At 38.8% G+C, this 72089-nt stretch overlaps 3 protein-coding genes across 5 annotated transcripts; 1 reads left to right on the forward strand and 2 right to left on the reverse strand.

Moving 5' to 3' along the window:
- Nucleotides 1–996: 996 nt before the first annotated feature.
- On the reverse strand, nt 997–32746 carry ODAPH (odontogenesis associated phosphoprotein). Of its 2 annotated transcripts, none has more exons than XM_060148017.1 (5): nt 32611–32746; nt 9652–9788; nt 9235–9541; nt 7653–7790; nt 997–1666 (listed from the first exon to the last, which is right to left on the reverse strand). In XM_060148017.1, exons 4-5 carry the CDS (start codon nt 7717–7719, stop codon nt 1302–1304), a joined length of 432 nt encoding a protein of 143 aa, XP_060004000.1. In that variant the 5' UTR covers nt 7720–7790; nt 9235–9541; nt 9652–9788; nt 32611–32746; the 3' UTR covers nt 997–1301. The 2 variants fall into 2 exon arrangements, with proteins under 2 accessions (XP_060004000.1, XP_060003999.1); XM_060148016.1 differs by having other exon boundaries at nt 7653–8282.
- On the reverse strand, nt 17135–35138 carry THAP6 (THAP domain containing 6). 2 transcript variants are annotated; one of them, XM_060148015.1, is made up of 5 exons: nt 35057–35138; nt 34046–34148; nt 32611–32818; nt 28908–29033; nt 17135–17474 (listed from the first exon to the last, which is right to left on the reverse strand). In XM_060148015.1, the coding sequence occupies exons 2-5, from the start codon at nt 34123–34125 to the stop codon at nt 17220–17222; spliced, it is 669 nt and encodes a 222-aa protein (XP_060003998.1). In that variant the 5' UTR covers nt 34126–34148; nt 35057–35138; the 3' UTR covers nt 17135–17219. The 2 variants fall into 2 exon arrangements, with proteins under 2 accessions (XP_060003998.1, XP_060003997.1); XM_060148014.1 differs by lacking the exon at nt 35057–35138 and adding an exon at nt 34824–34967.
- On the forward strand, nt 34936–51435 carry RCHY1 (ring finger and CHY zinc finger domain containing 1). Its single transcript, XM_060148013.1, is given in 10 exon segments — nt 34936–35381; nt 40108–40227; nt 40481–40596; nt 45354–45432; nt 47305–47349; nt 47461–47519; nt 47608–47634; nt 48610–48730; nt 50772–50858; nt 50860–51435. Coding segments are annotated over 10 exon segments (789 nt in total). The 5' UTR covers nt 34936–35291; the 3' UTR covers nt 50905–51435.
- Nucleotides 51436–72089: the final 20654 nt, after the last annotated feature.

Here is a 72089-nt window from a genome sequence, read left to right on the forward strand (position 1 = left end):
GTATTATTAGCTATAATCACCACACTGTACATTAGATCCCTAGGACTTGTTAATCGTAGAAGTGGAAGTTTGTGCCTTTTGACCAATATCTCCCCATTTCTCCACCTCTCCCAGTCACTCTACTCTCTGTGAATTTGGCTTTTTTAGATTCCACATATAAGTGATATTATACAGTATTTGTCTTTCTATGTCTGACTTATCAGTGAAATATTACTTAATATAACCTTGCCAACTACCAGTCAGTGAAATATTTGAAAGCTTATTTAACAAATTAAACCTACAGTTATAATTAGCATACCTTTACTGATTTCCTCTGCACTGCAGCATTTAAAACATTTTCAATTGAAAGATAATTTACATATTGTAAAATACATAAATCTTAAACATACAGCTTGGTGAATTTTTAGAAATGTGTACACCCTGTGTAACCATCACCCAGATTAAGAAATGGAATATTTTCAGGTCCCAGCAGGCTCCCTCTTGCCCTTACTCAGCCAATATCCCCTCAAAAGTCATCACTATTCTGACCTCTATCACATCACCATGGGTTGGTTTTGCTTGTTCCTGAATTTCATATAAATGGAATCTTACTGTATGTATTCTTTTGTGTTTGGCTTCTTTCACTCAACACGAAATTGTGAGATTCATTTATGTTGTTGTGTGAAGCAGCGATCTGCTGTTTTTCATGGCTGTGTTGTATTCTAGGATATGAGATGATCATTATTTACCCTTTCTACTGTTGGTGGACATTCATGCCGTTTCCAGTTTAGAGCTGTTTCATGATGACTCAGTGCTTTTACCTGGTGATAACTCTAGGAGTTGCTCAGGTATACAGAATTTATTGCCCCAAATACACTGCTTCAGTTGTGTCTGCTCGTTTGTACCTCCCACTCCTCAATGCTTTGGTCCTTCTGCTGTTTAGAACAAGGAAGTTCCTACTGGAACCTGATATTTACTTACACTTTATTATAAAAATTAGTCAAATATGCTCTGTGCTTGAAAAAGGAAAGAAGTGGTTTTCTTTATTTTTTTCTTACGTATAAAAGTACCTGAGCATTCATACGATTCAACATCAAAAAAACAAACAACTTGATTAAAAAATGGGCAGAACTGAATAGACAGTTTTCCAAAGAAGACATGCAGATGGCCAACAGGCACATGAAAAGGCTCAACATCACTAATCATCAGGGAAATGCAGATCAAAACCACAATGAGATATCACCAATGCTTAATTTTCCAGTCCAATAGTTTTAGTTTAGTCACTGAAAACAGAAATCTTTTTCCTGAGGCCTTGGCTTCTTTTACTTCAGCACGTTTGGCGCTTCTCTCTTTTCTCTGCTTTCCTCAGAGGAGCTTCCTCTCCAGAGTCTTCTTCTGGGGAAATAATAATAAGGAGGAAGGCGACTGTGCGGCCGAAAAAATGGATGGAACTGAAAATGGTGGTAGCACATCGGAGGGAGGAAAGGTCTGTATGGGAACCTAATGTGGACTCTGGGCCTTTGTGGTGGGAAAAAATGGAAGGGACACCTGGGTGTCCTGGTGATGGGCTGGATCCTCGTCACTGGGTTCCTTGTGGTGGGAGGAGGGGTAAGTGTAAAGATCTGGCAGTCTGTAGGCTCTGCATTATTTTGTGAGTCTCCAGGAGGGGTGAATACCTCTTCCTGTCCTGTGGGGAGAAAAGCGCAAGTCAGGAAACAGGCCTGATGACACGAGCAGAGGGGAGAGTCTTCAGGTGGAGGCAGGGGAGAAAGAGGGGAAGAGAGAATTCTAGAGTCTCAAAGCATGTATGAGAGAAATGCCCAGCCCAGTAAAATGAGACACGGACACTCCTTATGACCCAGAAATTCCACTCGGAATTTACCCAAGAGAAATGAGTGCTTATATCTACAAAAGACTAGTTCAAGAACGTTCACAACAGTCTTATTAACATTAACCCAAACCTGCTAACAATGCCAGTGTCCATCAATAGGAGAATGGATAAACAAACTGTGTATTCATACAATGAAAGAATACTCAGCAATGAAAAGGAAGAATTACTAATACAACAACATGGATGTATCCTGTGATGTTGTGTTGAGCAAAGAAGTTAGACACAAAAGAATATATACTGTAAGATTCCATTTTTATGAAGTTCAAGAACAAGCAAAACTAATCTATGGTAAAAAAAAAAGTCAAAAATAGTTAGCTTAGGGTTAGCGTAGGTGTTATTTAGTGGAAAAACTAAGCAGTGAATTGTTTAGATCTCGATCTGGGTGGTTGTTACATGAATATGGAGATAGATATACACACACACACATTTATATTTACACATACATACCTATATACACAAAAATACGAATGTACACACATATGTATACACACACATATCTAAAATGTGATCAATATATACCCTTAAGATTTGTGCATTTTATTGTGCATAAATTATACATAAAGAAAGAAAATTTGATGGAAAAAAAGTAATGTAAAGAAAAGGCCTGCTTCACTTCCCCAGCAGTGAGATCATTCCCTGAAGAGGAAGGGAGGGAACATCTACTTGCTCCAGGGGAATGAGCACTGAGGACCAGGATAACATTAATTTCTGAGAAGAAATTTGGATCAACCTCCAGTGTCAAGGTCTTCCCTCTAACTGTATCATACAATCAAACTGGCTGCGAAAAAGCAAGCTTTCCTTTAGGAAATTATTTCTTCACTCCCTTAGAGACTTACCAAAACAGGCCTGGAAAGGGTTGCTGAGTGTGAATGATGGAAAAATGAATTCCTCACAGTAAGTTGAGAGCTAGATTCCCCTCACCTTTAAAACAGCTGAATTCAGGTTTCTTGGTTATACTGGGTCTGCTTATTCAAAGCCCCTTCTAGAGATTCTGTTTCACCCATAATATCTGGAAAGGTCAGTACTACACTCCTTTGGCTATGGCTGATTGGACTGTTGTTAGACACTCAACTCATTCATTGGCTGGCCAGTGACCAATCAGATTCTCACTCAAGAATTTCAACAGAGACACAGCTAGTGGAAGATGTTACTGGAAGTGGTAGGGCGGGGGCTGGAGTGTCAGGTATTGGCCAGTTGAATGTTTAATAAACAGAGAAACCAATATTTCCATAGCTGTAAAATGGGGAAAGTCTCTCAAAGAGAAAAAGAGACAAGTGCCTCTGTGGTAACAGAGTGATGATGAGAGTAACCTTGACTCTTGACTTTCTCAGGGCTGGTCTTTTTGAGGGCTGGCTGTACTTAAGTTCCTTGGAAATATCTTTATAATAATCACCCCACCTCCAGCTCTATTCATTTTCTTTTAAGCCAGCTTGAATGGGTGTCTGTTTCTTGAATTAAATACTGACCCTTTCTCCCATACCCACCCAGGCTACTGAGTATTAAAATCTTATGGCTGAAACTAGATTAAGACATTTCTAACTACAGAAGATGATTAAATCCCATATTACTCATTCTTTCCTCTACACAATCAGATCAATTCTGAACCTTTGTAACATGAAAACTTTCTGCTGAGAATCCAGTCACTAGGGGAGAAGCTAGCCTTATTCTTAAATTAAAAAAAAAATTTATATATTATTAGCTGCGTTGGGTCTTCGTTGCTATGCACGGGCTTTCTCTAGTTGCGGCGAGCAGGGGCTACTCATCGTTGTGGTGCGCGGGATTCTCATCGTGGTGGCTTCTTTTGTTGCAGAGCATGGGCTCTAGGCATGCGGGCTTCAGTAGTTGTGGCTCGCGGGCTCTAGAGCGCAGGCTCAGTAGTTGTGGCGCACGGGCTTAGTTGCTCCGCAGAATGTGGGATCTTCCCGGGCCAGGGCTCGAATCCGTGTCCCATACATTGGCAGGAGGATTCTTAACCACTGTGCCACCAGGGGAGTCTGAAGCTAGCCTTATTCTTAAGCTCCATCTTGACATTTTGCTATCAGATCAGGCTTAGCTAGGTCTTGGGCTCTGCCACTCAGTAAGCTGGACTCCAGTTTTTAAAAACACCCACCCCTTGTGCTTTTTCTACTTCTTAAAACTGAGGCTATTCTCCAAATCCTCCTGACAACGGTGCTCTAGGCATCTGGAACCAGAATTTTAAAAGCCCAGAGCCATGGATGATTTTTTTGAAGTAGTTTTTGTGGAATGGAGGAAACCGAGTCAGATTCCAGTGGCTTAAATAGGTGGGAAAAAATAGACTCAGAAGTGTGTAGAGTTCTCTTAGAAGTGAGAGAAGTAGAACCAAAGAAGTTTATGGTAGATCATGTCTCATTTCCTCAGGGAGGCCTTCCCTCCCTTGAGGCTGGCTTAAGGCCCCTGGCAATATGCTTCCCTAGCACCCTGTGAGTCCACTTTCATCATATTCATCAGTCATGTGATTACCATTCAGCGGTTGTATTCCTCCTGCACTGAAGTATCTGTCTGATCATTCTGTACACCTGGTCTCATCGCTAGCCCAGTGCCTACAGTGGACTTGAACAGACTGAGAGAAATCTCAGTTTCCATAATTTCAAAAGTTACCACATTCCTACCTCTCAGGGATAATGTGATCATTAATAAGCAAATATTTCTCATTATGTAACATACTGACATGACACCAAAGATACTGAATATCAAACACAAAGAGCTCTTTTGCAACCATAATTAGACCAAAGTAGGTCAAATATTTAAGTGCAGATTGGAAACATTTTGAGAGGCAGAACGGCATAGGATCCCTGAGCTCTGCCGTTTAATAATTGTGTGACCATCGACAGCTTCCTTAACTTCTCCCAGTCTTCTTTTCCTTATTTGTAAAATGGAGAAAATAATACTATCTATCTCACTGGCTTGTAAAGTGCTGAGAACATGCCTGACACATGCATTTGGTAGGTCTTAGCTGTTGTTATTGGGCCTCCATCAACACAAGGCCTGTTGACTCTGTTGGTCATTGCTATGTCCCTAGTACCCAGAACAGTTCCTGGCTTGGCCTCATGCCCAGTACACAGCTGATTAATTGAATGAGGCAGATGTTGAGTGTAGATGCTGAGTTCCTCTCTGTAGATTTTTGTGAAGCTCAGTATTTCATTCCAGTCCCAGAAAAAAATTTAAAAAAAAATTTTTTTGGCCTCGCTGCCCGGCATGCAGGATCTTAGTTCCCCCACCAGGGGTTGAACCTGTGCCCCCTGACGTGGGAGTGCAGAGTCTTACCCACTGGACCGCCAGGGAAGTCCCTCCAGTCCCAAGAAAATTGCAATAATAACTTACATTCAAAATTAGAGGATAGGGCTTCCCGGGTGGCGCAGTGGTTAAGAATCCACCTGCCAATGCAGGGGACACGGGTTCCAGCCCTGGTCTGGGAAGATCCCACGTGCCGTGGAGTAACTAAGCCCGTGCGCCAGAACTCCTGAGCCTGTGCTCTAGAGCCCACAAGCCACAACTACTGAAGCCCGTGTGCCTAGAACCTGTGCTCCATAAGAGAAGCCACTGCAAAGAGAAGCCTGCGCACCGCAACAAAGAGTAGCCCCCGCTTGCTGCAACTAGAGAAAGCCCTCACTCAGCAACGAAGACCCAATGCAGCCAAAAATAAAATAAAATAAATTTTAAAAATTAAAGGCTAATAAAATAATCAAGACCCAAAATATTGCTTGGAGTTTGGACATCAATTTTAAGTGGGTTTACTATAGTCTAGACATGAAATTCATCGTATGCTAACAACTAGTACTTTAAAAAAAAAAAAGTAAGGGTGAGATGACCTTTTTAAAAAATATATAATTATCTGTACTCTGTGGTTATTTGGGCAGACAATAGCTGGTTTGTAGTGAACTACCCTGATTTCTAAGAGAAGTAAGTTTTATACTTGATGTATAAGCATGCAGTTCTTCTTTTACACTTGGAGTATCACAAAAATTCTCAGGTGCCTTTAGAGTCGAACCAAAAAGAAATATAAGTCCTGTGATTCATTTGCTCACAGTAACTGCAACCTAATTCATTTTGTAGACTCACAGAATAACTGGCTATTTTAGCCAAATCTCTAATTTTACAGGTAAAGACATAGGAGCCCAGTTCATACCAGTTCACACAGGCCTCTTTCAATCCTATGCTATAAGTCTAGTAGTTTCAACAGTGCTGTGACAAATGCAGAGATGATAAAGACATGGGGCCTGCCCTCGAGAGGTGGGGAGGCGTTACAAGTACATGGATCTATAATGCAGAGCAGAATGCAGTATGGACCATGGGTGATATACAAATTGCTCTAAGAATTCAAAGATGTCAGAGAGAGGGAGATTGCAATTTTAAAGCTATGTGTCTTAAGAAAGCCTTATGTGAAGGTAATACTATAGTGACATTAAACATCACCATGTGAAGCAGAATTGCAATAAACAGAGGTGAAATCAGGAGCGGGGGCAACCATAGCTGCTGCTGTGGAGGAGAGAGAGAACAGGGTGGGTTTGGAGACCCACACATGACCCCGTCTGGCAGAGCCAGGGCATGTGTAAGTGGGTGATGGCCTGGAGCCAGGGCTGCCTGGAGAGAGTGAAGCTGCATTTGAAGGTCTTTGAGGCTAGTCTGAGGGATAGTGGGGAAGAGTGAGCCTAAATCAGAAAACACATTTTAATGGTGTTTTAAAAAAAAAAGTGAATAAACCTCTAATCTCATTATAACTTATTTAGCTACGTATTTACAAGGTTTCCTGAAGAGTGGTTGACTTTCTGGAAAGGTGCCCGGTGTCAGGTTTTGTGTTATGGTGCCACTTTCAGATGTCACTTTTAGCGGGTGATGTTTGCAGGTCTTGTCTTGGGAATCGGGCAGGTGTTCTTTGTAATCTGTCTCCTTGCCCTCTGATCGCCTGAGTTCATGCAGAGATTGGACAAGGTGATCTCTGGTGGCCTCACCACCACCTCTGATGTCCCTGCCCCTTTCTGTTCTGTTGTGAGCTTTGGTGGATGGGTGCAGGGAACTTGCTAGGGGATGACTAGGGTCTGACTGAGCTCCTGCAAAGCCCCAGGCCACGTGAAAGTGGTGGAGGACTCAGTTTGACTCCTGGGGCTCTCCCCCTTTTCTTTCCTGTCCCCAGCGTTTGTAAACCAATGCTCTGGCTCAGGCCATCTGGAAATTTTGTAGTGGGGGAAAAGGAAAGAGAAAGGAGTAGGGGAGAAATTGAATCTAATAGAACCTTAAAGAAAGAAGTCTAGGCTAACCTCCGCAGCACCAAGACACAACTGACTAGATGTGATTAATTAAAGCAGTTAATAAACAGAGACTGAACACCCACCATGGGCAAAATACCATGCTGTTGGGCATATAAAGAGGTGGACATTGCTGTAATTCAGGGTGGAAATTGTTAGCTCTATAACAATAATAACTAGTGTTCATATAGTGCTTGAAGGATGAAGAGCTCTTCTTGCATGATAGCTCATTTGGTCCTCATGACCCCCATAATAATGGACATCATTAATGCTGTAACTTCACACTTGAGGAAATGGATATCAGAACAGTTAAGTGTGTCTAAAGTCACATAGCTAGGGCTGAGACTAGGACCTTCCGATGATAAAATTCAGCCTCTTTCTCTTTAACCACACAGGCTGATGAAAGCTGACGTAAATAGTTCCAGTTCACGATATTCATAATCATGGAGCCAAATTTTGTCTTTTCACACAACTTATTAATTACTGGACCCACAGTAGAATAAAAAAAAAACCCTTACCTTCTGCCACAGTTACCACCAACCAGCAGACCAGTAGCCAGTAGGAGAAGCAGAGTCTGTGAGCCATGGCTTCTACCCCAAGCAGTCACTGCCTTGAACCCAACGTGGCTTAAAAGGGGTTGGTGAGTCACCTGCAGACTGATTCAGGGAGTTTTCATTTGCATAGTGGACCACAGGGATTAGGGCCTGTGGTGTGAGGGTAAGAAATCAGCAAGGAAATACCAGACAGTATTTGTCAACCAGAGCTTCTTGTAATGACAGCCAAACGTCATTCATCTGTCCTTGGTTGGAGTTGGATTGTGGACAACCACGCCCTCACTATCCTTTTAATTCCTTCAAACTTCCCCTCTTAGTGCCTTCTCATTACTTGTGTATATAGGTCTCCCTCAGCAAGAGAAAGAATCTGTCCAGGAAATGTACAGCACCGCTTCCTTCTGTGTAGCTTACTTACTTAACAAAACCAAACAGGACAGGGAGGACGTTATCTAAAGGCTTTGTGACCCCGGCAGTTTGAAGAGGCTGTTCACAGACCTTGGATCAGGGATTACGACTTCTTCTCTGCTTTTGTCAAGGAGCCAAGAGCAGCAGAGTCAGAAAACTATCTTCTCTAGTAGCCATCATGGTCACTGTCTAAACAAACATGAAAATTTTGGGAGATTAACTTAGTGATTTGTCCTTCCAAGGCCCCCTCTGATTCATCAAACTGCCCGTAAGATGCCTGGTTTGTTTCCTGTCAGCTGCTGGAGGAATGGGAGTGGGCGGTCACAAGTGCTTAAAAGCACGGACGTTGGAGTTAGAGATGATCATACTAAGTGAAGTAGGTCAGAAAGAGAAAGACACGGGCTTCCCTGGTGGCGCAGTGGTTGAGAGTCTGCCTGCCGATGCAGGGGACACGGGTTCGTGCCCCGGTCCGGGAAGATCCCACATGCCGCGGAGCGGCTGGGCCTGTGAGCCATGGCTGCTGAGCCTGCGGGTCCAGAGCCTGTGCTCTGCAACGGGAGAGGCCACAGCAGTGAGAGGCCCGTGTACCACAAAAAAAAAAAAAAAAAAAAAGGAAAGAAAGAAAGAAAGAAAAAAAAAACCTAGTCCTGGGTCTTTTGTATAAGTGATTGGAAAAAAGGCACACATTTTGCCTTTGGACTTGAAGTTGGGAAGAGACATGAAGAGAGAGTCTGCTCAATAAAGCAAGAGTGGAGAGATATCAGATTCTGACAACAACATTTGAACCTCTGAATCCAGCTATACCTGAAGCCATACACAGTGCACGGCATGTGGTATGCTAAAATGGGTTTTAAAGTATTCCCAACATAGACTTATAGAAACAAATCACATAGAGAATAAAGATTCTAAGTCTAGTGCTGCTTGCTAAATGGAAAGAGCAGCTATTAACTTTTATATTCTTGTATTTGATTACAAACTATAGAAGTAGACAGGGAGTAGAAAATTACGTCAGTTCCAGTGGCTGGGTAAGGCATTTGCAGAGATTAAGACCGATCTTTTTCTCATTCCATGCATTCTTCCTGAGAGCTGAGAGAAACCCGGTGACTAGACAGACACCCGAGCAGGTGGAAGCTGTGGATACCTGAATGTCTTGGCTATATATGCGGTGAGGTGACTTCACCCTGCGTGCTCAGCCGCCCTGTTTATGCTTGGCAGTAGCATCAGACAGATCCAGATTGTGGCGATGAGTCACTATGGGCTTTCCCCAGCCTCAGACATAGGGTGAGTTCACATTTTATCCTTCAGCCTCTAACTGCCCCAGTAGGAGCTCCTGAATGGAATGATTGAAGTCTGGCCTTCAGGTGATTTGAATATTCAATAGTAATTCAGCATTCAGTGAATCGAAATCTCTGGGTCTGGCGTTGTAGATCAGAGTCGACAACGTGTCTCTGTATAATAGCGAGAAAATGTGTCATTATACCAGCTGTGAGACCATGAGCAAGTTACCTGACTTGTCTAATTTCCTCATCTATAAAATGAGAATAATAAGAGTACCTACCTCATAGGTTAAATGAGTTAATACCATTTAAGCACTTTCAGTGGAGATTGGTGCCATGTAAATGTTAGCTATCATTACTACTGAAAAATAATATAACTTTCTGTCTTGGACAAACATCTCCTCTAGAACCTGGATATCTGAAACAAAACAAAGAAAAGGCAGAATGTGAGGATTTATGAAGATTGTGAAAAGTTCTATGAGAGTGTGCAATACTTCTCAGGTAGCAGTACTTTGAAGTCCTGTTTTTCAGTTTTTTGAGGTATTGAGTCAGTTGGAAAGCTGAATGGGAAATTTCTCAACAGGAAATGAAGGGGGTTTTCTTTGGGGTTCTGCTAGGTGATCAGTCACAGGCAAGCTAACTAAAATCTTGTCATCATACCTTCCCAGACAGTGGTTTCTGTAACTTGCAATAGTAAAGCTGGCGGGGGTTGAGAGAGCTCTTGGAAATACCCAGGAGTAACAGGAAATGGTAGTAATTTAAGACTTGGATTCAACTTTAGCCAATGTCTCCAGGAGATGATGAGGGTAATGGTAACAAGCAACTACTAGTTTTTCAGAAATGGCATAGTTTTGATTTAAATTTGTAGAATGCTGTTAACATTTTATTTTCTCTCCCGCCCTCCCTGCCTGCCTTTTTCCTTCCTCTCCTTTCTCTCTCTCTCTCTCACACCGCCCCCTGCCCCACCGCCGGAAGTATATGCTCCCTTCTCTAGAACTAGGCACTTTTAACAGTTTGCCATATATCCTTCCATACCTTTTCCTATATATTTACATACATGCACACTCAGAAACTGTTCTGTAGGTGGCTTTAAAAAAATTTATATAAATGGGATATTTTGTTGCCTTCTAAATTATTTCTTTTTCACTTAAAATATGTCTTTTCTTTCCATGCCAATCCATATAGATTGATCTCTTTCTTTTGAATTGTTGCTTGTTATTGCCTTTACGGGTGCACCATAGTTTTATTTATTGATTCACCACTTGGTGGAATTTGGGTTGCTTTCCATTTTCTGCTCTTACAAACAATCCTCCCATAGCCCTCTCTGGGCACATGCAGAGTGCCTTTGCTATAAGGTACATTTAAAAATAACTTGCTGAAACTGTTTTTAGATTTAAATTATAGAATACGTTTTCATTTCACTCTAAAATTTTCCAGTCCCTCTGGGCCTTGGTGAGTTTGATCCTTTGGATAGCCACATTTCATTGCTGGCTAAAACCATTTCCTATCTTTTCAACAAAATATGTCCAGATAATGGTGACAGCCACAGAAAGGTGAAATGTACATCTCAATAAGGCATTCCCTACTTTTAAGACCCACCCACAACTCACAGTCACTCATAGAGTGGCAGCCAAAACAGTTTTTTAAATCCTCAGGATTTCAGAGGTCATTCCCTTCAGCTGTAAAGCCTGGCAGCACGTTGTACCATTATAAAGTCTACCTCTTTTATAAGCACCAGTACCCTTCATTTCTAATTAAAGTCTATGTTGAGTACACTTTGCTGGCAAGTCTGCAACTGACGCCCATCTCCACAAGGTGCTCACCTCTAGTATTTGTGGTTAGCATTCTGCACAGCCTGTATGCTTCATTATCTTTGTTTGATAAAACACTTGTCTCTTGAAAAGCATGAGGCCAGATTTGCTGAGTCCTATGTGATGTTATTTTTTAACTGCACAAGCTCTACCACAAGGATTTGGGAAATTTATTATCTGACACAAATCTGTCCGGGACTCCTCAGCTAAGGTTAGTTCAAAGACTGTCTATTTAGTAAGTGACTGGGTACTCTGAGACAGTGCTACTCAAAGTAGCTAGTCCAGAATGAGATAAGGTGCTCCTCGTTCCACAATGTAAATCAACACATTGTTTCATTCAGGGAGAAAATCTTGCTGTGAAAAAATGTTGACTAAATAGTGGGCTTGGTGATGTAGTTGATTTACTTTCTGGTGCCAGCTCCTTCACTTGGACACGGGTTTCTGAACCACATGATGAGTAGCACTGTTTAAAGTGACATCGAATGAATAAATGAATGAATGAGACATATCTAAGATAAATGACTTTTCAGGGTTGACGTGGGAGGATATGATTAAATAAAAATTTCCCTTTCAGTGGGACAATGTTCCTTGCCTGCTTTTGAGCTGCCACAGAGAGGGAAAGTTTATTTAAGGCACAAATAGCTCAACCGGCCACTGTTGCCCGTACTACTATTATTCCCTATCTCCCTATCAAGTTCATTTTCCCCTTCTTGTGTTTTGCCCTTCTTCCTGTTCTTATCTCCTTTTCCCATGCTCCTGCCATGGCATTTAAAGAGAGAAAAATAATGTATGGAGAGCTCATTGTATGGTCTATGTTTTACAACCAGTTAAATATAATTCTCACTACAACAGGGTGAGGAAGGTATTACTGTCCACTGTGTAAATAGAGAAGCTCAGTAACTTGGCCCAGGTCCCATATGTAATAAACTGACAGGCTTGAGAATTGAACCCAGGTTTGTTTGGTTCTCCCCAGGTGGTTGGGTCTCCTACTCTCACATCTAAGGAGGGTGCTAACAGAATCCAGGCCCTGGGACAGAACCGTTTAAGGTGCCCACACTGACACACTTAAGTTCCATTTTGGAACTTGGAGGCTCCATTAATTTCATAGTCACCTACTTTAATTGCCATGGTCCTGCCATGTGGCCCACTTCTCTGTGTTTGTGTTACATACATGTGCGTCCCTGTAGGCTGTGAATTCCTTCATCTAATCATCTTTGTATCCCTCGCAACAGTGTATGGGGCTTTGAAAGCGGCACACTCGATGGGGTTATGATGTTAAATACGCTAGTCTATAAACTTCTTTATGCGCCTAAGATAAAGATTAAATGAATGAGACTGAGACTGAAGCCCTTATACTTTAAGATGTTGCAGCATGAATTCTATTGCACATGTGTGTCTACTAATAAAGCAGGGCACAGTGAGGAGAAAGGCATCAGGCAGCCCATCCTCCTGAAATGCACTCCTTGGTGTCCCTGGATTATGACTTTTGGAACGTCTTACTAGTCTCTAACTTCCTTGAGGGTAGGAACTGGTCTTTTCTTTATCGGTTCTCTAGTGCCTACATTTTCTGGCATACAGTTCCTGAAACTTGAAAAATACTTGTGAAATGGTTGAATGTGCTAAGTTCTCAGCATTTCCTCTTAAACTGCTGTTACTGGTGCTTACTATGGACCCCCATGCGGTTCTTAAATGACAGATTGTATCTGGCTTCTGCTTCTGAGGTTTCCTTGTACTGGTCCGACATTTTCTTCTCCCAACTTCATCTCTTCCAGCTCCTGCTTTGCATCAGGCATAATTCTATGAGCAGAAGTACAGCTGGGAGGAAGGTGAGGGATGTGGGAGCATGGGCACCACGGTTTCTCCTGAGCAAATCTCCAAAAGGGAGATGTGACAGTTCTTAGAAGTATGGTGAAATGCAGTTTGAGGAATCCAAGTCTATCAGGTGTAAGCTTCCAGGAGTCCTCTCTTAGTGCAGTACTTAATGCCTGTAGCATGGAATTGTGACAACACGTAGGAAATGCTGCCTACCAGGGAAGCTCATGAAAGATTCAGTGTCCAAGTTTTCCTGGGGGCTGCTCATGTAGGTACTCTTTGCCTAAGATATTCCCCAATATCAGCACATTATCAAATGTGCTCGGCACAAACCACATAGTTTCTACAAACTGTTGAGGCACAGAGAGCCCCTCTTATCAGTTAGGGGATGGTGGAAACCCTTCTGAAATCCAAATGCCCAGATGCCAGCCAACCTTGCAATCAGGTCTTTCTACGGACAGCAGTCTCAGGCCTGCTATGCTAATTCCTTTTTTTCAGACCCCTCAGCTTCAGGTTTGTGTGTGGGGTGTGCCACCTTTACAGATCTTACAGGATGTAGGAGCAGTGGCCCCCATCATATCTCCATTTAATTCACCACTCTGGCTCCTGCAGATTTAGGTAGATGCTGCAGGATGACAGCAGACTAAAGCAAATTCAGCCAAGTAGTAGCCCTGACTACAGCTGTGCGCCAGATGTGACATCTTGCTAGAGCCAATTAACATGGCTCTGGGTACATGGTATGCAATCAGTGATCGGTTGGGTGCATGCTTTCCCATCCCTATTAAAAACACAAGATCAGAAACAGTTCACATTCACATGGAATTAATAAAAAGCAATGTTAACAGCCTACGTTATAACTCTTCTGCTTCTGTTATAATTGAAAGAGACCCAATCCAGGTAGATAGTCTACAGAAAATCACTTAGTTCACTACACTGATGGATTATGTTAATCAAATGGGATGAGCAAGATGTGACTAGTAAATTTGACGCCTTGATAAAGTACATATGCTCTAGAGGGTGAGATAAAACTCATGAAATTCAGGGGCCTACCACATGAGTAAAATTTCGGGGGAGGAGTGTCCAGTGACCAGGGGCACGCTAGGACATGCCCTCTGAAGTAAAAGACAAAGTACAACTTGCATCTCCCACTATGAATAAGGAAGCACAATGCCTAATAAGCCTCTCTGGGTTCTGACGGCAGTGTATTACAAATCTGAGAATACCGCTCTCAGTTATATACTGGTGACATGAGGCTGCCAGTTTCGAGCGAGGCTGAAAGGAAAGAGGTCTATGGCAGATTCATATTGTGGTGGAAGCAGGCCTGCTACTTGGGTCACCTAACCTAGCAGACCCTAAGATATTACAGTTATTGGTGGAGGAAAAAATGTAGCAGAAGTTAAAGCAAAACCACTGTATACATACTCTTGATTTTTCTCTGCTCATTTTATTGAATAACTGAATGTATAAAAATCACATAGAGAACATTACTGGAAAAAAATTTTTTATTCTTCAAATATATAGTGGATTCTTCACCACTCAAATTATTTCTATAATAATTTTATCTTTTTATTAAAACTATATATATATATATTTTTTTGCAGTACGCGGGCCTCTCACTGTTGTGGCCTCTCCCGCTGCGGAGCACAGGCTCCGGACGCGCAGGCTCAGCGGCCATGGCTCACGGGCCCAGCCGCTCCGCGGCATGTGGGATCCTCCCGGACCGGGGCACGAACCCGTGTCCTCTGCATCGGCAGGCGGACTCTCAACCACTGCGCCATCAGGGAAGCCCCGTAAATATATATTTTTAATACATTTCATCTTTTCTCAAATGAATGACTATGGTATAATTGTGATTATCTTTAGCAACCAAAATCTATTTCCAGAAATTTAAACGATATGGAGAAAAATGCCATATCAAGTCCTTTGTACCTGATTTGGTGCTGAGGTTGAACTGGTGTATTGGTTTGTTCCAGGATCCAGAGGCTATTCCAAGCTTGAAAGCAAAGTGATATTCTTAGGTTGGCCTTGGCTGCTTAAGGAACCTCTGGATGCGGGATGACTGGCTCTGCTCTGCACAGGACAGTTCCTTCTCAGGCTAGGCTGGAATCTCTGGGAACAGTGGACTGAGGTATGCACCATGTTCAGGCATTTGTTCGGGTGGCAGGTGGAGAGGACCCTATCTCTTATGTCAGATTTCTATCTATTGGTAATCATTTGTCCATAAAAATAAATGGCAAGTGGAAAGCTCTGGGTTCTTGATGATACCAATACTTTGCCCACAGTTCTCTCTCTCGTGATGATACTAAGACCAACGAAAAAGAAGACAAAAGCTGAGTTCACTGTGAACACTAGTAGCAGAAGTGACTGCGGCAACTGTGACGATAGTGGCAGAAACTGGGGACTGATTTTTGGATCGGTCTTCTGGGCTTGATTTATTCTAAGCAGCCAGCAGAGATCTGGAATTTGGACATACTGTGCTTGGATCTGTCCTCTTAGTTTTCTCCACTGTCCACTGACTTTAATTTTTTTTTTTGCTCAAAAACAGGTTTTTTTTTGCTCAAAAACAGAGTCTCCACCTCTATCACAGAATCTCCATAAAACTTAAGATCATACCCAAACTTCCCATTAGAGTGTCTACTATGAATTCAAAATTAAATAACTCAAATAAATAATGGGTAGGTAATGAGGTTTTTTTTAAGGTAGTAAAACGATAGGACCTCCATGATTTCTTCTTAGCATAATGCTAATCTTTCAAATGTGGGTAAAATCCCATTTAGAGGGAAGGTTTGGAATCCTACATAAAAATGTAACGTGCGTTAAAACAGAAAATTCTTAAATATAAAAAAATTCAAGTGACCATATCCTTACTGATATTAATGTAACACAAATAAAATTACAATGAACATTAGCAAAAAATGCAGCTCATTTTTAGTTAACACATTGAAATAACTGATATTCAAACTGTAACTATTATAGCATGGACGTGTGAATGAAGTTCATGAATGTACACATGCTTCAAAGTAGAATTTGGCTTTGGGCTAGTAATTTTATTCTGATCCACAGTGTTTATGACTCTTCATTTCAGTTGTTTTTACTAACAAATTAGGAGATAAACCTAAATTTCTGACCCTTGGATTAATTAGAAAATAACTAAGAGTTATTCTTTTGTAAATTCAGTAAGAAGCTATTGTAAAATTGCTGTTTACTTATCCAATTCTCTAAATAAAAGCTCTTGGATAGTAATCTACTCTCCTAATTAAAGGAAAATATTATAACTCTCTCTCCAATTCCTATTTTAACTAGAAGAGCCACATCATTATTTTTAATGGTTTCTTCTGCATTTCGTATTTTAAAAAACGTTAGTAACACTACTTTCTGTAAAATACAAAACAGCATTGAAAGTATCCAGTTACTACTGGCATTCAGATTTTGAAGATACACCTTTATGATGAAATAACAGTCATGAAACAAACTGTTCAGAACCGTCAGAGTAACCATTTGAAAATCAGATTTATGACCCTCTTTAAAAATTTGTTAAAGCTATGCTGGTTTACATCAAAGTACTCCTAGTGAGGAGAAATGATGTACTGTACCGAAAAAACAAGACCTCATCAGGGGTCTTCTTAACTTGGCTCTGAACAACTTTAAAAGCCAAAAGATCTGCACCATATGTTGTTCTCAAGGTCAGTACCATGGGATGCCCTGTAAAAAGATCTTTTGGTATTACTGATAACAAAAGAACCTTGGATTGGATCCAAGATGGACATGTGTTATAAATGAATTCTGCTTTGTGGTAAAATACAGTTAAAGTACAATTCAACGTACTTACCATAAAGCCTACATAAGCAAAGGTACTCCTTTGAAGCCAAAAATCTGATGCTGCTAAAGTGTCCAGTTTCTACTATTACAGCTTAATGTGGCTGATTTGAAATCATTTCCTTAGTCCTACAGAATCTTCTTGATTTTTAACATCTTACAATAGTGACCTGGCACTAGTTTAGGTCTATAAAAACATAATTGTCACAAGTCACCCAATAACATGACAACCAGCACAAATTTCTGCACATCTTAAAAAAAAAAAAGGCTTTGGATAATAACACTAATGCGTAATGCTGCGGAGGATCCAAAGAAGCACTCTAAATGACAGATATTATTTAATGATGGTAATCATTTTCTGAAAAGCTGTACCAATAACAATTTTAGGTAGAACATAACATGAAATTATTTCATGAAATATAGTCTTGTTCTATGCTCTCCTGACACCACTCCCAAGAGAAAGCTTCCAGTCTATTTGCTGTTTCTTTGCTGATGAGACATTCATCCTTTAATTCCCTGATTGTCTTCCTCAATGATTTTTGTAAACGTCTTTCTCGGCCTAAAACATTCCGCAGACTTTTCTTGGTATCCTCTAGCTCGCTGATCACTTGATCTAATTTATGCTTAAGTTTCTTTGGACTGTCCATCACACTGTAGCTATGTTCCTAAAAACATAAACACCAAGTTATTAAACCAGACAGACAAGCAGTGAGATAAAAAATTATAACTAGGCCTCAGCTATTTCTCCACTTACTATACTTAGAGAAGATCTTTAAGTTGGTGATACTAAGAGGTTTAAAGAACACAGGAAGAGGATGGGGGTAGAACAGTATTTTTGGCGCCTAGGGCTTCCCTCTTTGTCTAAGGCCAGGCATACACGAGGAGTACAGAATCCTGTGGATGGGAAGTACTTCTCACCTGGAGGTAGGTATCTGCTTATGAACAGCGAGACATTCACAATGACTATACAGCTTTTGGTCCCTAAGTGTGGAGCTGCTAAGTTTAAGTTTTACCTACCACAAAACTTAAATTTTTAAACTTTTAACTGAATTGCTTTATTTTGATGAATATTTCACTTTATAAGGTATGAAAGGAAAGGAGCACTGAAGCAGGTCCTCAGGCTGGTTGTTATGGATTTAGAGATGACTCTGGTCTTGGGGTTTTAAAGAGATAATTTAAGTTCTCAGTATTTACTGTGGTTATGTTTATGTCTGCTGGGTAGACTTTTCTTCATCCAAAAACAACACTGACATATCTTATAAATGTAACATAAAATAATTTTGAAAAGCTGTTACTTAAAATTAGTGAAGAGGACTTTGCTTTCAGCCAAGATGCAATAACATAGACTGGACTGACTCCTATCTAAAAAAACCCCAACACATGGCCAAAAGATGTAAAAATGTTTGAAGATAAACAGACATCAGGCAACGAAGGCAGATACTGCAGAGAGATGGGAAACAAAGAGGTGAGTCCTAAGATTGCCCAGCTTACTGCCTTGAGAGAGTTCTAGGCCTCAGTGCAAGGGGAGGAAACCCAGGTAGAGCTTGGTAGATAGAGTTGAGGAGATAGTGCAAAGTATCCAGGGAGACCAAGGTGGCTACAGTTCATAGGGCAAAGTATTAGAGAGGAAAGAGCTACACAGAGAGAGAACCCTGGAGATCTTCAGAGGCTCCCCCTCAAGTATTTCCTTGTAGGAAACTGCTCCAGGTTGAGGAAAGAGTGACCAGAACAGGTCAGGAGTGCCCTGAGCTCACAGGGCATAGACACTACTCCCATCAGGCAGACCAGATTCATGGGGCACTGAGCGGAGTATACAAAAGTCTTGCCTCAGTGATGGAGAAAAAATAGCCTGAGACTGAGCACTGCTCTAGTCCTACCTAACAAAGCAAAACCTGAAAGGATCAAATTGTTTCCAAATAACGAAACTCCGTAACCAAGCTCAAGAAAACAGGACAAAAAACTATCCAACATCCAGCAAGGTAAAATCCGGCACTCAAAATTTACCAGGCACACAAAGCAGCAGGAAAATACGAGCCATAATAAGAGATAAACCAATCAATAGAAACCAACCCAGAACTCACAAATGTTAGAATTAGCAGACAAGGGAATTAACAAAGTTAGTAAAACTGTATTATATATGTTTAAAAGTTAAGCAGAGACATGAAAGATATTAAAAGAGAATCAAATAGGATACCTGTACATAAAACTTACAATTTAAATGTATTTATAATAAATTTAATAGATTTGTTATCATAATAAATAATATATAACAGATTTACTATTATTTAAATCTCTTTAAAAGATAATTTATTGTTTAAACAAAAATAATAAAATGTAGTGTGGGGTTCATAGCATATGTAAAGTGAAATGTATGATAGCAGTAGCAAAAAAGGTTGGAGAGGAGAAATAAAGTATATTATGATAAGATTCATATACTATATGCTAAGTGGAATAATATCACTTATCATGTAGCCTGTGGTAAATTAAAGATGGATGCTATAAACCCAAAAGCAACTATCAAAGAGTTATGGCTGATGAGTGAAAAAAAGGAGACAAAATGGAATTGTAAAAAAAATTCAGTTAATCTAAAAGAAGGCAAAAAAAGAAGAAAATGAGAACAAAGAACAAATGGAACAGGAAATAAGTAAGATGACAGATTTAAACCAAACCATATCACGTTAAGTAATGTGACATAAAAAAATTTAAAGTAATGTAATAATAATCACATTAAGTGTAGAGTTTAAATAATCCAATTAAAAGGCACAAATTATCAGGTTATATTAAAAAAATCAAGACCCAAGAGTACATGCTGCCCAGAAAAAAAGCACTTTAAAGATAAAAAGACACAAACAGGTTGAAAGTAAAGGAGTTGAAAAAGATACACTACAATAACACTAATAAACAGAGAACTAGAGTGGATATGTTACTATCAGACAAAGTAGACTTCACAGCAATGAATACTACCAGGGATAAAGAAGGCCACTTCTTAAAAATAAAGGGGTTAATTTATCAAGACATAAGAATACTAAATATTTAGTACCTAATAACAGCTGCAAAATGTAACAAGCAAAAACTGACAATTTAAGGAGAATTAGACAAATCCACAGGTATACTAGAAGATTAACAGCTCTCTCTCAATAAAAGATAGAACAAGTAGACAGAAATTAATTAAGAATGCAGATTTGAACATTATCAATTTGACCTAATTGACATTTATAGAACATTCTGGCTAACATCAGCAAACTATACATTCTTTGCAAATGCATGCAGAATGTTTACCAAGACAGACCATATTGTAGGCTATAAGTCTCAAAAAAATTAAAAGCATTCAAGTCACACAAGGTATATTCTCTGACCACAACAGAATTAAGTTAGAAATTAATAATAGAAAGATATTGGGGAAATTCCCCAATATTTGCAAACTATATAGCACACTTCCAAACAACCCATGGATCAAAGAACAAATCAAAATGGAATTTGGAAGTATTTTGAACTAAATGAAAATGAAAACACATTTAATTTGTGGAATGCTGCTAAAGCAATACTTAAGGAGAAATTAATATCACTAAATGCTAACGTTAGAAAGGAAGAAGCCTCAAATCTATGACCTCAGCTTCCATCTTAAGAAACTAGAAAGATGAGGGCTTCCCTGGTAGCGCAGTGGTTGAGAGTCTGCCTGCCGATACAGCGGACACGGGTTTATGCTCCAGTCTGGGAAGATCCCACATGCCGCGGAGCGGCTGGGCCTGTGAGCCATGGCTGCTGAGTCTGCGCGTCCGGAGCCTGTGCTCTGCAATGGGAGAGGCCACGGCAGTGAGAGGCCCGCGTACTGCCAAAAAAAAAAAAAAAAAAGAAAGAAACTAGAAAGATGAGCACATTTTACTGAAATAAGTAAAAGGAAATAATAAAGATGAGTGGAAATCAGTGAAGTAGAAAATAAAAACAAAAAATAAATGAGAAAAATCAGTGAAAGCTAGTTCTTGACAAGATCAATAAAACTGATAAATCTCTAGGCAGACTAATCAGCAATAAAAGAGAACAGAAACAAATCACTGACATCAGAAATGAGACAGATGGTATCACTACAGATTCTATAGATATTGAAAAGATAATAAGGAAATGTTTTGAATAATTTTAAGCTAATAAACTTAACTGAAATAAAATGGACAAATCCCTTGGAAGGTAACTAGCTCCTTAAAACACTTTCCCACAAAGAAAATTACAGTCCCAGATTGTTTTACTGGGGAATTCTACCAAATATTTATAGAAGAAATAACCGCAAATCTATACAAACTTTTCTAGAAAATTGAAAAATAAGGCAACATTTTCTAACTTTTTCTTTGAGGTTAGCATTATTCTGATACTGAAACCAGACAAAGACATTCAAAGGAAAGAAAACTATAGGCCAATATTCTTTGTGAACATACAAGGAAAGATTCTAAACTAAATTTTAAATCTAATCCAACAATATATAAAAGGAATAACATCATGAAGAAGTAGGGCTTATTCCAGAATGCAAGGCTGGTTTAACATTAAGAAATTAACTGGGGAATTCCCTGGTGGTCCAATGGTTAGGACTCTGCTTTTACTGCTGAGGGCCCGGGTTCAAATCCCTGGTGGGGTAACTAAGATCCCACAAGCCATGTGGTGTGGCCAAAAATAAAAATAAAAACAAATCAATCAGTGTAACTAATCATACTAACAAACTAAAAAATAAAACCCAAATGATCTCTCAGCAGACACAGAAAAAGCATTTGACAAAACATTCCTTTCTGATAAAAATTCTCAGCAAAGTAGGAGTAGAAAGGCACTTCCTATGTAACAGTATGGATGGACCTAGAGGGTACTATGCTAAGTGAATTTAAGTCAGACAGAGAAGGACAAATACTGTATGATTTCACTTATACGTGGAATCTAAAAAACAAAACAAATGAACAAACATGAAGCAGAAACAAAGTTGTAGATACAGAGAATAAACAGGTGATTGCTAGAGGGGGTGGGGAGGAAAGAAACAGGTGAGGAAGTAGGAGGAACAAACTTCCAGTTACAAAGTAAATGAGTCAAAGGTATGAAAGGTACAAGTGTTGGGAATACAGTCAATAACTATGTAATATCTTTATATGGTGACATATTGTAACTATACTTATTGTGATCAGTTTGAAATGTATAGAAATATGGAATCACTATGTTGTATAACAGGAAATAACATAATGTTGTAGGTCAATTATACTTCAAAAACAGACAAACAAACTCAGAAAAAGAGTTCATATTTGTGGTTATCAGAGGCAGGGGATAGGAGGAGGGAGAATTGGATGAAGGCAGTCAAAAGGTAAGAACTTCCAGTTATAAGAGAAATAAGTACTAGGGATATAATGCACAACATGACAAATATAATTAACACTGCTGTGTTATATATGAAAGTTGTTAAGAGAGTATATCCTAAGACTTCTCACCACAGGAAAAAATTTTTTTTCTATATCTTTAACTTTGTTTATATGAGATAATGGATGTTCACTAAACTCACTGTGATAATCACTTCCTGATATATGTAAATCAAACCATTACTGTACACTCTAAATTTATACAGGGCTATATGTCAATTATATCTCAGTAAAACTGAAAGAAAAAAATTGAAAGGTACTTCCTCAATCTGATAAAGGGCAGTTATGAAATAACATATTTAATATCATATGAATATCTTTAATAGTGAAAGACTGAACAACTTCCTCCTAAAATCAGGAGCAAAGCATAAAGATCATTTCTCAGTACTTCTCTTCAGCATAACCTTGGAGGTTCAAGGTAGTGCAATAAAGCAAGAAAAAGAAATGAAAGGCACTCATATTGGAAAGGAAGAATTAACACTGTTTTTTTTTTTTTTTTTTTTTGGCCACGCTACGTGGCTTGTGGGATCTCAGTTCCCCAAGCAGGAACTGAACCTGGGCCCTCAGCAGTGCAAGCATGGAGTCCTAACCACTGGACCGCCAGGGATACCATAAAACTGTTTTTAATGACAGACACCATGATTGTCTATGTAGAAAACTGGATAACCTCTAAAAAAAAAGCTTTGATAATTAATATGTGAGTTTAGCAAGTTCGACAGATACAAGATTGATATACAAAAGTCAATTTATTTAATAGAGAGGGGACAGGAGAAGCAAAGAAGAACTACAATCCTGCAGCCCGTGGAACAAAAACCACATTCACAGAAAGACAGACAAGATGAAAAGGCAGAGGGATACATACCAGATGAAGGAACAAGATAAAACCCCAGAGAAACAACTAAATGAAGTGAAGATAGGCAACCTTCCAGAAAAAGAATTCAGAATAATGAAAGTGAAGATGATCCAGGACTGTGGAAAAAGAATGGAGGCAAAGATCAAGAAGATGCAAGAAATGTTTAACAAAGACCTAGAAGAATTAAATGACAAACACCTAGAAGAATTAAAAAACAAACAAACAGAGATGGACAATACAAAAACTGAAATAAAAAATACACCAGAAGGAATCAATAGCAGAATAACTGAGGCTGAAGAACAGATAAGTGACTTGGAAAACAAAATGATGGAATTCACTGCCACGGAACAGAATAAAGAGAAAAGAATGAAAAGAAATGAAGACAGCCTAAGAGACCTGTGGGACATTAAATGCAACAACATTCGCATTATAGGGGTCCCAGAAGGCGAAGAGACAGAGAAAGGACCCGAGAAAATATTTGAATAGATTATAGTAGAAAACTTCCCTAACATGGGAAAGGAAATAGCCACCCAAGTCCAGGAAGCACAGAGAGTCACATACAGGATAAACCCAAGGAGAAACACGCTGAGACACATAGTAATAAATTGGCAAAAATTAAAGACAAAGAAAAATCATTGAAAGCAGCAAGGGAAAAAGGACAAATAATGTACAAAGGAACTCCCATAAGGTTAACAGCTGATTTCTCAGCAGAAACTCTACAAGCCAGAAGGGAGTGGCATGATATACTTAAAGTGATGAAAGGGAAGAACCTACAGCCAAGATTACTCTACCAGGCAAGGATCTAATTCAGATTCAATGGAGAAATCAAAAGCTTTACAGACAAGCAAAAGCTAAGAGAATTCAGCACCACCAAACCAGCTCTACAACAAATGCTAAAGGAACTTCTCTAAGTGGGAAACACAAGAGAAGAAAAGGACCTACAAAAACAAACACAAAACAATTCAGAAAATGGTCATAGGAACATACCTATAGGTAATTACCTTAAACGTGAATGGATTAAGTGCCCACACCAAAAGACACAGGCTTGCTGAATGGATACAGAAACAAAACCCATTTATATGCTGTCTAAAAGAGACCCACTTCAGACCTAGGGACACATACAGACTGAAAGTGAGGGGATGGAAAAAGATATTCCATGCAAATGGAAATCAAAAGAAACCTGGCATAGCAATACTCATATCAGATAAAATATACTCTAAAATAAAGAATGTTACAAGAGACAAGGAAGGACACTACATAATGATCAAGGGATCAATCCAAGAAGAAGATATAACAATTATAAATATATATGCACACAACATAGGAGCACCTCAATACATAAGGCAACTGCTAACAGCTCTAAAAGAGGAAATCGACAGTAACACAGTAATAGTGGGGGACGTTAACACCTCACTTACACCAATGGACAGATCATCCAAAATGAAAATAAATAAGGAAACAGAAGCTTTGAATGACACAATAGACCAGATAGATTTAATTGATATTTATAGGACATTCCATCAAAAACAGCAGATTACACTTTCTTCTCAAGTGTGCATGGAACATTCTCCAGGATAGATCACATCTTGGGTCACAAATCAAGCCTCAGTAAATTTAAGAAAACTGAAATCATATCAAGCATCTTTTCCAACCACAACGCTATGAGATTAGAATGAATTACACAGGAAAAAACATAAAAAACACAAACACATGGAGGCTAAACGATACGTTACTAAATAACCAAGAGATCATTGAAGAAATCAAAGAGGAAATCAAAAAATACCTAGAGACAAATGACAATGCAAACAGGACGATCCAAAACCTATGGGATGCAGCAAAAGCAGTTCTAAGAGGGAAGTTTATAGCTATACAAGCCTACCTCAAGAAACACGAAAAATATCAAATAAACAATCTAACCTTACACCTAAAGGAACTAGAGAAAGAAGAACAAACAAAACCCAAAGTTAGCAGAAGGAAAGAAATCATCAAGATAGAGCAGAAGAAAATGAAATAGAAACAAAGAAAACAATAGCAAAGATCAATAACACTAAAAGCTGGTTCTTTGAGAAGATAAACAAAATTGATAAACCCTTAGCCAGACTCCTCAAGAAAAAGAGGGAGAGGACTCAAATCAATAAAATTAGAAATGAAAAAGGAGAAGTTACGACACTGCAGAAATACAAAGCATCCAAAGAGATTACCACAGGCAACTCTATGCCAATAAAATGGACAACCTGGAAGAAATGGACAAATTCTTAGAAAGGTATAACCATCCAAGACAGAACCAGGAGGAAATAGAAAATACGAACAGATCACTCACAAGTAATGAAATTGAAACTGTGATAAAAAATCTTCCAACAAACGAAAGTCCAGGACCAGATGGCTTCAGAGGTGAATTCTATCAAACATTTAGAGAAGAGCTAACACCCATCCTCTCTCAAACTCTTCCAAAAAATTGCTGAGGAAGGAACACTGCCAAACTCATTCTATGAGGCCACCATCACCCTGATACCAAATCCAGACAAAGATACTACAAAAAAAGAAAATTACAGACCAATATCACTGATGAATATAAATGCAAAAATTCTCAACAAAATACTAGCAATCAGAATCCAACAGCACATTAAAAGGCTCATACACCATGATCAAGTGGAATTTATTCCAGGAATGCAAGGATTCTTTAATATACGCAAATCAATTAACGTGATACACCATATTAACAAATTGAAGAATAAAAACCATATGATCATCTCAATAGATGCAGAAAAAGCTTTTGACAAAATTCAAAACCCATTTATGATAAAAACTCTCCAGAAGGTGGGCACAGAGGGAACCTACCTCAACATAATAAAGGCCATATACGACAAACCCACAGCAAACATCCTTCTCAATGGTGAAAAAGTGAAGCATTTCCTCTAAGATCAGGAACAAGACAAGGATGTCCACTCTCACCACTATTATTCAACACAGTTTTGGAAGTCCTAGCCATGGCAATCAGAGAGGAAATAGAAATAAAAGGAATACAAATCAGAAAAGAAGAAGTAAAGCTGTCACTGTTTGCAGATGAAATGATACTATACATAGAGAATCCTAAAGATGCCACCAGAAAACTACTAGAGCTAATCAATGAATTTGGTAAAGTTGCAGGATACAAAATTAACGCACAGAAATCTCTTGCATTCCTATACACTAATGATGAAAAATCTGAAAGAGAAATTAAGGAAACACTCCCATTTACCACTGCACGAAAAAGAATAAAATACCTAGTAGTAAACCTACCTAAGGAGACAAAAGACCTGTATGCAGAAAACTATAAGACACTGATGAAAGAAATTAAAGATGATACCAACAGATGGAGAGATATAACATGTCCTTGGATTGCAAGAATCAATATGGTGAAAATGACTATACTACCAAAAGCCATGTACAGATTCAATGCAATCCCTATCAAACTACCAATGGCATTTTTCCAGAACTAGAACAAAAAATCTTAAAATTTGTATGGAGACACAAAAGACCCCAAATAGCCAAAGCAGTCTTGAGGGAAAAAAACGGAGCTGGAGGAATCAGACTCCCTGACTTCAGACTATACTACAAAGCTACAGTAATCAAGACAATATGGTACTGGCACAAAAACAGAAACATAGATCAATGGAACAATATAGAAAGCCCAGAGATAAACCCATGCACCTAGGGTCAACTAATCTATGACAAAGGAGGCAAGGATATACAATGGAGAAAAGACAGTCTCTTCAATAAGTGGTTCTGGGAAAACTGGACAGCTACATGTAAAAGAATGAAATTAGAACACTCCTTAACACCATACACAAAAATAAACTCAAAACGGTTTCGAGACCGAAATGTAAGACTGGACACTATAAAACTCTTAGAGGAAAACATAGGAAGAACACTCTTTGACATAAATCACAGCAAGATCTTTTTTGATCCACCTCCTAGTGTAGTGGAAATAAAAGCAAAAATAAACAAATGGGACGTAATGAAACTTCAAAGCTTTTGCACAGCTAAGGAAACCATAAACAAGGTGAAAAGACAACCTTCAGAATGGGAGAAAATATTTGCTAACGAATCAACGGACAAAGGATTAATCTCCAAAATATATAAACAGCTCATGCAGCTCAATATTAAAAGAACAAACAACCCTATCCAAAAATGGGCAGAAGACCTAAATAGACATTTCTCCAAAGAAGACATACAGATGGCCAAGAAGCACATGAAAAGTTGCTCAACATCACTAATTATTAGAGAAATGCAAATCAAAACTACAATGAGGTATCACCTCACACCAGTTAGAATGGGCTTCATCAGAAAATCTACAAACAACAAATGCTGGAGAGGGTGTGGAGAAAAGGGAACCCTCTTGCACTGTTGCTGGGAATGTAGATACAGCCACTATGGAGAACAGTATGGGGGTCCTTAAAAAACTAAAAATAGAATTACTGTATGATCCAGCAATCCCACTACTGGACATATACCCAGAAAAAACCATAATTCAAGAAGACACATGCACCCCAATGTTCATTGCAACACTATTTACAATGGCCAGGTCATGGAAGCAACCTAAATGCCCATCGACAGATGAATGGATAAAGAAGATGTGGAACATATATACAATGGAATATTACTCAGCCATAAAAAGGAATGGAATTTGGTCATTTGTTGAGATGTGGATGGTTCTAGAGACTGTCATACAGAGTGAAGGAAGTCAGAAAGAGAAAAACAAATATCCTATATTAACGCAAATATGTGGAACCTAGAAAAATGGTACAGATGAACCGGTTTGCAGGGCAGAAATTGAGACACAGATGTAGAGAACAAACGTATGGACACCAGGCAGGGAAAGTGTAGGGGTGGTGGTGGTGTGATGAATTGGGAGATTGGGATTCACATGCATACACTGATGTGTATAAAATTGATGACTATTAAGAACCTGCTGTATAAAAAAATAAAATAAAAAAGTAAAAAAAAAATTTATTTCCCCACTTCAACAGTAAATAAAACAACACTGTCTATAACAGCATCCAAATATATAAAATATTTAGGGATAAATCTGATAAAAGGAGTGAAAGACCTGTATACTGAAAACTACAAAACACTGCTGAGAGAATTTAAAGGTCTAAATAAATTATGTGATACAATGAATTCATGGGCTGGAAGACATAAAATAGTCTTATTAAGATGTCAGTTCTTCCCAAGTAGATCTGTAGGTTCAACATAATCCCAGTCAAATCTGTAGGTTCAACATAATCCCAGTCAAAACTCCAGCAGGATTTTTGTAGAAATTTATAAAGTAATTCTAAAATTCATATGAACATGCAAAGAATATCCAAAACAACTTTGAAAAAGAACAAAGTTGGAAGATTAACACTGTCTTATTTCAAGAATTATTATAAAGCTATAGTAATCAAGACAGTAAAACAGATCTGGATTCCAGGCCTGATTCTAACATCAACAGGCAATGAGATGAATAAAGCTTCAATAATGTGTGTGTACGACTGTCCTTTAAGAAAACTAAAGACATAACTATTTTTTAAATTAGATATTTCCATATAGAAACTATAGTACCTATAGGGAGGAATTAATTATTGTATTTTATTGGTTGAAATATCCTTGTGAAAGCACTCTTTGAACTATGTAACAAAAGATTAACTACCTGTGGATCGTTATTGCAAATATATAAATTATAATGCCCCTGGGAAGCAATATTTCTGGATATTACATATTAAAAAAAAAATCTCAAACACCTAAACTCCTAGTTTTTCAATAAGATTTTGAAAACTTAATCCTGAGAGAGAGGACATGGTCATCTTAATATTAACATTAGCCCAGTAAGTAATTTTACTTACAAAAATGAACTGGGACTGGAATTCTTCGATACACGAGGAAGCACCAACAAGCTGGTGATTGTGGTTTGTGACTGGAAGGGCTTTGAGGGTGAAGTTTTTCCTACAATGAAGATTTTCTCTTTTCCCCTGTTAAGAATAGTTAATAACAATCATTGTAGATTTTCTATCCTTTTGAAAAATTTTAACCTTCTTAACTGTATGTAGTAAAATTAATATATTTCTTTTTCTGGAAATTGCTATTAAAAGTCAGTAAAAGTTAGGGGCTTCCCTGGTGGCGCAGTGGTTGGGAGTCCACCTGTCGATGCAGGGGACACGGGTTTGTGCCCCGGTCCAGGAGGATCCCACATGCTGCGGAACGGCTGGGCCCGTGAGCCATGGCCGCTGAGCCTGCGCGTTCGGAGCCTGTGCTCCGCAACGGGAGAGCCCACAACAGTGAGAGGCCTGTGTACTGCAAAAAAAAAAAAAAAAAGAAAAGTCAGTACAATTTAAATTTACTGACAGTACTTTAAAGGAACTTCCCCAAAGTAACTCTAAAGTTGATCTGGAAACATGAATTTTTCTGGAAAAAAAAAGGAAAAAGAGTGACAATGAGGGAAGATACACCCTACAAAGTATTAAAAATACCCTACTCAGTAACAATAGTTTAAAAAGTGTACTACTCTCTTAGAAAAATCTGAATAGATCATGTAGATAAAAGCCTTTAGGATAAAAAGTGTCATTCTAAATAAGTGGAGAAAGGCTATAAATCATGAAAAAATGAACTAATTATGAAAAACAGTTATATCCTTTATGTATAATAAGTCAAAATGAAATTCTATATACTGAAAATTTATGTAAGAATGAAAACAATGAGGAAGTAGAAAAATACATGGGCAATATTTACATAATCTTAAAGGCTAAAGTCAGATAGCACAAGAGAAAATATAGGACTACTCAAAAAAAGTCTGAATTTCAAACAAAACAAAACAAAACAAACCAACCCCATGATGTGAGCTAAAGACAAATAACAAAAAGTAACTGCAACATAGATGGCAGTTAAATGATTCATAGCCTCAATATCTAGTGTTGTTCCAAAACAGCTTAGAAAAAGATGAAAATAGAAGAGGACCTGAATAAGTGATTCACATAAGAAACAAAAACATCTAATAAACATATGAAAAAATGCAGAAATACATTTTCTAATATTCATATTAGAAATAATCATTTTCTAATATTCAGAGATAAATTAAAACAATAAGATGGCATTTTTGCCTATCAATTTTACCTAAGATTAAAATCACAACTTACATTGAGGATTAGGGGGAACAGAAACTTTTATGCATAACTAGTAGGTAAGCAGATTGCTATAAGCTTTATGGTGGGCCTTTATATATGTTGACTTCACTATGAAGTTTAGTTAAAAAATTGATGTTCCATATAGGTTCATCTTAAAAACGTGATCCCTTGAGCTGCAACACAATCATGCAGGGTGCTTGTTAAAAAGTGCAGATTCCTAGACTCCAAACCAAACTTGCTGAATCAAATTCTTTGGGAGAGGGGCACAGGATTCTGCATTTTAAGCAAGCTCCCTGGATAATACTTATGTAGACTAAAGTATGAAAGCCATCTTTGTGGAAAAAATATATATTTTTAAGAGGACATTTGTCACACTGTCCTTGTGTCTTTTTTTTTTTTTTCTTTTGGCCATGCCACATGGCTTGCGGGATCTGATCATGGATCGAACCCGTGCCCCTGCAGTGGAAGCATGGAGTCTTAACCAGTGGACCACCAGGGAAGTCTCCTTGTGGAAAAATGTTTAACATCATGGAAAACAGTAGTTAAGAGTGAACTTTGGAGCCAAAAATTTGGGTTCAAATCCAGCCTCTACCATTTAACAGCAGTGCAACTTGGGGAATGTATTCCAGCTTTCTGAGCCTAAGTTTTCTCAAGTGGTTAAATGCGAATAATAATAGTATTTAACTCTTATGGTTGTTTTGAGGACTAAAAGAGTTTATATGTAAAGTGCTTAGACTAGTGCCTGGCACACAGCCAGCACTATATGAATGTTGAAAGAACGAAAGAGTGAAGCAAAAAATAAAAAGGAGGGCTTCCCTGGTGGCGCAGTGGTTGAGAGTCCGCCTGCGGATGCAGGGGACATGGGTTCGAGCCCCGGTCCGGGGAGATCCCACATGCCGTGGAGCGGCTGGGCCCGTGAGCCATGGCCGCTGAGCCTGCACGTCCGGAGCCTGTGCTCCGCAATGGGAGAGGCCACAACAGTGAGAGGCCCGCGTTCCGCAAAAAAAATAAATAAATAAATAAATAAATAAATAAATAAAAAGGATATACAGTATAATTCTATTTTGTAAGAATATATATAGATGAATTTATATACAAACATACACATACAAATGACTGGAAAAATACACATCAGAATGTTAACAGTATTATTTCTGGATTACGTGATTATTGTTAATTTTAATTTTCTTTTTGATTGTATCATCTAATTTCCTATAATAAAAAATTTACTTGTTATTAGGAAATAGTTTTTCAAAGTTAGTAATTTATGGTTTATTTGATTTAGTATGTCCATATTTCTTAAGGTCCTCCTAACATTACAGATGACTCCCTGCTATAGGAAACAAACCCTTGAGAGCAAATTGCACAAGATACTGTACACTTATTAATATGGAAGAAAGTGAGGCAGTCTCCACCGGATAGCTCAGGTACTGCAATATGAACACCCGCAAACGTGACCCAGACCACCTGGGAGCAGGCACTCTTCTAGACTACTTTCCTTGTTTCCAGCTGTCAGGATGGAGACACCTTTCAATGGAGGTTCACGACTATTGTTGTGGGAACCCACAGGCTCTCCACATTGGAATCAGTCAGTCTCTATAGTTTCTGGACACGAATACACTTTCAGGTATATGAAGTCAAGTGAGGTAGTGAGGGTGAAGCAGCCCACCCACGGCACTAACATCATTGAGGAAAAAACACAGAATTCAACCAGAGTTTACTTCAACAATTGTTTGTCTTTTTCTGACCTCTCTTCTTTCCTTCTCCTGTTTTGGTTTTCTACCTTCTAGTCCTACCTAGGCTTTAAGCTTGAATGTGTGTGTGTGGCTCTAAAACTATACCTTGGGGCTGTCAGAGGCTCTGCTCTTGACTTCTGCTGCAGTGTGAGGAGCACTGCCACCTTGGAACTACAGTTCAACCCTCTCATGTTCCTCCAGTTTTCAGACACGAATCTTGAGCTATACCAACTCCTAAGGTAGCCTGCTTCACCAAACCTTAATAATATACAGATATTTCTGAGTGGATTCTGGTAAAATTCTCCTACTACTCATTACAAAAGCTTAAGCAGCAGTTTACAAACCTAAAAACTTAAAGAATGGGCTTCAAATTAATAAGCAAACAATAAAAATGGTAGCAAGTGTGGTGAAGTTTCTTAAATAGTACCATAAAGTGGGTAATGGGGCTTCCCTGGTGGCGCAGTGGTTGAGTGTCCACCTGCCGATGCAGGGAACACGGGTTCCTGCCCCGGTCCGGGAGGATCCCACACGCCGCGGAGCGGCTGGGCCCGTGAGCCGTGGCTGCTGGGCCTGCGTGTCTGGAGCCTGCGCTCTGCAAAGGGAGAGGCCGCAACAGTGAGAGGCCCGCGTACCACCAAAAAAAAAAAAAAAAAAAGTGGGTAATGATGGTAAGCAGTATGTCATAAACAAACCTGTGAGTGAGATGGGGAATCAAAGATAGAGGGTATGACTCCAGGTTTCAGTTTAATATTTGGAGTACTTCTGTCAAAGTCTGTCTTCTTAAAGTGCCTTGAACACAACACATCTCCTTTTTTAGGCTCCCAAATGTCTACAGCATTCACATCAAGTCTTTTCATTGCTAATACCCATTTTCTTTTGACGTTTTCATCTGTGGGGAATCTAGAAAAACATACAAGAAGTATTTTAAAATTAAACACTATAGATATATACTTGAATTAAGGCTGTGCCTAAATTTATTCTTGGTATTACTCTTGGGAACTGGAATATTGAGGAAACCATCATGACTCATGCTTTCTTAACTTTCAGTTTTCATAGTCAGATTTTTCTACCAAACATGCTGCAGGCATATGGCCCTCATTTACATCTTTCTCACATTATAAAGAAGAAAAGTTTCAAAAGACATTTAACACCTTTTAGTAAGATCCACACCTGAAGGTTTTTCTTCATCTGTAGATGATAAAGAATATCACTTGGGCCTTTTCCTATCTGAGGAATTTATCCCAGATGAACAGAGACACTTGTACTTTCATTCTTCTGTCAGCATCAAAAAAATTGCTTAGTACAGCATTTAATACAAAACGGGTATAAATGCTTAGTGAATGAATGCAGAGAACACCTGCAGAGTTTGGAATTCTGGAGATCAGAATTATTTTGAGATCTGGAGGTCAATAACTACATCTTTTCCAATTTTTCCAGCTGGTTCAAATCCTTTTTGGAATATGGTAGGGTACACACACTCATTTTTGATTTCCTTATACCTAGCAAAGTAGTTAGCAGGTCTTTCTCTGGCACACAGCACAGTGTCTGGCCCAAAAGCAGCAAAATAAACCTTTAGCAAATGCATAATTATTAAATCTTATTGCTCCTTCTTTCCTATTCTGTCAGAAGAACGACTAAAATTTTAAATTAGGACGATCTTGGTTGTAATTTGGTTCAGGACCATCCTGAACTTGTAATTTATATTTTTTCTCTACAACATAGGCTTGATCTATTTCTAAAGGACAGAATATATTTAGGCAAAGATCCTTCGGATTGTAAACTATACGTAAACAACACTGAACTTCTTAGGAGGTATGTTAAAATACAAAGTAATAATATTAGCAAAAATGAGGTTGATGATAGTTTTGGTAATCAGCCTGTGATACCTTTGCAGGTATCTTAAGCTTCTAAACGAAATGATATATGCGTAAAAGTATCACTGTCATTTCAGATTCAACTCAAAAGGCTATTTAAAAAGAACCTGAGAACTAAAGTTCAAAATTGCACGTCTAGGGCGTATAGCTCTGGGGTACAGCATTTGGCTGCAAAACTGATGATTTAAGTAGAACTATCTTTTGCTTTTTCTAACAGTCAGAAGTACTTGGCTTAACTACAGCAGAATCTTACACGTGAAATGTCAGTCCTTTTAGCTTGGAATTTGGTAAACAGCGAGAAGCACATCCAACGGCCGAGCAACATTTCACCATGGTTTTAGCAACTCATACCAGAACTGAAAGAAAATTAAAAGGGTTAGTTAACTCCAAAGCTAAGAGTAACACAGTTACCGTTCCCGGTACCTTCCAGTATGTTCTAGGTAACATGAAATCATGCTAGAAAGCCAAAGGGAAATATTTTCTTGCAAAACCTGCAGCTCTGCTCATACAATTTTCTAGGGGTTTGGCTTCTTTAATAAGGCAAGTCATATTTAGCGATGCACAGAGGCGCCCGATTTCCATTTAGGAGGCCGGTACATGTCCCTCCCACCGCTTCGTACAGGCACCATGTTCCCTCGCCACCACGCCTTGGCACACTGACTCCTCCTGGCACCCTAACCTAGGCTGAGCTCCCAGCCCAAGCGTTGCTTCCCCAGGGAAACCTTCCCTGACAGCCAGATTAAGTCAGATCCTCTCTAGGATTAGCTCTCGGGGAACACACACGTCTCCTTCCTAGCACTTCTCAAAGCTGTAATCCTCCATTTATTTCAGAGTCCCCGATGAACGTCTTTCTCGGCACCAGTCTGTGAGCTCCCTGAGGGCACGGTGGGGCGTGCGTTTTTTCTCACTTTTGTCCCCACGGCGTGGCTGCTGACTGGCACAAAGGAAATGTTAGGATATATACTGAAGGAATGAAGAGGAAGTAAAGGAGAAGAGGAGCTCTGGGTGCTGAGAAGCGCCTGGGCGCCTACCTGCCGGCGGAGCACGCGCCGGACCCGCTCAGAGCCAGGAGGGCGGGCCGAGCTCGGCCCCTTTCTCGAGGGTTCGGCCGCCGCCGGGAGAGGGAGGGGCCGCCCTGTCACAAGTGCGGATGCGGCCGGAGAGCGGCCCTTCCTCAGGGGCTTTCCTCCTCGCCCCGAACCACGTCCAGGGTGTGGGCGGGTAGCGAAAGGGGGAAAAGGGGAGGCAACCTAAGAGCCATTACCATTTGCGGCGAAGGCAGCGACTAACGCAGACTACATAGATTGCGCTTCCCCTCGCTTCCGTCCCGTCAGCTCGGGAACCGGAAATCCGGCTGCCCCGGGTCACGTGCCCAGCCGCCATCTTGGTTCCGGCGGGAGCTGTACCCGGAAGGGGGTAGGGTAGAGCTGCGATGCTTCTCAGGACGTAGCTTTCGTCCTGGGGGAAGGGTCTGTGGAATTTGAGGGGAGGTGGAGGAGATGGCGGCCTTGGCGCGGGAAGACGGCGCCCGCGGGCAAGTGCAAGGGCGGCGGGGCTGCGAGCACTATGACAGAGGATGTCTCCTGAAGGTGAGGACTTCTGTGGGCTCTTCCCCTACGAGCTTCCGCCGGGCTGGGCTGGGGGCGGGGTGGGCAGGCAGGGCGGTTTTAGGCTTTTGGGCTGAAGTTTGAGGTTAAGCTGTTGTCAGGATACCTTCCCCTCTCACTGGGTTCCTGCTGTAGAGAACGTTTATGGCAAGGCGACCACAGGCCCCACTTATTCTCTTGTGTTGTGCTTTGCGAGCAAAGCTCGTCTTGCTTGGGAAGAACCTGGCCTTGCACATTGGTTAGTTTATCGGTGGGTTCATTTATTTAGTCTTTCGCTGCTGGAAGTAGACTGAGGCAGCCTCAGGCCTGTGCCGGCTTTTCTCCAGGATCACTTTCAGGTGTGTGATGAAATAAGAGAAGAGGGGTAAGCAGGTTTAGAATCAGAATACGATTTCATCTCCTGTCGTAAGTAAGTTTTACAGCTTGCCAGTTTCGTTTTAGAGTCAGTGATTATGCCTAAGCCTGCCAAGGAGGAAACGTATGTGTGTAATAGGAAGACAGTTATGTAATTGCCACAAAATAGGGAATTATGTGTAGGAGAGTGTCTAGTATGCATATACTGTTACTTTAGCTGTTTGGGAAAAATTCCTAGTCAATCTAGAATTTTAAAAATTCGCATCCGTCCAATTAAAGTTCATTAATTTTTCTTGCAAGAAGCGGTTTAAAGATTTTGCTTAGAAAGCTTGAGCTTTGGAGTCCCACAGCCCTACCCCCCAAATTTTAGCTCTGCTCTTTGATAACTCAGTACTTTTTTTTTTTTTTTTTTTTTGCGGAACGCGGGCCTCTCACTGCTGTGGCCTCTCCCGTTGCGGAGCACAGGCTCCGGACGCGCAGGCTCAGCGGCCATGGCTCACGGGCCCAGCCGCTCCACGGCATGTGGGATCTTCCTGGATCGGGGCACGAACCCGTGTCGCCTGCATTGGCAGGCGGACTCTCAACCACTGCGCCACCAGGGAAGCCCGATAACTCAGTACTTTTGAGAAAACTACTGGTTAATGCCCCACATATAAAATATGGGTGATAGAAGTTCCTGTTTCATAAAAAAGCATGAGGCCTGTAAGGATAACCTGAAGCGTTTTTTGTAGGCGGTGGTTTGGTGACCATTCCTCCACTGCACTGGATAAAGCTCTTTCAAAGGTGGTCATTCACCAGGTGTTGTTTAAGGAGAGTGAGTGCTATCCGTATGATTCCGTTTCCATTGAGATGTGTTAGAGTTTCAAACTTCAGGTCTAAAACTGAATTCAACATCCTCATCCTCCTCTCCCCCCAAGAAGTCACACAAATACCTCCGTGTTTCATAGCACTCAGGTAGTTGACCCTGAGTATCAAATGCTTTTTTGCCCCCCACCCCTTCCCTTAAATACCAGAGACCAAGTGAAGAGCTTTAAGGAGGAAGTAATCAACTAAATTAAAAGCTGCTGTTTGCCTTTAAATTTGGCAAGGAGACTTCGGTCACTGGTGATCTTGAGGAGAAAAGTTTCTGTGGAGAGGTTGGGACAGAGTGTGATTGGAGTGGATTCAAGAGAGAATGGGATTAGTGGAAATGGATATAGCCTTTATAGACAATTGTTGGAGTTTTGCTGTAAAAGAGAGCAAAAAAAAAAAAATTGAGGCTGTGGTTGTTGGGAGATGTGGGATCATGGGATTTTTTTTCCCCCCATGGGAGGGAAAGATGGGAGGTGTTGCAGCATGTATGTATATTCTTAGAGGTGATCCCCCCAAAATGAGAACATTTATCATGCAGGAGGAGGAGGGAAAACTGTAGGAGACCTGTCTTTGAGTAGCCAAACTGAAGAGGGGATCCAGCATACAAAGAGAGGAGTTGGCCTTAGATAAAAACGTGGACTGTAGACTGTAACAGAAGGACAGACGGTGTGAGGTACATTTGCAAGTAGGTTGACAAAGTTTGTGGAAGAATGTTCTCTCTTGATTATTTCTGTTTTCATAGTGAAATAAGCAAGAGTGTAGCAGGAAGAAGACGTTTTTGAGGTTTGAAGAGAGAGGAGAAGATATGAAATAATCAGCTAGGTGTTCGGTCCTAGACGGTGGAAGAATGAAGGAATTGACTAGGGAAACATGGTAGTAAGACCCCACTTTTTATTAGGGGTTATGACTTAAACGTGAGAACAGCCAGTGTGGTGGTACTTTTGCTTTAGTCATATTTAGGTGTTCCTATGCAGGTTGAGTAGGAGAGAATTGGATTTAACCAGAGTTGGGGTTCTGGGTAGGTGAGTATGTAAATAGAGAAGGAAGGAACTAGGGTGTATGCAAGGGAAGAAGTGGAATTAGTTGGAAAAGGAGGAGGTAGTGGTTAGAGAATTTAATGCTTGAAATTAAGATACAAACAGGATTCAGTTCTTGTTCTAAGCAATGGTTCTTAAAGTGTGGGTGATTGGACCCCTGGGAATTCCTGAGGCCCATTAGAAGACTACTTTATACTGCTAAGACATTATTCTTTTTTAGCATGTGTGAAACTAATGACTAAAACTGCTAGCACCTTAACGTGAATCAAGGCAGTGGCACCGAACTGTACTAAACCTATAGTTTAAAAAAAAAAATCCAGTTTCACTTAAGAATGTCATTGATAGAATTAAAGCAGTAAAATTATTAATTGTATAAAATACCAACCATTGAATACATGTCTTTTTGTATGTTTGAAATGGGATGTTTTCATCAGGCACTTTTGCAGACTTACATTAGGTGCTTGTTATGAGGAAAAGCTCTGTGCAATTGGATTATGAACTGAACGAGTTTCTTTTTTAATGGGACATTTTTTTACTTGAACTATGATTATTCAGACTTGAGTATTTGCTGGACATTTTCTCCACTAGGAGGGAAGTGAGACTGTCATTGCAAGGAAAACAATCAGCAGTGATAAAATTCAAGCTTTCATGTAAAAATTAGAGTTTTGGAAAACCTGTGTTAGCCTCTGTGAGCTTGAAAGCTTCACAATACTTAGTGATGTTAACAAATGTGATTTTTTGATATTGCATGTGAAATGTGGGAACATTGGGAAGAGCTACATAATTCAGTGAACTGATATTTTCCAAATGACCAGTGGGTGGATAAAAGGACCATTCACAATGCAAGATAGATCAATGGAAGGGAGAAAAGTTAACTGATTAGTTTCAGATTTCATGTTGCAACTACCTGTTCTTAAGATTTGTTGAGTTTTGGTGTCGTATCAGAAGAATATCCATAATTTTCTAAGAAGGTTATTAAAATACCTCTCCCTTTTCCAACTACATATTTGTGTGAGCCCAAAATTTCTTCATATACTTCAGCCAAAACTGTGTGAATGCAGAAGCACATATGAGAAGCTACCTATTTTGGGGGGAAATATAGCTGTTTTTCATTAAAATGTGTTATTTATGTTAACATGTAATTGGTTTGTTGCTATCATTTTAAAAATAAGTAATATTTTTAAAACCTGTAAGTTTTAATTTATAATATGGTAGGTGTCAATAGATATAATTTCACAGAAACAAAAGCTCTTTGGGATCCAACATAATTTTTAAGACTATAGGTAAAGGGGTTGAGACCACAATGTTTGAGAACCACTGTTTTGTGGCATGACTGAGAATATGTGGCTGAGGAGGGTTGGAGGACAAGGCCATTGGAAGTGAGAAAGGGAACTGAGAGTTCAGGGTATTGGAGGGATTATTACTGTTGGATGTGCAGGTAACTAAGATTTAGGACAAGAGTAATACTGGAAAGAAAAGGAGCCAGTTGAGTGTTAAAATAAGAAAAGAATGAGCTATGTTATGGGAAGTCATGGCATAGGAAGTCTTCAGAAATGAGAGGATCTGAAAGGTCACGGTGTACTGGAAAGTATCAGGTTAGCTTACTGGCCTGCAGACTTCTCCATGTACTAGTTAGGGTAAGGTCTACAAAAAGACCCAGTAGTGATGTGAGTTAAAGAATAAAGAGTCTATTTCTTCTCACCTAACAATTCAAGGTGAATGATCCAGTTTGGTAGTGAGGCTCTGTTTCACATGATTATCCTAGGGACAAGTTTTTTCCATTGTATTATTTTGCCATGGAGGAGGAGGCATGCCCAGTTTCTTAATATGCAGGCCCAGGAGTGGCACTGATTTCTTCCGTGTGTGTTCTGTTTGTAAGAACTTAGTCATTTGGTCACAGGTAACAGCAAGGAAACTGTAGTATAGCTGGGCAGTCATGTGCCCGGGAAGAAGGAGACAGTAGATTTTGTTGGACAACTGGCAGTCTTTGCTGCTCTTGAAAACAAGGACTGTCTTTTATGTTTATTGCATCTTCTAAAGTATCAGATACATAGCTGTTGGTTAGTAAACTTAAGAGGACTAAAATATAATCTTTATAGTATTTAATGCTTCGGGTTTGAAGTTGGTAAATGAATTTATCTGGAATGTCTAAGTAGAAATTGCCTGCGTGCCATTTAGGCTGAGAATGAGTTTAGGGTATTGTGGGATTAGTTTTGCAATTTAGGGACTTCCATCCTTCACAGTTCTTCTGTCTTTAACTACAAGGTTGTGTTCAGCTTGACACAGAAATGTAGATGTTGAAGGAAAAACAGTGAAATGTCATGTTTAGTGTCAGTTTACCAAATGATCTATTGGTTGTAATCTTTTGACCTTGTTCCGAGGAGGAGGAGGAAGGAAATTTCTTTTTGCATTGCAAACTTGTCTTTTCTTGCTTCTTATAACTGTTTTTCTCCCTTGGGGATTAGGCACCATGCTGTGACAAGCTTTATTCTTGCCGGTTGTGTCATGATAAGAATGAAGATCATCTGCTAGATCGCTTTAAAGTAAAGGAAGTGCAGTGCATAAACTGTGAAAAAATCCAACGTGTAAGATTTTATCACAAATTTCTATTTTCTTTCTTTAAAAAAAAATTATCCTAAGGTGGTTTTAAAAATTTAATCAAGAGTATTGCCAGTATGACTTCTTTAGCTCTTAAAGTAAGCCTTATCTTGGATTTCAGTGTATAAAAACTTGTAAAGATAAAACTGCGTGTACATTAATAAAAATTCTGGATATTTAAATAGTAATTCAAAATGTTTTGGTAAACTCTAATTTTTTAGTTACATGTGTTTTTTTTAGGCACAACAGACTTGTGAAGAATGTAGCACATTGTTTGGAGAATATTATTGCAGTGTGTGCCATCTGTTTGACAAAGACAAGAAACAGTATCATTGTGAAGACTGCGGAATTTGTAGGTACTGTATGTAAAGTATTCTTTTCTAATTGCTTCTGATATATCTGAGGAATAGTAGTTTTTAAAATCAACTTAGTTGGAATATAATTATTGATACATCTTATAAAATGCATTCATTTTAAGTGTCTAGTTCAGTAACTTTTGACAAATATATATACTGTGTTACTACCAACACAAATCAAGATAAAAAATATTTCCATTATTCTAAAAAGTTTCTTCATGCCTTCATCATTTAACTAGGCCATCAACAATTGTGTGCCTATTTAAATTTTAACTTTGGGGTAGAAAATATGCTTTTATATGAAGTGTTTTGTAGGCAACGAAGGTAAAAAATGAGGGTAGATTTTTTTCCTTTTTGAAGATTAGTTTAAAAAAATTGTCAAAAGTTTTGATAAAATCACTACAGACTTAAAAATTGGAAAATACAGAAAAGTAGAAAGAATGAAAGTATTGATAAAACAGCCTGAAGTCCAATCACCCACTGACAAGGTACTATTGACATGTTGGTATATAGGAATTTTTTTCTTTCTAAAAATCCTGAAGTGTTAGATGTATACATAAGCATATATGTAACATGTGTTTGTTTTAAAGTATACTAATACAGCAAGCCACTCATTTTAAGAAATAGAATGTTACCAGTACTGCTGGAGCTCTTAAGTATTCTATGTTAATCCTTTCTCCTTGATCCCACTGGAGAATTTTAAATCGCTTTCTTTTCTTTTATGTAGTTGTTTTTAAGGAAGGATAACAAACATATCAAAAGATGTACCAATCATAAGCAAACAACCTTTTCTAGTTTTTAACTCTAGAAGTTTGATTCGGGTCTTTTTTATAGCTTTCATGTCTATACTCTTTGAACGTGTGGAATATAGAAATAATAATTGGTTTCATGTTCTCTGCTAATTCTAACATCTTTGTCAGTTCTGGATTGATTCTGATTGATGGATTATTATTTTTTGGTTGGGTTTTCCTGCTGCTTTGTGTCACTGGTCATTGTTGGATACCAGACATTGTGATTTTTTACCTTGTTGGGATATTTTCATATTCCTACAAATCTTCGTGAGCTTTATTTTGAGATGCAGTTAAGTTACTTGGAAACAGTTTGGTACTTCTGGGACTTGCTTTTTTAATTTGTTAGATGGATCTGGAGGTGTGCTTATTCTAGGAATAATTATTCCTCACTACTGAGGTATTACTCAGTACCTTCCTGAGTACTCTACCCAGTATCCCATGAGTTCTAAGGTTTTCCAGTCTGGCTGATGGGAGTAAGCACTGATCCTGGCCATGTCTGAGTGCTGAGCACTGTTCCTTCTAGTTCTCTTGGATGGTTCTCTCTCTGGCCTTGGGTAGTTTCCTCACATGGATGCACTGATGTGTATCCTGCTGAATACCTGAGGGGGCTCCCCTGTGCAGCTCTGTCCTCTCTGGTACTCTGTCCTGTGAACTCCAGCCATCTTCTCAGTCAGGAAGTCTTTTTGACTCTGCCTTACTTCCTTCAACTTGTTTGGCCTGGAAGTGCTCTAAGCAGTAAACTGGGGCAATTGTAGGGCTCACTTAATTTGCTTCCCGTATCTCACAGATCACTGTCCTTCATTGCCTGATGTTCAGTGAAACTTGTTTCATATATTTTGTTTGGGTTTTGTGGTGGTGGTTTTAGGCAGGAGGGTAGATCCAGTCTCTCTTATTCTGTCTCGGAATTTGACAGGCTGATTCTAAATTTCACCTGGAAGAGAAAATTCACATAGCTAAGCAGATTTTGAAAAGGAAGAATAACGAGGGGGTTGCCTTTCTACATAATCAAAACATGATAAGTTAGAGTAATTCAAATGGTGTGTTCTTTGTACAGGAATAGACAAATAGATAAAGGGAAGAACAGTGTGTTTGTGAGTGTGTGTGTGTGTGTGTGTGTGTGTACATTCACATATTTATACATATGAATTTATAACAGAAGTGGCATTTCAGATCAGGGGAAAGGGAATTAGGAAAATAGTTTATCCATTTGCGAACAAAAAATTGATTACTACTAAAACTGTGCATTCATTAGAATATGGTTTTAGCATGTTGCGACAGAAACTCTAAATAACAAGTGCTTCAAAAAAGGTAGACGTTTATGTTTCTTATGGAAAAGTCTGAACCATGTAGTTAATTAAACAGAAGTCCAGGTTCCTCTTATTTTTTTGCCATCCATAAGCTATTTTCTTGCCTACATAGTTTAGAAGAGTCCATATTCTGATATATCAGTGGAAAGGGGGAAATAGGTGAATGGAAGGTATACCCTTTTCTCCTAAGGGCATGAGACAGAATTTTCATTTGTCTTTTCTGTTCATACCTTCAGAGAAGTTAGAAAATAGTTTTTATTCTGGCAGCCCTGTGCCTAGCTAAATGTTCTGTTGTTGTGCAAGAAGAGGTATAAGAGAAATTTGGGGACAGCTAGCAATCTCACCTTTACCATACCTAATACATTTCAAATGGATGAAAGAAAAATATAAAAATTACAAGCCATAGTATTAGAAGTATATAGAGGAATATGTTCATGACCTTTGGGTTTCAAAAGTCTTTTCAAGACCAGAGGCAGAAGCATAAGGCATAAAGGAAAATACGTCTTTTTATTACATAAGAATTAAAATGACTGTATAACAAAAGATGTAAAAAAAAGGTGACATACCAGAAAAATAATTGTAACATATGCAAGTGAAAAAGATTAATACCCAAGGTATGTGAAGAGCTCCTTTAAATAAGGTTCCTCAAAAAAAGTAAAAGTAGAACTACCATATGATACTATATGCAATTCCACTCTTGGGTACATATTTGAAAAAAATGAAAACACTAATTTAAAAAGGTACATGCACCCCAAGTGGTACTGTTCATAACAGTATCTCACACACACACACACACACACACACACACATACACACACACACACACACAGAGGAATATTACTCAGCCACAGAAAAAGAATGAAATTCTGCCATTTGCAATGCCATGGGTGGACCTAAAGAGTATTATGCTTAGTGAAAAGCCAGACAAAGACAAATGCTGTATGTTATCACTTATATGTAGAATCTAAAAAATAAAACAATGAATGTATATAACAAAACAAAAACAGACTGACAGATATAGAAAACAAACTAGTGGATACCAGTGGGAAGAGAGAAGGGGGGAGGGGCAAGATACAGGGGTAAGGGATTAAGAGATGCAAACTACTATGTATAAAATAGATAAGGAACAAGGATATATTGTATAGCACAGGGAAATAATAGCCATTATTTTGTAATAACTTTAAATAGAGTATAATCTATGAAAAATTTTTTTAAATTTTTATTTATTTTTGGCTGCTTTGGGTCTTCGTTGCTGTACACGGGCTTTCTCTAGTTGTGGTGAGCGGGGGCTACTCTTCCCTGCGGTGCGTGGGCTTCTCATTGCGGTGGCTTCTCTTGTTGCGGAGCATGGGCTCTAGGTGTGCAGGCTTCAGTACTTGCAGCATGCGAGCTCATTAGTTGTGGCTCGCAAGCTCTAGAGCTCAGGCTCAGTAGTTGTGGCGCACAGGCTTAGTTGCTCCACGGTATGTGGGGTCTTCCCGGACCAGGGATCGAACCCGTGTCCCCTGCGTTGGCCGGCAGATCCTCAACCACTGTGCCACCAGGGAAGTCTTCTATGAAAATATTGAATCACTATGCTGTATATTTGAAACTAATATAATATTGTAAATCAAGTGTATACTTCAGTTAAAAAAAAGAACTTTTTAAAAAATATTTATGTATTTGCCGTGCTGGGCCCTAGTTGCGGCACACAGGATCTTTGTTGCCGCGTGTGGGGTCTTTGTTGTGGCATGTGGGATCTAGTTCCCTGACCAGGGATCGAATCTGGGCCCCCTGCACTGGGAGCATGGAGCCTTAACCACTGGACCACCATGGGTGTCCCAAAAAGACCTCTTTAAAATTGATGAAAGACAAATACCCTAGTAGAAAAATGAACCAAAGACATGAACAGGCAATCCACGGGAGAAATCCAAATGGTTCATAAACATTAAAATATGCTCCCTGTCTCATCATTTGAGAAATGCAAATTAAAAAGACTCTTCAAATTTGTCTGTCATATAGGTAACCAGTGTTGGCTAGGGTGTGGGGAACATGGGTGCTGTCACACATTGTTGGTGGGAGTGTAAACTGTGCTGTCTTTGGAGGTCAGTTTGGCAGCATCAGACTGATGATGCAATGCCCTCTGACCCCATAGTTTCACTTTTAGGAATCTTATAAAAAGTCATCAACATGTAGGTTGAGTGATGTCTGTATACAGATATTTATTATATCATTGTATTAACTAAAGATAGTAAATTATATCAATAAAAGAATATTAAAAAAATTATGATATATCCATACCATGTAATATTATGAAACTGTAGAGAGGAATAAAGTGGTTATATGTATTCATACGTAGAATACTCTTCAGGAAATAATTTTCTTCAGAAAGTTGCAGAACAGGATATATAGAAAGAATCCATCTATGTAAAAAACAAAACCCAAAGTGTGTGTGTCTGTATATATATATGGGCAATTTTATAGGAGAAAAAGACATGGAAGGGTAGGTACCATTCTGCTTATAGTGCTTTTACATTTGGGGAATGCTGTTGGGGAGGTAGGGGTTTACCTCATTTCTTCAGTGTGGTTTGAACTTTCTTTACAGTGAAACTAAACTTATATATGATGAACAGATTATCACTGTAGTAAAAGATGTGTTTGTTTTTCATGCTGTTTTTAGGATTGGTCCAAAGGAAGATTTTTTCCACTGTCTGAAATGTAACTTATGCCTCACAGTAAATCTCCAAGGAAAGCACAAGGTATATAATTCAGTTTGCATGATTTAAAAAGTATTACAGTATTTTTGAAAACAGCTCAAATCCTAATTTGTTTAAAAGCATGCTCATTTTCAGATATTACCGAGTACAATCATGTCGCTTTTTATTTTTCAGCAGTATTAAGTAGATATTCTAAAGTATACACCTTAGAATATCTGATCTACAATTCCGTTTCTTCTCTATGGTGTGTAAGAATACTTCCATCAGTTATTAGTGAAATGTAGACAACTTCTAAATTGACTTATGGATTCTTATCATTGATACTGGTATTAAGAATAGCTTTTAAAAAGTGTGGTACAGGAGGGCTTCCCTGGTGGTGCAGTGGTTGAGAGTCCGCCTGCCGATGCAGGGGACGCGGGTTTGTGCCCTGGTCCGGGAAGATCCCACATGCCACGGAGTGGCTGGGCCTGTGAGCCATGGCCGCTGAGCCTGCATGTCCGGAGCCTGTGCTCCGCAATGGGAGAGGCCACAGCGGTGAGAGGCCCGCGTACCACAAAAAAAAAAAAAAAAAAATGCGGTACAGGAGAAATACAGAGCAGTGTAACCTTTTGTTAACACAGCATTCCAAGAAAATTCAGTATTCCTTTCATAATTAGAGAAATATTTTTCATTTGGATGTAGAAATTTTTTTTTTTTTTTTGTGGTACACGGGCCTCTCACTGTTGTGGCCTCTCCCATTGTGGAGCACAGGCTCCGTACGCACAAGCTCAGCGGCCATGGCTCATGGGCCCAGCTGCTCCACGGCATGTGGGATCCTCCCAGACCGGGGCACGAACCCATGTCCCCTGTATCAGCAGGCGGACTCCCAACCACTGTGCCACCAGGGAATCCCTGGATGTAGAAATTTTATGTCATGATCCTAGGCCTGTTAAAAATTATTTTTCATTATTTAGGAGAAAATCTAATAAACTATCGTTTATAGTACTGATTCTATCCAAGAATTTAGAGAATGGAGAGACTAATGAGGGTGTTTTAAAAATAGATACTAGATAATAACTGGCCTAAAATACTGAGGTGGTGAGATGAATAATGAACATAGGGGATATTGTGAGGAGTATAAGAAAGAAACAATGGGGCTGAATAAAGATGACATCCAAGGTTTTTAGTGCTGGCTTAAAGTAGTTGATTAATAGATTGTGAATTTGTAGGAGATAAAAGATTGGGTTTGGTTTTACCGACTTGAGTTTAGGGTGATAGCAAGATATGCTTGCTGTGTTGTCTTTAGAAAACTGTATACTCATTTTCTCTTGTGGTATTTTTATTTTGTTTCTCAGTTATTTTTTATTGTTTATATTAGTAAATGGTTGTATCATCTACTCAGGTGCTTAGTTTAAAAACCTGGGCATCATCCATGGCTTGGTGCTTTTTCTTTTACCTCCTCACATCTAATCAGACACTGTCTTGTCCAGTTAAGAACTCTGGCCCTGTGGGCACCGTGTTGGAGCTCAAATATATTTCCATCTCTTGCTACCATATAATTTTGGGAGTTCTTTAGCTTCTCTAGGCCTCAAATACATCATCTGTAAAATGGGGTAATAATTGTACCTGTTTGATTTAGTGTTGTGGGAATTAATTGAGGTAATACAGGTAATGAACTTGGCATATGGCATGTAGTACAATCTCTGTAATATGAACTGTTATTATTTATAAAATGATAATTTGAATAATTAAGACATATTCATAGTTGTGAGAGTTAACTGTTCAATTTTTGTCTGACATATAAGAAACGTGTATTAATGTTCATTATTATCTTTAATAAGTTGGTATGGTTTCCTTTGTTTTTATTATTAATACTATGGTTATATCATTTCCATCTAGTTAAGCTTTGGTAATTTTAGTTTTGCTTTTAAACAGTGTATTGAAAATGTTTCCCGGCAGGATTGTCCAATATGTTTGGAGGTAAGCTTAAAATATTCTTTGTTTTGGAAATAATCCCCTCTTGAATTTAAAATACTGGGTATTTATATTGTCTTCATGTAATTAAGCACTAACATTTATTTCCTTTTACAGGACATTCACACATCCCGTATTGTTGCTCATGTCTTGCCATGTGGACATCTTTTACACAGGTAAAGTAACTTTGGTTTTTCTCCTAAAAAATGTTTGGAAATAGTGGAGGTACTTTTTGCTTTATTAAAATAATGTTATATTTTTCAGAACGTGTTATGAAGAAATGTTGAAAAAGTGAGTGTTTCATGGGATTTAAAAAAACTGTAATTGTAAGACCTCTGTTTTCTTTTCTTCTCTTTCCTTTTTTTTTGTTTTTTTGAGGGGAGGGGGAAATGGGCAAACCTTGCCGTTACTTGCACCATATTGGACATGGTAGATATTTCTCTCGAGATGGGTTGGGTAGATGGGTAGTGTTAAATTGAGCAAAAAGCATGGTGGGGGCATAGGACTATACCTTTGTCCTCCTGTTTCTGTTATGCCTTATCTCATCCCACAACTTGAGACAGATAACTCTCATTTTCTGGCTGTACTTGTTGGGGAGCTCAGTCTCTGCCAGAGGCAGTCATAGCGTTGTAAAAAATAAAAATACTGAGGCATGTTGCTCAAAATTCTTAGTTGTTTTATCGGCCCAGTATAATGACCTGCCAAAAAAAGCTGCTAACAAGATTTATCTAATGCTGATTTTGTTGTGGGGAAAGGATGCTAAAGTGAGATGCAAATAGTTAGGAAAGAGGAGACTGTGTAAATGTATTTTGGTCTTGCAAATTAATGAGTAGAAACTTTAAGAGCCAGGTAGAAGGGAACTTCTTCAGAATTTTTAGAAAGGAAATAATATGATCTGAATAAGTTTTAAGGAACACAATCTCTCCTTTGCTTGAATAGGTTAAGAAATTGAGGCTGTTTAGCTAAAAAGCAGTTTAATTGGTTTTTAAAATATATTGAGTATATTCTACAGAGAATATTGAGTAATTCCTCTTCATTTTAGAGAACTGAGAAAAAAAAAGTAGGTTTAAAAAACACCCTATGACACAGGATTTAATTGAAAACTTTTACATTATGAAAGTTTCCAGATTTGTAAGATGATCTTGAAATATAAAATAATACCTATCTTGGATGGTTTATGTACCAGTTAGCATGCATCTTCTTGTATACCTGAGTTGATATACTCCCCATTTAATGTTTGGGAAATAACTCTTTTATCTCTCCTAGAGACTACAGGTGTCCATTATGTATGCACTCTGCTTTAGATATGACTAGTTACTGGAGACAGCTGGATGATGAGGTAGCACAGACTCCTATGCCATCAGAATATCAGAACATGACTGTGGATGTGAGTAGAATCAATGCTTAAAAAAACTTTTCAGGTTCCTTGTTGATGTTCATGTTTATTTTTGCCCTTTTGCTCAGATCTGTCTAAAAAATACTATTAGGGCATAGATGCCAATGTGATGATTAATGGGAAGGACAGAATAATCTTTAAATTTTAGTTACTCTGAACTCAAAAGACCAGGAAAAAAAATCCAAGAATACCTTTGTGAAATTCTTTCCAACACTAGATGGCAGGCAAAAACTTTATTCTGAATAATTTACATATTACTTAACAGAGTCAGTTGGTAATGTAACTGAGTAGAGGTGGATTACTGGTTTGATGTTTTATTTTAATTATGTTTTAATTTTAATTATTTTAAATTTTATTTCAGGCAAACATGTTTACTGATTTTTTTTTTTAAGATTACTTCTTGGTTTTTAATGTTTATTACCCTTTTTAGTCTAAGACTTTATTTGGTCTTAGCCTGTAATCTAAAATATAAGAGGTATTTCTGTGCCTTTTGCCTTGTGGAGAATGATCATCTTTTCTCCATTAATTGAGATGTGCTGCTATCTAGTCTCAGCATAGTACATTCAGTTACAGGTTAGAATTGGAAAGTAGATAGCTTTCTGGTGCTTTAATAACTTTTTTTTTTTTTTTTTTTTTTTTTTTTTTGCGGTATGCGGGCCTCTCACTGTTGTGGCCTCTGCGATTGCGGAGCACAGGCTCCGGACGCGCAGGCTCAGCGGCCATGGCTCATGGGCCCAGCCGCTCCGCGGCATGTGGGATCTTCCCAGACCGGGGCACGAACCCATGTCCCCTGCATCGGCAGGCGGACTCTCAACCACTGCGCCACCAGGGAAGCCCTTTAATAACTTTTTGACATGAATTTTCAAAACATCTTCATTTCAAATACTTCTACACAAAAAGATAAAAATCACTTAACAAAGACAGATAAAAATTATTTTCTGTTTTATTCACACTGGAGCATTTCATAATTCATGTGGATAATTGAATTGTTAGTAAGATCAATGAAAGATCACTTTTGTAATACTGATAGTTGTGTCATGTTTTATTAGAGCCTGTAATGTGCTATGTCCTATTTAGATCATTTTTTAAAATAACAGCCTTATTGAGATATAATTCACATATCATACAACTCATCCATTTAAAATATCCAGTTCAGTGCTTTTTAGCGTATTCTTGGAGTTGTGCAAACATAACCACCATCAAATTTAGAATATTTTCATCACCCCAAAAGGAAACCCCATAGCCATTAGCAGTCATTCCTTAATCCTCTAGCTCTAGGCAACGAGTAATCTACTTTCTACATTTAGATCATATTCTTAAAAGAATTACTTTCCAAATTATAATTTAGAGAAAATTTGGATGTTTTCTACTTATTATGGTGTGGCTCTTCTAAAGCTAATGCTTTTCTCACATAGTAATTTATTGATTTTTTTTCAGGTTAACACCTTTTTTATTTTTCAGTATCTCAGTACTAGAAGAGATTAATTCCTAAGTGGCATCTTATTGTCATTTTAGGGACGAGCCAAGAGCTTTTCTTTGTTCAACTTTAGAAAGTATTCTTTTGGACTTTAATTCATTTTTGAGGCATGGAAGGCTAGGAACTTAGCATATTAAAGGATAAGCAAAAATATTATAAGTATGTAAAAGTTCGTTTTGTTAACTAAGATAATATTCTAAGTGTCAGTGAAAAATAATGAAATTGTGTGTTGTTTTGAATTAGTATAGGTGTTGATCTGATTATGATGCCTATGTTAATTTTTGTGCTACTACTATTTATACTATTTGGGAACTATTTTAAAATAAGACTTCTTAGCTCAAATCCACATTTTCATTTTCTAAATTCACAGCTAATCTCTTATTAGAGATTTTAGTGAACAAATAAAAGGTATTTCTATTTATGGAAACGTTTAGACTTAACATATGTATGTTTTCATATCTTTAGTATGATTTTTGAGGAATTGTTTTGAGCAGACAGTGCCACTTTCTATTTATAAGGTTTAGTATACTTAATTTTTAATTCATCTCTTTTCAGATTCTCTGCAATGATTGCAATGGAAAATCTACAGTCCAGTTCCATATATTAGGCATGAAATGTAATATTTGTGAGTCCTACAATACTGCTCGCTCAGTCTGGAGGATGTAGAATTTCAGTAGATCAGCAATGACCAGCCTATACTGTACTGGACAACTGAGCATTTTCTGATATAGAAAAAGGCTATCTTTTTATCATGGTGCGTCAGAATCTGTGTATTAGAGTTGATGTGTTTTGTATTAGTGTCACAGGGTAAAATCATATTACAGGACTTAAGGATTCAGGGTCTCTTTGTAGAATTATCACAGCTCTACGTTGAATGACAGCCACCATGCTTGTGTTTTGATTGGAAATTCCTTTGGTGTCAGTTGTTTGGAAGTTAATGTTTGCCACTGAAATTCACATCCATAGATGTATTATACTTACATGGAACTTTGTTTTAAGTGACACTATGCACACAGAATTCCTTTCTAGTTCTTGATAGAACTGTACTTAATTCTCAGTATTATTCTTGACTCTTTACGGGGTGTGCTGTGAGAATATGTTCTATCTTACTGTTAAAATCTAATTACATATACTTTAGAATTTTCTAAGACGGTCCTTTGGATCCTGTAAGTGTGAATTATGATGTAATAACTGCTAATAAAACTATATTGAAACAGTATTTTATAGAAAGTTTTTTTCCAAGGCTATCTATTTTTGGCTCAGAGCAATTCTCTTTTCTTTATTTTGAAGTATTCTTCTATAAGAGTAATTGGGAAAAAGGTAAAATAATAGAACTCTTCTAAGCCTTAAGAAAGCCATCAACATTGAAAATAATCGTTTTGGTTGTCCAGAATTATTTTTTTCAAAGAATAATTTATTCAGTCAGCAATTATTTAGTGAGCAACTGTTATGTGCTGGCTGTGGTTTTAGATGCTATACAGATAACAGTGAACAATACAGACCAAAGTCCCTGCCTTCATGGTGTTACATTTTAGTGTTCTTCACACTTGACTAGCTTTTTCCTTGTTTTTCTTTATGTATGCAGTGGTTGTCTTTGTTGTGAATGGGGTGGGTTCTTTCTTCTCTAAATGCTTGAAAGTAGGTATGGATGAGTAGAAGGGACATGAAATGTAACTTTTTCAGGGACTCGTGATGGAATTAGATATACCTCTTAATTCAGGAACATGGTACACAAAAATGTTTGATGACGTGAACTTTTTTACAGCAGTGTCCCAGTATCCAACTTAGTCTGTTTATAAAAAGCTTTAGGTTAGGACGTAAAATGTGTACATATCAGTCGACAGGTATTTATTAACCACCAATTATGTTTCCAGCTTTGAGTTAGTTGAATCTCCTGTGAATAAGGAAGATAGGCTTTTAACTAAAAATCCTCACATTTCTGGTACATTTATTTCTTTGTTGAAATCTCTACCTGGACAAAGATAGCAATATTTGTTTGTCTGTCTGTTTTGGCAACTCTGTGTGGCCTGCGGGAATCTTAGTTCCCCAACCAGGGATCGAACCTGCACGCCCTGCAGTGGAAGCACAGAATCTTGACCACTGGGCTGGCAGGGAAGTCAAGGCAGCAGTATTGATTTCCAGTTTTGGGCCCAGATCTTCTTTATTGTATCCTGTCTTCCTGTCTTCCATGTTCTGCTCTTGTGTTCTCTCCCTTTGTCCGTTTCCTCCGCCTGGGCAGAGCACTCGTGCTGATCTTGATTTGGGGAAGGAATGGGATATTTTGCTAGGTATTACCAGTCAGTATACAGATAAGGAAAGACTAGTTTTCCCGTCGTATTACTTTTTATTTCTGTTATCTAATCCTGCTAAACTGATTTAAATCATACTGTTGCTTTTAATCATAGAATCATTGGCTCTTTGAGTAGGAGTGAGTATTGTAATAGTAACAAAGTTCTGATTTGAGCATCTACTGTTTGCCAGGCTTAGTGATTAGCATTAATCACTACCATAATTCTGTAGGGTAGGTGCTGTCATTTCATAGATGAGAAGGCTGAAGTTCAGAGGTTAAATGACATGCTTGAGTTAGTGACAGGCACTCAGTATTGGAGCTGGGAATCAGATCCAGGTCAATGACCCCAAACCCACTATACCATGCTGCCTTTAACTCAAACTTCCATTTTGCTAAACTACCCTTGATAGCTAAGTCATCTGTCATGGAGGAGCTTGTGATTTGATAGACCTTCCATTTTTAGTTGCCTTCTTTTATCTCTAAATCTGATTAGTTATATCTTCAACTCAGGGTGCAAATCTGTCCAAAATAATGCAGAATTGGTAATGTAAAAGCTTGTTTATCATATCATGTGCTTGTGTTTATGATATCAGTCATGTGCTTGAAGCAGTTTTCAAATGCCCTTGAAGTTTATGTACCAAGGGTTTCTTCAAGGGTTTGTCCGTGACATGTCAATTCAATGCTTAAAATCCTTCAACAGTTCTCATTCACAGTCAGAAGTTCCTTAGCATTCAATACATAATACTTAAAATGGAAAACCTTAAAAATTGTTTTGGCTTGTCCTAATTCAAAAATATCTTTATTGTAGGAAAGAGATAGGAAAAGAAGGTTAAAAAAAACTCATCTTTCAGAGATGACTACTGTTAATATTTTTTAATGGATAACTTCGTTCTTTTCTTGTTCATAGAGACTTTAAAAAAGCTTAGGAATGTTAAACGCTTAGTGTGATCTTTGGTATGGTGGTATGGTAGAATTATCTGTCCCTGAAATAAGGTAGAGCAGAATTATCTGTCCCTAAAATAAGTCAGATTGCCTTGCCACAGAATTTGTATGTACAGTGTACTTACAGTGTAAAAACCAGTAACTCAATGTGTTTATGAATTTCTTGATGCATGGAAGCCTGTTGGCCCCTTTTATCATTAATGAAGTGTGTATATCAAGTTGTTCACTTTTTACCTCTTGTAGTTTCTAGAGTCTTCTTAACCAGATTGTGGAGTTGTGTATGATATTGACTTTAGCTCATGTTTGAAGTAGTAGTATGTTTATGGTGTCATAGATTTTTAAACTCATTCTTGTTTTTTTTCCACTAAAACCTATTTTCATATTGTACACATATTTAATTTTCTTTTAATTAAAAAAATTTTGGTCATGAATCACAACAAATGTGAGTAGTAAGGAGCCAACATCCTATCTTATATGTGCTTGACACCTAATAGGTGTTCAGTAGTGAATACATTAATTTGAAGTGAATTAATTAACTTGAAATGGATGTTCAAAAGTCTGTGTCATTTCTTTAATCATCTCTAAGTTCTCTTACAGTTTTTGCCGTTTGTATTATTTCACTGAATTTATTTCTTACTATGTGGACTTATTTCTTATTGTCATTTTCATGTCGATTTTTTCCCCTTGTGCTTGTCCAGTTAATCCTTTGTATTACATGCCACCTTTAGGCAGGTCTGCTTTTGTAATTTGTTCTTACACATCTGTTTTCATTCCCATAATAGTTTCATACCTACGTGGTTGTCTTCCATCTGATTTCACTTTCTGTCTGCCTCACGTCCATCTTGCCAGATTACTTTTCCTAAACTTACTTGTTATAATTTTAGTCAAAATAATGTACAGGCTCCCTACCGTATATTTGATTTAGCCCAGATTCCACACATTGACGTCTTTACAGTATTGTTCCAGTTTTTTTTTTTGGATAATCTTTATTAATTCAGTTAGCATTTTATTTTTTTATACAGCAGGTTCTTATTAGTGATCAATTGTATACACATCAGTGTACACATGTCAATCCCAATCGCCCAATTCCTCACACCACCATCCCCACCCCCCGTGGCTTTCCCCCCTCGGTGTCCATAACGTTTGTTCTCTATGTCTGTGTCTCAATTTCTGCCCTGCAAACTGGTTCATCTCTACCATTTTCTAGGTTCCACATATATGCGTTAATATATGATATTTGTTTTCCTCTTTCTGACTTACTTCACTCTGACAGTCTCTAGATCCAACCACGTCTCAACAAATGACCCAATTTCGTTCGCTTTTATGGCTGAGTAATATTCCATTGCATATATGTACCACATCTTCTTTATCCATTCATCTGTTGATGGGCATTTAGGTTGCTTCCATGACCTGGCCATTGTAAATAGTGTTGCAGTGAACATTGGGGTGCATGTGTCTTCTTGAATTATGTTTTTTTCTGGGTATATGCCCAGTAGTGGGATTGCTGGATCATATGGTAGTTCCATTTTTAGTGTTTTAAGGGACCTCCATACTGTTCTCCATAGTGGCTGTATCAATTTACATTCCCACCAGCAGTGCAAGAGGGTTCCCTTTTCTCCACACCCTCTCCAGCATTTGTTGTTTGTAGATTTTCTGATGATGCCCATTCTGAATGGTATGCCATTCTTGTATACCTCATTGTAGTTTTGATTTGCATTTCTCTAATAATTAGTGATGTTGAGCAGCTTTTCATGTGCTTCTGGGCCATCTGTATGTCTTCTTTGGAGAAATATCTATTTAGGTCTTCAGCCCATTTTTGATTGGGTTGTTTGTTTCTTTAATATTGACCTGCATGAGCTGTTTATATATTTTGGAGATTAATCCTTTGTCCGTTGATTCGTTAGCAAATATTTTCTCCCATTCTGAGGGTTGTCTTTTTGTCTTGTTTATGGTTTCCTTTGCTGTGCAAAAGCTTTGAAGTTTCATTAGGTCCCATTTGTTTATTTTTGTTTTTATTTCCATTACTCTAGGAGGTGGATCAAAAAAGATCTTGCTGTGATTTATGTCCAAGAGTGTTCTTCCTGTGTTTTCCTCTAAGAGTTTTATAGTGTCTGGTCTTACATTTAGGTCTTTAATCCATTTTGAGTTTATTTCTGTGTATGGTGTTAGGGAGTGTTCTAATTTCATTCTTTTACATGTAGCTGTCCAGTTTTCCCAGCACCACTTATTGAAGAGACTGTCTTTTCTCCATTGTATATCCATGCCTCCTTTATCATAGATTAGTTGACCATAGGTGCGTGGGTATATCTCGGGGCTTTCTATCTTGTTCCATTGATCTATGTTTCTGTTTTTGTGCCAGTACCATATTGTCTTGATTACTGTAGCTTTGTAGTATAGTCTGAAGTCAGGGAGTCTGATTCCTCCAGCTCCATTTTTTTCCCTCAAGACTGCTTTGGCTATTTGGGGTCTTTTGTGTCTCCATACAAATTTTAAGATTTTTTTGTTCTAGTTCTGCAAAAAATGCCATTGGTAATTTGATAGGGATTGCACTGAATATGTAGATTGCTTTGGGTAGTATAGTCCTTTTCACAGTATTGATTCTTCCAATCTAAGAACATGTTATATCTCTCCATCTGTTTGTATCATCTTTAATTTCTTTCATCAGTGTCTTATAGTTTTCTGCATACAGGTCTTTTGTCTCCCTAGGTAGGTTTATTCCTAGGTATTTTATTCTTTTTGTTGCAATGGTAAATGGGAGTGTTTCCTTAATTTCTCTTTCAGATTTTTCATCATTAGTGCATAGGAATTCAAGAGATTTCTGTGCATTAATTTTGTATCCTGCAACTTTACCAGATTCATTGATTAGCTCTAGTAGTTTTCTGGTGGCATCTTTAGGATTCTCTATGTATAGTATCGTGTCATCTGCAACAGTGACAGTTTTACATCTTCTTTTCCAATTTGTATTCCTTTTCTTTCTTTTTCCTCTCTGATTGCCATGGCTAGGACTTCCAGAACTGTGTTGAATAATAGTGGTGAGAGTTGACATCCTTGTCTTGTTCCTGATCTTAGAAGAAATGCTTTCAGTTTTTCACCATTGAGAATGATGTTTGCTGTGAGTTTGCCGTATATGCCCTTTATGATGTGGAGGTAGGTTCCCTCTGTGCCCACTTTCTGGAGAGTTTTTATCATAAATGGGTTTTGAATTTTGTCAAAAGCTTTTTCTGCATCTATTGAGATGATCATATGGTTTTTATTCTTCAGTTTGTTAATATGGTGTATCAACATTGATTGATTTGCGTATATTGAAGAATCCTTGCATCCCCGGGATAAATCCCACTTGATCATGGTGTATGATCCTTTTAATGTGTTGTTGGATTCTGTTTGCTAGTATTTTGTTGAGGATTTTTGCATCTATATTCATCAGTGATATTGGTCTGTAATTTACTTTTTTTGTAGTATCTTTGTCTGGTTTGTTATCAGGGTGATGGTGGCCTTACACAATGAGTTTGGGAGTGTTCCTTCCTCCGCAATTTTTTGGAAGAGTTTGAGAAGGATGGGTGTTTGCTCTCTTGTAAATGTTTGATAGAATTCACCTGTGAAGCCATCCGGTCCTGGACTTTTGTTTGTTGGAAGATTTTTTTTTTTTTTTTTGCGGTTCATGGGCCTCTCACCATTGTGGCCTCTCCCGTTGTGGAGCACAGGCTCCAGACGCGCAGGCTCAGCGGCCATGGCTCATGAGCCCAGCCGCTCCAAGGCATGTGGGATCTTCCTGGACCAGGGCACGAACCCGTGTCCCCTGCATCGGCAGGCGGACTCTCAACCATTGCGCAACCAGGGAAGCCCTGTTGGAAGATTTTAATCACAGTTTCAGTTTCATTACTTGTGATTGGTCTGTTCATGTGTTCTATTGCTTCCTGGTTCAGTAGATTTTGGGTCGTCGTGTTTGCATTGTTATTTGTCTCTAGGTATTTTTTGATTTCCTTTTTGATTTCTTCAGTGATCTCTTGGTTATTTAGTAACATACTGTTTACCCTCCATGTGTTTGTGTTCTTTATGTTTTTTTCTGTGTAATTCATTTCTAATCTCATAGCATTGTGGTCAGAAAAGATGCTTGATATGATTTCAATTTTCTTAAATTTACTGAGGCTTGATTTGTGACTCAAGATGTGAACTATCCTGGTGAATGTTCTGTGCACACTTGAGAAGAAAGCGTAATCTGCTGTTCTGCTCTTTTTTGGATGGAATGTCCTATAAATATCAATTAAATCTATCTGGTCTGTTGTGTCATTTAAAGCTTGTGTTTCCTTATTAACTTTCTGTTTGGATGATCTGTCCATTGGTGTAAGTGAGGTGTTAAAGTCCCCCACTATTACTGTGTTACTGTCAATTTCCTCTTTTAGAGCTGTTAGCAAATGCCTTACTTATGTATTGAGGTGCTCCTATGTTGTGTGCATATATATTTATAATTGTTATATCATCTTCTTGGATTGATCCCTTGATCATTATGTAGTGTCCTTCCTTGTCTCTTGTAACATTCTTTATTTTAAAGTCTATTTTATCTGATATGAGTATTGCTACTCCAGCTTTCTTTTGATTTCCATTTGCATGGAATATCTTTTTCCAACCCCTCACTTTCAGTCTGTATGTGTCCCTAGGTCTGAAGTGGGTCTCTTGTAGACAGTATATATATGGGTCTTGTTTTTGTATCCATTCAGCAAGCATGTGCCTTTTGTTTGGAGCACTTAATCCATTCACATTTAAGGTAATTATCGATATGTATGTTCCTATGACTATTTTCTTAATTGTTTTGTGTTTGTTTTTGTAGGTCCTTTTCTTCTCTTGTGTTTCCCACTTAGAGAAGTTCCTTTAGCAGTTGTTGTAAAGCTGGTTTGGTGGTGCTAAATTCTCTTAGCTTTTGCTTGTCTGTAAATCTTTTGATTTCTCCATCGAATTTGAATGAGATCCTTGCCAGGTAGAGTAATCTTGGTTGTAGGTTCTTCCTTTTCATCACTTAAAGTATATCATGCTGCTCCCTTCTGGCTTGTAGAGTTTCTGCTGAGAAATCAGCTGTTAACCTTATGGGAGTTCCCTTGTATGTTATTTGTCGTTTTTCCCTTGCTGCTTTCAATAATTTTTCCTTGTCTTTAATTTTTGCCAATTTGATTACTATGTGGCTCAGCATGTTCCTCCTTGGGTTTATCCTGTATGGGACTTGATGCGCTTCGTGGACTTGGGTGGCTATTTCCTTTCCCATTTTAGGGAAGTTTTCGTCTATAATCTCTTCAAATATTTTCTCTGGTTCTTCTTTCTCTCTTCTCCTTCTGGGACCCCTATAATGTGAACGTTGTTGCATTTAATGTTGTCCCAGAGGTCTCTTAGGCTGTCTTCATTTCTTTTCATTCTTTTTTCTTTACTCTGTTTTTCACTATCATTCTGAATTCTTTTTCTGGAATGTTGCCTATCTCCTCTTCATTTAGTTGTTTTTTTTGGGTTTTATCTTGTTCCTTCATCTGGTACATAGCCCTCTGCCTTTTCATCTTGTCTGTCTTTCTGTGTGGTTTTTGTTCCACAGGCTGCAGGATTGTAGTTCTTGCTTCTGCTGTCTGCCCTCTCTATTGTTCTAGTTTTATCTTTTCAATTTCATTGTTCATTTACATATATTTCTTAAACACACCTTTGGGTTTTTGCTCTTTGGCTTTGCATTTTTGCTTTTTGCCTTTGCACACGTGGTTCCTTCAGGAATGATCATTCTCCGAAAAATGTAGTTGTCAGAGGCCTGCCTCTTGCTAGTCCAGCTCAGAGTTTGCCTTCTGCATGACTGCTGATTAGCATCCAAAACTCTTTTTTAACCTCTCCTTTTTCTAAACTATAGCACACTGTATGAGCCTTAAAAGGATTTAGCATTTCCTTTATTATCATTCAATTTTTGTCTTTCCCCTTCTCATTTCAGCGTTGTATATGAGAAGATATGTATATAAAGCTTCTCAAGGACAAAGCTGGGGTAGGGGTACAGCTAAAGCTACTGAAAGCCCAGCTGCGTTGCAGAGGGCAGGCGAGGTGGAGGTAAGCAAGGTGGGCTGTGGAAGACACTAACCGCATGGGCTTTGGGGGTGAGAAAAGCCTGTATTGCTTTCTGAGGATAGTGACGGAGCTTTTCATCTCTTCCAACAGCTTGTTCATAAGAATTTGTTGAATTTCTATTGACATTTAAAAAAAAAACTGTTTCCAGGTGTTACTGTGTGTAAGAATTTGATACAAGTTTGTGTGTGTACATGTATGTGCAAAACTTCTTGGAAAAGACAAAGAAGTGGTTAGTACTAGGATATATTGATTGAAGTATGGTGGGATCATATCTTTCTCAAACTAGAAGACAGGAATCAAGTCATGCTGGAATCTGATTGATAGGTTCATCTACTCATTTATCGCATTTACCAGGCATTTACTTTGCACCAAGTGTGTGCCAGGCACAATATCTAGAGCTGGATTATTAAAAAAAGGAGTAACACAGTAAATGACCTCAAGTTGTTTCTGGCATAGGAGAGGTGGGTATGTGGCTGGTAATGTTCCAGGAGTTCTTTTGCTGGTTTCTAACAGCCTCAAGTGGCTCAGTAAGTTGTGAGCCCTTTACAAATAGCCTCTTCAGGACAACTTTTTGGCATGGTTCTGCCACACAGGGACCACAAAATTATAGTCTTTGGGAAGTTTGTAAGCCTGTGACTTACGTGTTCTCTATTTTAGAATAAGCAGTTAAGCTTAACTTCCTGTGGATGGAAACTAACAGGCCCACTCTGTGATAGGTGATACACAGGGTCCCTGGTGTAACGCTTGCCATTCCCCAGTTCATTAAGGATTGTCCTTGTCCAGATTTTGTTGCTTAGGCATGTCAAACATCTACTCTTGTAAACCTCTGATCAGGATCAAAGCATCAGGCTGGTTTCACTCCCCCCGCTCGCCCAGAGGCAAACAATATGATACTCAAATTGGAGTCACAACTTCCCTTAATCACCCACTTGCTTTCAACTATTCTGTCCCGTTTTCACTCTGTCCTTATTACCATGTTGCATATTCTATTTTTCTAGAGTCAGAATTCAGAATGAGCTAAGTAGGGTAAACATTCCTTTAGCCTCTTTAGGGGTTGCTGTGATTTCAGCCATTGCTCCTCATCCTCTTACGTGCTGGGGACCCTGAGGAACTGAGCCTGCCTGAGCCTGGAGAACCTTGAAAGGAAAAGACAGTTCTCCCCCGGTCTGGTCACAATATCAAAAAGATTTCTTTTGGAGACCCATCCACAATTGCCCTGGACTGTTGTCCCCCGCCCACTTCTCACCACCTCCCCCTGGGCATCACAATAGCATTTACTTGAAATCTCTGATTGGCATTTGTTCCAGTCTGCATTGCTTAGATTATTTATACTTTAATCTCCTTGTTGAATTCTAATTTCCTTTAGAGCAAATTGTACATTGCCTGATATTGAACTTAATATGATCTGTGCCTTCTCTTAAAGTATTCCCTTGAAGTATTAGAGTTACATGCCTCCAGAGTTCTGAATCAAGTTCTGAATCAATTGGAAAGTAAATATGGGAGTGAGATACTGCTGCTAAAGCTGGAAAGGAGATTGAGGCTTGGAACCAAGGCCAAATTGAGTTTTCTCTTCCTTATTCTAAGTTGAATTTACCTACAGTCACTGATGGCAGGCTTTACTCCATAGGGGGGAATCTCTGCCCTGAGGAGGGGACCAGTGAGTCCTAAACACTGCAGCTGCTGGGGGCAAGGCTAGAGCCAAGAAAGGGCTTAGACCACGCATGTGCAATGGCTTTTCCCAAATCTCACCATGCATGTGCAATGACACTCAAATCTCACCACTATCAGGTAACTCCCTCTGATGGGGTAGGGTGAATGGGGAAGCCATAGGGAGAAGGATGGAGGCTTTCTTAATACTTCCAAAGAGGGCAGGATTGATTATCTGAGGAAAGAATATGGAGAAGCCCTGTTGTCCCGGCATCCACTGGATGGAAGGTAATCTGAATCTGGTCAGACCCTGTGGGCCAAATGGAACTTGTAGAGGATGAGATAAATAACCTCTTCCTGTTATGGACTCTAAATTTGGCCTGACCATCAGGGATGGTGGGCTGTGACACTAGGCAAAGCCTACCTTCCAGTCTGTCATCTTGAGGGTGAAGCAGTGCTGGCTGGAGTAAGTCTGGGCACTTTTTAAAAAAATTAAATCATGTTGATATTCTAGGCAAAGAGCAGTATTTGTTAGAATTAATTTATCTCCTTTTGACCTTTTTCTTTGTGAGTTGATGTATTTCTTTGCGGCTGTTTCATTGTGAAGATTAACAGATTTAAAAAAAAATAATGGAATCATAGACTTTAGACCTGGAAGACCATGTAGTGCAGCGCACTCTGGTTTTGCTTGATCAAACTGAAGCCCAGCAAACTTAAATTTACTTGCCCAAGCTTTCTGTGAAGCTGTGCAAAGGGAAAGTTTCTTGTTATTTTCTGCACCATTATCTCCTCTGAGTCTCTGTATAATGCACATGCATTGGAGGCCGGAATAAATAGTGTTGTCCCCTTTGATAAACAGCATCCCAAGACATATAGACCACGAGAGATGATCTAGGTTGGGAGAAGGGAGACATGAGGAATATGGGAGAAAGATGGGAAACATGGAGGAGTAAATAGAAGAAGTAGCTTGTCTAAGCTGTACTTCCCAATGTCATAGCGAGCATTGCAATCTAGGTGTATTTGTATATCCAAACATTTGGGCTCTTAGGCTAGTCTAAAATTTTGGGGGAAGGGCCAGAAACAACTCTGAGTTGCCCAATGTCATGAATTGTATGTTGTTGTGAGCAGCCTGATATAATAGAAATGGCTTTGACTTTGAAAGCAGAGAGACAGAAGTTCAAATTCTGTCAGTCTAATCTAACACATACTGGCATGTGACCTTGGTCAGTTCTTAACTTCCCATATTACTCTTTGTGAAATAAGGGTGGTAGTGACAGCCTCATAGGGTTTGTGTGGTGAGGTTTGAATAAGATAAAGTCTAAAGCACTAAAAATAGTGCCTGTGTGTACTGGGCCCTCAGTAGACATCAAGGCTCATATCCTTCTTGTTTGCAGTATTGAGGTGATCTCCAAGCATGTGCTCCCAGTGAACTGTAGCAATATCCCCAAGTCTCCAGTGACTGGAACTGAGTCTGGGCCCTACCGTTATCACCTGAGTTCTGGCTGCGGAGGGCTTGGGAGTCTGCCCAGGGGCAAATGGCCTCAAGTGGATTGGGCCTTACTCCTTGCTCTGCCTAGAGGGCCTCACAGCCATGAGGTTCTTCTAGCACCAGGAATGTGGTCCTTTCCATTCAGCCTGCAGCCCAGAGCTCTCTAACCCCTTGGACATCCCTCTGACTCTGCCCCAGACCCGTTAGACTCATTTTTCCACTGAGGAGGACGGGAACTGGTTGCCTTGTCCTTTATGAGGAAAGGTATTTTTCTGCTCTCCCTTGGCAAGTGAACCAGTCTTTGGATTTGGAACTCTCCGAGTGACTCTGCTCAGCTGATTGGTTGGTTGGTGGATGAATCAGTCTGATTGTGTAGACCTTGAACTTGTTATAGGGGGAATCCATTCTCTTTGTAAAAGCAGCTGATGGATTTTAGTGAGGTTGTGATGAGAGACATTACTTTTGGGGTCATTGTAATGCATTTTGATTTCTCAAAAGAACAAAATTGTTGCTAAATTTAGGAGGGAAAGAATCTTCTAAACTTCAGAATGGTTTTATTGTGGATAGGGGACTTGGATTACTTCCTAATTTCTCTGCTTAGCTTGGGGCAAGTAATTTTCCTGCCAATCAGTTTTCTTTTAGATAAGAGCAATAATATCTAATAATAATTCTTGTTATATTTAAAGGAGTAACTCTCCCCATACCGCCTACCTCCAGTAGTCATATTTATTTCTTAGGCGGTAGAGCAGAGTGGTTAAGGACACAGACTATGGAGACAGATGGCTGGGATTTGTATCCCGGCTCTGCCATTTACTTGCTATGTGACCCTGGGCAACTTGTTTAACCTTTCTGTGTTTCATGGGTTATTTGTGGAGATTAACCTTACTTACATAAAGAGTTTAGACAGAGATTGCTATATTATGATGTCTTTGATATCTGCTACTTCTTGAGATTTTCTACCTGGCTCCCTTTTCCCTTTCCTACTTATTACCATTCAGCTACATACGCTGATTGGATTTTCATTCTTTACCTTTACTATCTTGCCCAGATTAAGCCCCATGATTTTCGTCCGCTTTCTGATTTATGCTTTTGCATCTGGATAAGATGATTGGCAGCATATGGTACGAGGATGCTGGAGAATCCTGCAGGGAAAATGAACCCAGAGTACCTTAAACTTGTTTCCTGACAGCAGAGGGTGCCACAACGTTTCTGGTGACATGAATGTTTTGTACAGAATGATTTTTTTTTTTCTACCTGGTACTTAAAAGTAAGAACTTTCCCAGGATACTGACATTGAGAACTTTTATTGTCTATTGTATAATAATGACACAAGCCAACATCAAGAATGCACAGTCTTTGGACAGTTGTACAATTTAAGTAAGCATGTCTGTTACCACAATATTTCATATCTGCCTATTTGTATTCCTTGGGCCAGGTTTGTAAAGGTAGAGTATTTTCAAGAGTATATGGCCAGTGTAATCTGCTGCTGTGTCCTTATACATTTTGGAATGGGCAAGAGAGGAGGGAGGAGGAATGATGAGCAGTCGGGTGGAGGTAGAAGTCTGGGTAGCTGGCAGCACCAGTGCTGGAATGTAAATTTTGGTGCCAAGGGGAATCTGCAAGCTGAGAGGGCCAGATGGATGAAAGCTCTAAGATGAAAAGTGCTGTTCAGGGCTTGCTGATCATTGGGAACTGGTCAGAGCCAGAGAAACTAATGTGCATGCCAAGGGGGACCCAAAATATGACAGATTGAGTATTCTAAGATGGCTGCAACAAGATCTTCATTCCACAGGCTCATCTTGCAATGTGACATTGACACTCCTCTCATCAAGACGTGGGACCTACTTTTCTCCCATTGAATGTGTGTGGCTAGTGACTGTGGTTGAAGTGATGTTTCCTGAACTAGGTTATAAAGGTGATAGATTTGCTACCTGGGATATTACTGGGATGCTAGCTCTTGGTACCTCACCACCATGCTATGTGGAAGCCCAGGTCACATGGAGAGCCCACCGGTAGGTGTTCTGGCTGACAGCCTCAGCTGACATCCCAACCAACAGCCAGCATTGATTGCCAGATTTAAGAGCGAGGAAACCTTCTGATTGTAACTATGTGACAGGCTGTGAGTGAGAAAAGCACAGCTCAACCTAGTCAACCCCCAGAACCATGAGAGATAAAAAAATGATTGTTGTTGTTTTAGCCCACCAAGCTTTGGGATGATTTGTTACCCAGCAAGAGTAACTGAAATATGAAGTTAAGGTCTATCAGCCAGAGGGTCTGGTATGAGAGAGTTAAGTCAAGGCTGAATTTCCAGAGTAAAAGCTAAACAATGGAAAGGAGCATGAGCATAGAAAAAGGATGGAGAAGGGAGGATGGGGTAGGTGATAGGGGAGTCTGTAATGAAGCGTGACTGGTCAGGGTTCTGTGACGTGGCAGACTACTTACTATCCTGCTCTTCTTAACGGTAGGCCTGGTTGTAGCCTCCTCCACCCTCCGTCTAACTTTTTATCATTGAAAATATAAAACATGCAAAAGTGTAGCAACTAATACAGTGAACCCCATATTCATTGCCCAGTTTCAACATGATCAACACATGGCCAACTTTATTTATACCCTTACTTACTCACTTCCCCCCTTCATATTATCTTGAAGCAAATCTCAGTCATAATATCATATTATCCCTACATATTTCAGATATACCTCTAAAAGATAAAAAACATAACCACAATATTATTATCACACCTAAAGCAATGAAGAAATAAACAATTATATCTATATATCTCTCTATATATCAACTTTTGTGTTTAACTCAGAATCTGAATAATATCAATAATATCAGTACTGCCGTAGAAATACAATGCAATCTACATATGAATTTTAAATTCTGATTAAAAAGGTAAAAATAAAATTTCCCTTAAGAGGCTTTATTTAGTCTGTTTTATTTAATCTAGAAGCTTGATCAGATTTAAATTAAATTTTTGTCAAGACTATTTGTACGTTGTGTTTTTCCATTAGGATACACATAGTGACTGACAGTCAATGACGAACATTGTCTTATATCCAGTACTTTATTAGGGGTTTAAGGTTATTTTATTATTCAGCTTTTGTTTATTAGCCTGAACATTAAAGAGAAAACATTATTATAAGGAGAAAACTCCCCTCATCCATTTGGTAATGTAAATAACAACTCTGGCTTGCTTTTTTTCATTTTGTAAACTATTACTTCAAATTCATATAAAAATCAGTAAAAATGCCTCCTTTTTTATGGTGAGATTTCTATGCAGATTATAGCTTTTCTTAAAGTTATTTTTGTTTCTTATCATGAGTAACACATGTTCATGATAGAAAATATGCAAAAGTAGAAAGAGGAAGAGAGAAAAACAGTGGCCTTGAATTATATCACCCAAAGAAAATGCTGCAAACATTTTGGTTTATTTCCTCACGATCTCATCTCTAAGCATTAAAAAAGAGCCCTATTTATAATCATAGTGTCATACATATTTGTATCCTGCTCTTTTTCATGTAATAGAGCAAACATGCTTGTAGTAGTACAATCTTTCTGTAAACATCATTTAAAAGTCTTGCACAGTATTTCAAGTTATACATACTAAGCATTTAGAGTGTTGCTGATATCTTTCCTTTTGTAAATGTGTGACGAAGATGTATTTCACTCTTCTGTATTTCAGAGACCATCCTTAGGAAATGCAGTTTATTTCAAAAAGCTATGAAAGGTTATGTGCAACGTAGCATAACAAAATCAAATAAGAACTCCACAATCTGACTATTCACTCAGTCACCAAATATCTATTGAATTTCTGCTATGTCTCTATTCTAGGCACTCGGATACAGTGGTAAACAAATAGACACAGTCTCTTTCTCTTATGGGGCTAATTACAGTCTACCCTCTGTATCCATGGGTTCCGCATCTGTGGATTCAACCAACCACAGATCAAAAATATTTGGGAAAAAAATTCCAGAAAGTCCCAAAAAGCAAAGTTGAATTTGCTGCACACTGGCAACTACTAACAGAGCATTTACATTGTATTTATGGCTATTTATGTAGCATTTGCATTGCATTAGTTATTACAAATAATCTAGAGATAATTTGAAGTATGTGAGAGGATGTGTGTAGGTTATATGCAAATGCTATGCCATATTATATAAAGGACTTGAGTACCCATGAATTTTGGTATCCATGGGGCCAGAATGGGGGTGGTGGTCCTGGAACCAACCCCTGTGGATACCAAGGGATGACTGTGTTTCAGAGTGTGTATGGGAAAACAGACAATAAACAAGTAAATACGATTATTTTAGACAGTGATAAATACTATGAAGGAAATAAAACATGGAGGGACTACTTTAGAAAGTAGCTCTTTATGGAGTCTAGCTAGAGACTAAGTTTGGAATAGCTGGAAGTATGGGGAACAGGGATGAAAGAAGCAGAAAATAGGATACCAAACTGTATGAACATTCTCTTGATAGAAGAGAGAACAAACATTTTAGAATTAAAGAGGTGTTCCAAAAAGAATCCTAAAGTGAGAATCTGCTGGTTTCAATCTGCCAGCCATATGACAAGATTCTCAACATCATAAGCCATCAGGGAAATGAGAATCAAAACCACAATGAGGAACTACTTCACACCCGCTAGGATGGCTATGATCAAAAAGACAGATAACAAGTGTTGGTGAGTATGTGAAGAAATTGGAATCCTCATACATTGATGGTGGGAATGTGATATGGTGCCACTGCTTTGGAAAACAGACTGGCAGTTCCTGAAAAAGTTAAACTAAGAGCTACCCAGCAATTTGACTCCTAGATGTGTACCATGCTACCCAGCAATTTGACTCCTAGATGTGTACCTAAGAGAACTGAAAACATATGTTCACACAAAAACTTTTACATGAATGTTCATAGTAGCTTTACACATATTAGCCAAAAAGTGGAAACAGCCTAAATGTCTATCAACTGATGAATGGATAAACAAAATGTGGTATATCCATATAATGGAATATTATGCAACCACGAAGGGTAATGAAGTACTGATACATGCTACAACATGGATGAACTTTGAAAACGTTAAGCTAGGTGGAAGAAGCCAATCACAAAGGACCACATATAGTATGATTCCATTAATATGAAATGTCCAGAATAGACATCATAGAGATAGAAAGTAGATTGGTGATTGCCAGGGGCTGGGGAGGTGAGGGATGGGCAGTGACTATTAGTGGTTATGGAACTTCTTTTTGGAGTGATAAAAATTTTCTAAAATTGATTGTGGTAATAATTGTGCAACTTTGTGAATCTACTAAAAACCATTGAAATGTACATTTAAATGGGTAAATTTTATGATTATGTGAGTTATATCTCAATAAAACTGTTATTAAAAAAGATCTGCCAGCACTGCACTCCAAAATGCTTCCAGATGATATGATGCCTGGGATTTCCTTCAAAATAATCCATTACTGGGGGCTAAGGCTCTAGATAAAGCAAGATTGGCCATGATTTGATAATTGTTGGAGCTAAGCTGTGGGTTATGAAGGAGTTCATTATACTATTTTCTCTGGTTTTCTATATATTTGATATTTTCCATAATGAATATTAACAATGTAGTTTTTATTTAAAGACCTTTGGTTCTGGGGTAGTTATTTGCAGGTCATAACCACAAGAGTCAGAATTGCTTGGTTAATAGCCAGGTCTCTGGAGGCAGTCTTTGTATTTTATTTTATTTATTTTGTTTTTAAGTTTTATTTTATATTAGAGTATAATTGATTTACAATGTTGTGTTAGTTTCAGGGGTACAGCAAAGTGATTCATTTATACATATACATATATCCGTTCTTTTTCAGATTTTCCCATATAGGTTATTACTGAATATTGAGTAGATTTCCCTGTGCAATACAGTAGGTCCTTGTTGATTACCTATTTTGTATATAGTAGTATTTGTTAATCCCAAACTCCTAATTTATCCCTCCTCCTCACGTTTCCCCTTTGGTAACCATAAATTTGTTTTCAAAGTCCATCAGTCTGTTTCTGTTTTATAAATAAGTTCGTTTGTATCATTTTTTTTTTTTAGATTCCACATATAAGTGATATCGTATGATATTTGTCTTTCTCGGTCTGACTTCACTTAGTATGATAATCTCTAGGTCCATCCATGTTGCTGAAAATGGCATTATGTTTTTTTTATGGCTGAGTCATATTCCATTGTATATATACCACATCTTCTTTACCCATTCATCTGTTGATGGACATTTAGGTTGCTTCCATGTCTTGGCTATTGTAAATAGTGCTGCCATGAACATTGGGGTGCATGTATCTTTTCGAACTATGGTTTTCTCTGGATATATGCCCAGGAGTGTGATTGCTGGATCCTATGGTAGGTCTATTTTTAGTTTTTTAAGGAACCTCCATACTTCTCCATAGTGGTTGTACCAATTAACATTCCCACCAACAGTGTAGGAGGGTTCCCTTTTCTTCACACGCTCTTCAGCATTTATTGTTTGTAGACTTTTTTTTTTTTTCAGTATGCGGGCCTCTCACTGTTGTGGCCTCTCCTGTTGCGGAGCACAGGCTCCGGACGCGCAAGCTCAGTGGCCATGGCTCATGGGCCCAGCCGCTCTGCGGCATGTGGGATCTTCCTGGACCGGGGCACGAACCCGTGTCCCCTGCATCGGCAGGCGGACTCTTAACCACTGCACCACCAGGGAAGCCCGTTTGTAGACTTTTTGATGTTTGTAGACTGATGATGGCCTTTCTGACCAGTGTGAGGTGATACCTCATTGTGGTTTTGATTTGCATTTCTCTAATGATTAGTGATGTTGAGCATCTTTTCATGTGCTTTTTGCCCATCTGTATGTTTTCTTTGGGGAAATGTCTATTTAGATTTTCTGCCCATTTTTTGACTGGGTTTGTTTTTTTCATATAGAGCTGCATGAGCTGTTTGCATGTTTTGGAGGTTAATCCCTTGTCAGTTGCTTCATTTGCAAATATTTTATCCCAGTCTTTGTATTTTAAATCCTGGTTTTGCTGCGTGACTCTGGGCAAGCCATGTAGCGTCTTTATGCCTCAGTTTCATCATCTATAAAATAGAGGCATAAAGTACCCACCTAGGGGTGGTACAAGGATTAAATGAGTTAATATTCACAAAGTGCTTCAAACACTGTCTGATACTTAGTAAGCATTATGTATGTTTACCTTATTAAAAAGAAGAAGGAAGGGATACTGGTTGCAACCCATTAAATTGATTTTATGACAAAGAATTCAGTTTTGGCAACATCACTGCCATCTTGGAACTCGGCTGTTTCTTTCTCAAAATCCATTTCATTTTATATTTCTGGTATCTTGTGCGTAGGCATGGTGTTAGCACCTGCACCTCCATCTTGCTTCCCTGAGTGTGGGTGTCCTCAGTGAAATGAAATATATTCGTTTGGGGACAGGACCATCTCTCTCAAGGGAAACCCTTTAGACTGACCACACATAGTTGATCACAAACAGAATGAGTTCTTCCCTATTTTTAAAGAAAGAACTTTATCTTTCCTCCCCTCTCACCTTAAAACTGAGAATATGCTTTTGCTTTTGAAACATCCATACTTGCTACTCATCTACAGGGAGACAAGTGCTGTTGACATGCCCAAAAGAAAGTGCTACTCAGATGCTAAAGCAGATCAAGAACTGATGGGCAGCCTCTCCTCTTCAGCCTGCTGTTCCCAGACACTTAGCATCATTTGTCAGATGCTCTGGAAATGCTTCTCCATAGACTGTGTTGAAACAGGCAGGTCCCCTCCAGCTGCTGTTCAGGGCCAACTTACACTTGACCCTGGTAGCCATTTTCCTGCCTGCAATGGAGTAGGAGGGGAGAGGAGATAATTGTACTCAGCCCATCATTATGTTAAGTGTTTTCTGCTCTGGTGCTTGAAAATTCTCTCTCTGCCCTGAAAGCATGCAGTGGCTCCAGTTAGAGGGCCAGAATTAGGTTTCCTTTTCTCTACAAGGATAAGTACTTTGGGTGTCATATTTGTTCTTGTCAGGAAGGATTTTCCACTGCCTTTTCCTCTGTGGCTGAAGCGTGACTCTTGGTTCTGACTCTGGCTTTGGGTTGGGTCCGTGGACGACCTCCATGGAGATACTCTTGACTTTGCATAAGAAGGCATCAACTTTTCCGTGCCATCCACTAACCCACCTCTCACTCACTTTCAACCCCATGAACCATAGACATGCATCCATTCCTTTAACTGTTCAGTAAGCATTTATTGATTTTCCACTACATGTGGAATGCTGCACTCAAGGCTTTGGGGTCTCCACCAAAATGAAGGAAGGAAGAAAGGAGGAAAGGTGGTTCTTGTCTTTGGGAAAAACCAAATTTCTAGTTGGAGAACTAAAATGTATATGTAACGTTCTCAGAGCAAATCATCAGTGTCTATGAACACTTTTCTTGCTTGCTTGTAACACTTATAACATCATCTGTCAGGCATCATAATTTTCCATGTGCAAGAGAAACTTACCCTGTCCTTTATTCTACTTCTCTTTATTTGAATTCTCCTGTATAAGAAGCAAAGCTCTTTACTTTGATGCTTTTGTATCCTTCACCCACGCTGACACATGCCCACCACATGACAACTGTTTCCTTTCCCCCTTTTCTTCCTTCATTCCTTTTCCTGTTCTCCCTCCCTCTCTTCCTTCCTTCCTTCCTTCTTACTTTTCTTCCTTCCTTCCTTCTGCTTTCCCTTCTTCCTTTTTTCCATCCTTCCTGGTATTTGGATTGTGGCAAAGATTTTATGTGAAGCTTTGATATATTTAGAGTTACTAAGAATTACTCTTTTATCAGACCAGCACTACTTCATAGTGGAGAAGCAAGAGATGAGTCTGAAGACATTAGGCAGGTCACATGATGTAGCACTTGATTGCCATAATAAGTTTGGATTTTATCCAGAAAGTAACAGGTGGTTAGTCACACATATTTATTGAATATTTACTATGGGCCAGCACTGTTCTAGGCACTAAGGATATAGCAGACAAATAGGGTCCCTACCTTTAGGGTGCTTATATTCCAGTGGGGGAAGACAGATAATAAACACAGAAATAGGTAGTGATAAGTGTTATGAAGAAGATAAAGGAGAATATTGTCAAAGAGAGTGCCTGGGTTTGGGGATGGTGGTTCTAGCTAGGGAGGTGAGATCAGGCCTTTCTGAGGTGGTAACATTTGAGGTAAGAACTGATAAATAGAAAGGAGGAAATGTATTCCAAGCACAAGGAACAGCAGATGCAAAGGACCTGAGAAGGAAGCAAGTGGCTTCTTCAAGGAGAGAGAAAAAGGACAGAGCGGTTGGACCATGGTGGCTGGGGTATGAGTAGAGTGAGATGTATATGAAGAGTTTGAAGGGTGGCCAGTTCATGTAGGGATTCCAGTGCTGTATTAAGAAGTGCAGCT

Source organism: Lagenorhynchus albirostris, chromosome 4, assembly GCF_949774975.1.
Source record: "Lagenorhynchus albirostris chromosome 4, mLagAlb1.1, whole genome shotgun sequence".
NCBI classification, from domain to species: Eukaryota; Metazoa; Chordata; class Mammalia; order Artiodactyla; family Delphinidae; genus Lagenorhynchus; species Lagenorhynchus albirostris.

Excerpts from the sequence above, each read along its gene's own strand:
- ODAPH (XM_060148017.1), bottom strand. The coding sequence starts at position 7,719 with ATGGCTCACAGACTCTGCTTCTCCTACTGGCTACTGGTCTGCTGGTTG. Across the intron at positions 1,667-7,652 it reads GGTGGTAACTGTGGCAGAAG|GACAGGAAGAGGTATTCACC; the intron begins GTAAGGGTTTTT and ends TTCTCCCCACAG.
- THAP6 (XM_060148015.1), bottom strand. The coding sequence starts at position 34,125 with ATGGTGAAATGTTGCTCGGCCGTTGGATGTGCTTCTCGCTGTTTACCA. Across the intron at positions 32,819-34,045 it reads AAAGGACTGACATTTCACGT|ATTCCCCACAGATGAAAACG; the intron begins GTAAGATTCTGC and ends ATGTTTTTCTAG. Across the intron at positions 29,034-32,610 it reads ATTCCCCATCTCACTCACAG|GGGAAAAGAGAAAATCTTCA; the intron begins GTTTGTTTATGA and ends TATTCTTAACAG.